This window comes from Hordeum vulgare, chromosome 2H, assembly GCF_904849725.1.
Source record: "Hordeum vulgare subsp. vulgare chromosome 2H, MorexV3_pseudomolecules_assembly, whole genome shotgun sequence".
NCBI lineage: Eukaryota > Viridiplantae > Streptophyta > Magnoliopsida > Poales > Poaceae > Hordeum > Hordeum vulgare.
Genome location: NC_058519.1, coordinates 613,198,629 through 613,249,866, shown reverse-complemented (window position 1 = coordinate 613,249,866; position 51,238 = coordinate 613,198,629). Strand labels below are relative to the sequence as shown.

Sequence of the window (51,238 nt, the reverse complement as noted above, 5' to 3'; positions counted from 1 at the left end):
GTGTCCTCAACACCGACAAGTTCGCTCGGGCATTACAGATTAGGTGGCTTTGGTATGAGTGGAATGAGCCAAGTAAACCATGGTTGGGGATGGGCAACCCTTGCTCCGATGAAGACGTCGACTTCTTCTATGCATCAACCACAATCACCATCGGGAATGGAGCTAAAACACCTTTTTGGGATACCCCGTGGTTGTTTGGTTGCAAGCCCAAGGATGTTGCCCCACTAATTTTCCTAGCATCCAAAAGGAAGGATTAGAAGCTTCGAGAAGCCTTGCACGGAAACGCATGGATTACCCGCATCAAGCATGACACAGTTGTCTCCGGCGCCCACGTTCGCAGTTCTTCTCGCTCTGGTCGCTTGTGTGCGACTTTCATCTTGACGATCAGCTTGAGGATTACATTGTTTGGAAACACGCGGTCGACGGATTATACTCGGCATACAAAACACAATTCCTTGGTATGACGCTCTTGCCAATCAACTACATGATCTGGAAGGCCTGCGCTTCCCCAAAGGTCAAATTCTTCGCGTGGCTGACCTTGCAAGATCGGCCTTGGGCTGCTGACCGGTTGGAGCGACGCGGTTGGAAAATTTGTGGGCAAGTGCCGCTTCTCCATTAGGCTATGGCGTGGTGATCGATAGGCTCGTTCTTGCACACATGGACACCTCAGATTGGCACCAGGAAGACTCCCTTCTACAATGGTGGGATAAAAGAACGGACAAGCAGAACCCTCAGAGACGCGAGATGGCCTCCCTCACCATGCTAGTCTTTTGGACGCTCTGGAATGGGAGGAACGCAAGGATGTTCCGCCACAAGTGTGCGCCGCCTTCCATCCTTGTGCAAAATGTCATGCTTGAGGCAAACCTTTCAATTACTGCAGAGGCTAAGAAACTAAAGCGTATTATTGTAAGTGAGTAATTATCATGCTTTGTATTTTGTCAAGCTTTGTTCCTCTCGTAATTAATAGATGATGCAAATCTTTTGCATCCGTTTTAAAGAGAAAAAAACTAGTATGCACAGCGGGTTAAAAGAAGATCACGTGAGCCTTCATTGGTACACCACACAGGTGCGTATGAACTAAGACTGGTCAACCGTCCTGCTCATGATAGAAGTCTCGAATCAGAGAATCGACCTAGAATTCAAACATGCCGCCACGCGGTGGGATTCATTTGGCAGGAAGGAACCAACATGCCATCTGGCTAGTGATTGTGGTCACGATGATCAGTTGTTGTCAGTCTCATCCATTGAAGTTGATGTGGCAGGGACGACGATGCTCTTTTCTATCAACGTTCCGCTTTGCAAAGCGAAACTGCTGCCGAAAAAGGTGAAGGCTATGAAGATAGTTTAGATCAACTGTCGTACTGTAGTGTGGTGGAAAAAGAATTGTAATTTGTGATCAACCATATGGCACTGCCGTAGCCAGGGGTGGTCAGGGTGGTCCATGAAATTCCATCATAGCCAATATATAGTCTAGAAAAAGATATATATTTTTTACAATGCATAAAATTACATGAAATTTTTATTATTAAACCATCCTGGCTCATCGAGCTAGCTACGTCATTGCCAGATGGTAGCATATAGTACATCTTACCGTCAAGATCTTTGATGGTAGAACTTACTTATAGCGTCATCTCTTTGGTGCAAAAAAGACCATATCATCATGGTCTGTGGCAGTAAGGAATTTAAATGCAATTATAATAGTGACACCCATGCAGTAAACAATGATGAAGACCCTACATCATAAGCTATAACGATAGACCCTACATCATACACTATAACGATAAGATAACACATCCTATCGTCAAAGACCATGATCGTACAAGGCCTATGGGCCCAAGTGGAGGTGGTGCAACACCTTTGAACTTGTTGTTTGACTCTGATTCTCGTGCAACGTCATATTGTTTGGTTCATATCTCCACGCTCCGGATGAATTTGAAGGTGATTCCAATTGGGCATGAAAGCACATAAAATCTACTTTGCAGCCCAAAAAAATCACGCAATTCGGAGTCCTGATGAAAAAGTTGAAGGCGTTTTGGTACAGGTATGTCTATGCAGTCCGAATCTGAGTCGAGAATGTGAAAGACTTGGACTCTATCTTCTCTTAGGCTAAAAGTTACGTGAGAGAACTTCTTGAACATCAACTAATTATTTCCTTTGACATGAGAGGACCTCTTGAATAGCATCCAACCATTTTCTCTTTCCTTGTCATCACACGTGATTCATACAAGTGTTCGGCCATTCTGCATTTAGGCATAAAATAAAAACAGGTGAAGTATTTTTGTTACGAATAACATAAATAAATTATTGCATGAGTTTTATCAGAAATCACCTCAAATAAATGCGCATATGCAATGATTGTGATAATATCAAAGGTAGTCATGTCCTCATCATCCTCCCCTTTTTGAAGGTTAAGTAGTCGTCAAATGACTGAACTTATGGTAACCAAAAAACCCAATTCTTCATACAACGGCCTTCTTCAAGGTTAAGTAGTCGTCAAATGACTGAACTTATGGTAACCAAAAAACCCAATTCTTCATACAACGGCCTTCTTCAAGGTTAAGTAGTCGTCAAATGACCGAACTTCAAGGTAGAGACGATCAAAGACATTTTTTCGCATTTAAAACTGCTGGTGAAAATTGTTTGTGAATAGGCATCGAGGGCAAAGTAGTCGCCCGCCAATCGTAAAATGGTTGTGTGCCCTATTGCGATTGAGTATTCGATGACTCTTGAATGATCCCTTGAAATTAAAAACATGCTCTTCCACAGGCTCCCGCGTTAGCAAGGACTGCATGCATCATTGTTGCCTCATCCATGTGGTCCTCCTTGTCAGGGACCAACGACGTAGGAGAAGCGACATGAAGCTTGGATGTAGCAGTGGAGGTGACGGACTCACAGAGCTCCAAGGGTGTTGCGGGGCGCTGGGGTGGTGGAGCGGCGGCTTCAAGAGAGTAAGCCGATGCAAACAAAGATGAAAGGGTGGAGGCACGGGATCCGGGTGGGGTTTTGTATGGGCCGGAGGTGTCGGAGGTCTATGTGACCGTAGTGCGGACTCCATAAAGCTCTCCCCATCTCAGTTTATTTCCGGTTTGCGAGAAAAAAAATGTTCGGACCGGTCGGCGAAGCGATACAAGGTAACATTGGTTGTCAAAACAGTTCGTACTATGCAGCTGCGGGCGATACGAGCGGCTACGATGGTTTGAGTGCCCGTTTTAAAGATGTCTAGCGTGCTAGCTAAAAAGACGTCACTTGAGCCTTGGTTTGACGGCACACTGGTACCGTATAAACTACGACTGGTCAACTGCACCCCGCATGGTTATTGGAGTCTCGAATCTTTTATGCGCGTGTGTGTGTGTATGGGTGGGTAATTGAAGTCTCGAATCAGACCCAGAGAATCGCTCCATGATCCAATCCTGCAGCAGCGCGGCGCAATTCATTTGGCAGGAAGAAACCAACATGGTATTTGGCTAGTGATGTGTTGGTGTGAGTCAGTCATTGAAGCCGATTCGATCGATGCGGAATGGACCAGACACAGACGGGTGCCAGGCCGCTGTGTGTCCTCTTACAGTTCCAGGAAATTAGGCCAAGTTCGTTCTAGCCGTCACATCGGGTCCTGGACCCGAGACGCGACCCCGCACCCAACTCCGGTGCCGGTGTCCTTCCTCGTAGACACGCACCACCATCTACTACTGCGTTCGATGGCGTTGGCACTTGGCACCGTTTGCTGAGTTTGACCAAACGCACTCTACTTAATTGCTGGCCTTGGCATGAAAAATCGAGCTAGGTAACGGCTAAACAAACACACGAGCAGCCTGCCTTGCCTGTCCCTTTCTTCTTCTTCTTCTTCTTCTTCTTAAAAAAAAGAGAGGTTACAAAAATGTTAGGCGATGCGATCTGCTTGCAGGTGCATGCAGAGCACATCACGGTCCGGCCAAGAAAGATTCCCGGAAACCAGACGGTAGGGGTGGACTATTTCAATTTAAGTAGGAGCAGGAAAAGGTTAGGTCCAATCTCAACCTCAACCTCTGTTGACCATCCTCCCTGGCTCTCTCCGTCCGGATCCGCCAATCATCGCCTGCTCACTTGCTTGGTCTGATTAATCACAGCCCCTATATACGTCGTATGATTTAACATATCTCTACTGTTTGCCGGTAGTACCGACGTCCGATCCGCCGGAGCCGGTGCGTTGCAGGCGTACAGTAGGAGGAGCACTGCATCTTTCTGTTACTAGGACTGTTTTCGGCGTATTCTAAGCAGGATTTACAAGTATTTGTGCAGTAGCAGCACCGTCCTTTTCTGCTCCCTCCGTTCCTAAATATAAGTCTTTGTAGAGATTCCACTAGTAGACTACATGCGGATGTATATAGACATACTTTAGAGTGTAGATTTACTCATTTTGCTCCGTATGTAGACTTCTAGTGAAATTGCTTAAAAGACTTATATTTAGAAACGGAGGGAGTAGTGTGGAAACACAGCTGATAGTCTGCCTTGGCCGACGTACGTACGTCGCAGCACGCATCACACCGGCCGTGGCTGCCTGGCTCTGGTTGGGCTGATGAGGACACAAGAGCCTGCGTGGAAGGAAGGGAAGAAAACGGCTTCCGTTCCAAACGCATGAGCAACAAGAGTGAGTGAGAGAGAGCTTTGACCCCCACGAAATTCATGGCTTTTCACGCGGCTAAGCTATCCATCCGTCCATCCAGCGTACGATGAGAAGTAGCTACAGCTTTTTCGTTCAAAAAAAAGTAGCTACAGCTTTACGTACAGTGCAGGCCGTTTAGCGGGACTGCTGGCTGCTGCCACTTTGCGATTTTTACAAACAATCCTACGTGCGTGCTGCCGAAACAAGCGACCAATCCTACGTGCTGCCGAGACGACCGATGTGTAGTGTAGCATCGGTGTAGCAACCGAACCATGTGACACATCTTCGCTTCTGTCGGCAACCCGAGAGTGTGCGCGTGGCTTGTGTGTATACTACATCGAGGTTCGTGGCTCTTTTCAGCGCGCACGTTCGCTTCCTACAAGATCTGGTTTCCCTCCGTCTCCGTTCCTAAATACTCCCTTCCTTACTAAATAATTTCTTCGTTCCTAAATATAAGATCTTTTAAAGATTACACTACAAGCTACATACGGATGTACATAGACATAATTTATAATGTAAATTCACTCATTTTGCTCCGTATGTAGTCTTCTAGTGTAAACTCTAAAAGGTCTTATATTTAGGAACGGAGGGAGTATATGTTTTTTAGTTATTTTATTAAGGAACTACATATAAAGTAAAATGAATGAGTATATATTTTAAAATACGTCTATATATATATATATATATATCCATATATAGTTCTTTAATGAAACCTCTAAAAAAATTTATATTTAAGAACGAAGAAAGTACAAGTTTTTATAAATTTATAAATAGAATCTACATACGCATACATATAGATTGTATTTTAGAGTGTAGATTTATTCATTTTATTTTCTATGTAATCTATGTTAAAATCTCTAAAAGCTTATATTTAGGAACGAAGGGGGTAGCTGCCCAAAAAGCAGTATGCAACTGTCATGCTACGATTTTTTTTTACAAATTCAATTTTTTTTCTATTTTGAAAAGAACAGAATATAGCATCGGTGTGGCGGTCATAAATTCTTGATGACTAGTTTTTTCTAACAAATTCATGACAAGTTAGGGTTAGTCAAAAAAATGGACTAGTATACGGTGTGCAATAGAGTATACATGTTAATCATGCAAAAAAAAAAATTGAACCAAAAACTTTAGGGGGATGGCTCGTGCGGAACACTAGCCCTGCCCCTCTCCTCCCACGGCCCACCTCCTCCTTCCTCGCCATAGCTGGAGGATGTCGGTGGGCTAAGCTCGATTGACTAACGACGATGGCGGGGTGTCTCTACGCGCTCGGCATGACGCGACATCCTGTTGCCCGGTGGATCTTGGCGCACCTCGACGACTACATCAGCAACATCGTCCTGCGGGATGGCGGCTATTGGGGCGTACCGTTGCTTGGGCCTCATGCTTCGGTTGGTCTTGGGGCTTCGAGGTGGTAGCCATTACTACTCGTTGGTGGATGCGCGTGTTGGAGATATGCCCTAGAGACAATAATAAATTGGTTACTATTATATTTCCTTGTTCATGATAATCATTTATTATCCATGCTAAAATTGTATTGATTGGAAACTCAAATACATGTGTGGATACATACACAACACACAGTCACTAGTGAGTCTCTAGTTGACTAGCTCGTTGATGAAAGATGATCAAGGTTTCCTGGCCATAGACAAGTGTTGTCACTTGATAACGGGATCACATCGTTAGGAGAATGATGTGATGGACAAGACCCAAACTATGAACGTAACATATGATCGTGACAGTTTATTGCTACTGTTTTCTGCATGTCAATGTATCTGTTCCTATGACCATGACATCATGCAAATCCCGGACGTGTGTATCAAACGTCACAACGTAACTGGGTGACTATAAAGGTGCTCTACAGGTATCTTCGAAGGTGTTTGTTGGGTTGGCATGGATCAAGACTGGGATTTGTCACTCCGTGTGACAAAGAGGTATCTCGGGGCCCGCACGATAATACAGCATCACAATAAGCCTTGCAAGCAATGTGACTAAGGAGTTAGTCACGTGATCTTGTATTACGGAACGAGTAGAGACTTGCCGGTAACGGGATTGAACTAGGTATAAAGATACCGATGATCGAATCTCGGACAAGTAACATATCGATGGACAAAAGGAATAGTATACGGGATTAACAGAATCCTTGACATAGAGGTTCAACCGATAAAGTTCTTCGTAGAATATGTAGGAGACAATATGGGCATCCAGGTCCCGCTATTGGTTATTGACCGAAGAATGTCTCAGGTCATGTATACATAGTTCTCGAACCCGCAGGGTCTGCACACTTAAGGTTCAGCAACGTTTCGGTATTATTGAGTTATGTATGTTGGTGACTGAAAGTTGTTTGTAGTCCCGGATGAGATCCCAGACATCACGAGGAGCTTCGGAATGGTCCGCAGGTAAATATTGATATATAGAAAGTCCCATTTTGGTCCCCGAAAAAGTTTCGGTTATTTTCGGTAGTGTACCGGGAATGCGGGAAGGGCCATCGGGAGGGGTCACCCACGCCAGGAGGACACATGGGCCTTAGGGGTGTCATACCAACCCTTAGTGGGCTGGCCGAACCAGCCCCGACGGGCCCATGCGGCCAAGAGGTGGGGAAAGGAAAAAAAATCCCCAAGGAGGGGAAGGATTCCAAGTAGGAGAGGAATCCTACTTGGAGTAGGATTGGAGGTGGACTCTTCCACCTCCTCCTAGTTCGGCCGAACCCCTAGGTTTTTTTGGCTGCCTCCTCCCCTTCCTCCCTCCTATATATACTAGAGGATTTGAGGGTATTCCTAACCCTAATAAGCCACGTGTTGCCCTCTCTCTCTAGGTCATTTTATCCTCTAGATTAATCTAGTAGAGCTTGGCGAAGCCCTGCTGAATTAGTTCACCACCACCACGTCGTCTTGTTGGAGAACTCATCTACCTCTCCGCCCCTCTTGCTGGATCAAGAAGGCGGTGATCGTCATCGAGCTGTACGTGTGCTAAAAACGCGAAGGTGCCATCCGTTTGGCACTAGATCGGGATGGATCATGATGGGATCGCAGGACGTGCTGTGATTTGGATCGCGAAGATGTTCCACTACATCAACCGCGTTATATACGCTTCCGCTTAGCAATCTACAAGGGTATGTGGATCCAATCTCTCCTCTCGTAGATGGTCATCACCATGGATAGATCTTGTGTGCGCGTAGGAATTTTTTTGTTTCTCATGCGACGTTCCCCAACAGCGCGCTATGTGGTGTGCGTCATGCCGGCTACACCTTTACCTCGACGACTTGGCGTGGGAAGCTGCCTAATGTAACCATGCTCGAGCATATCTGGCTTGTTGGTTTTTTGGCCGATGGTGAGGATTGTGGTGGCTTCTTCATGCTTCTCGATGTGGTGGTCTCGTCAGAGCTGTGCTGGCTAATGGAGATGCAACACATGGGGTGTACTTTTAGGGCGATGCTTTGAGAGAAAGCTTATTGGCTATTGCCGACCGCCGACGTCAGCGTGTGTGGACATTGTTTCATATACTCGGAGGCAGCATCGTGGATTCCATTCCCTGCACATTCTTGGAACCAGTTCTTCAGGTGAAAGCCTAAGGACCAGCTCTTGCGGGTCGATGGCATCATCATCGCCGATTTCCTATTTGGTTTGTTGCCTTGAGGAACATTGTATCCCGTTTGCACGTTTTGTGGCAATGATGACGACTTCAGGTGGAGTTGGACTACAACTGAGTTTCGGTAGTTGGTCCCATCCGTCGTCTTCGAGGGGTCGTCATGCCTTATGTTTATCTTTGTGAAGTCAGAGCCACGAAGGAGTAGCATTGGTAGTGATGATGACACAAGATGGGTGGTGGGTTACGACCTAAGCTCGGCAGAGGCCCAACAATATTTCTCCTATAATGCTCGTTAACGAAGTTAGAGTTGTCTAGTCACCGACACGTGCGGTTGATTGTTTTGCTTCCATCGGCACATGCCTCAATGAGTGTTTGAGGAGAGGTCTATGTCGGTGCTAATCGATGGTGGAGTCGGGTCGCTAGCTCACGGAGGGGTGATGACGTTGGCATCATATGCAATCCCCGATGACATGTTTCCTTTCGTTGGTATGTGCAGTCTTGTGTGGGTTGCCACGTCGGCAAGGCTTCCTTGGTTTTACGGGCATGTTGTGATGATTTTAGCCCGGGTTTGCGTTAATTAGCCAGACAATCTCTTTCCTTTTATAATGAATTGAGATCCTCTCGGGGGCCATTTTTTTTATCCCACATGATTCAAACTTGAGTCACCATCGCGTTTTCTACATTTGGGTAGGAGCGTATCCACCCAAATATGTGTGGTGTGTTCCTGAGAGTGTGCTAGTGTTGTTGCGAATGCGGTATTTAAACACGGACTTGAATGAAGCATGATCATTCGTGAGATAGCTAGCCCTAAGATTGCTTTCTCTCCCAACCTTGTCTCCATATTCCCCATCCTCTCCCCTCCTCCTCTTCATCTCGTCCCGCCTTCCATCGCCATCGTTCTACCCTTTCTAGCAGCACCTTGCTTCAGAATCACCGCTTTCGTATCGTCTCGTCCTACACCCATGTCACCATCAAACATTAACACCAAGCTACCTGCGTTTTTACCTCCGTAAAATGGTTGCCAAATCGCCTTGCCGGTATCACCCACCGACCATCACCTTCCACCTTGTAGCCTATGGGGCGGCTCGACACTCTTCGATGACCGTCCCACGGCAAGCCTGTGCCACTAAGAGCATCTACAATCGTACCCCCTCATACCTGTCTCACACGCCCGGGCAAGCCCCCGGTCATTGACCGGTTGCAAAGTTTTGATCCAGCCGGGCGCCTCAAACATGCCTCAAATGCCAGGGCTGACTCGCACCACTCATATCTAGCCAAAATATGGGAAGGATATAGGGGCGCCCGGGCACGCTTGCCACGTCGAACCCGACACCATGACCCTACCGCAAATTGTACCAAATCCACTTGGCAGAACTGCCGAATCCATTTGCTTTTTGCTTTCTTTTTCCTCCTCCGTATTGTCCGTCTCGCTGCTCCACCGTCGCCCGCGCTCCCCTGACGTTCCTAGCCTCTCCTCGTCGGCTCTGGTAAAGCAGTCTTCTGTCTTGTCCTCATTGTCTCGGAAGACATCGCGATACGTCCGACAAATCTCTGGCTCCACCTTGCGCTGGATGCGTTCGACACAATGCCTGACCGGGTTTTTTTATCATTTTTTAGGGAAAACAATGGATTCCGGTGGTTCGTTCGGCGAGGAGTAAGGGCCGACGGAGCTTGATCAAATGATTCAAGACGAGTTCTTCAATTCCTCGTATCTGAGCGAAGAAGTGTACCCAATTTTTTCGAATGATCCATGGTTTCGTCACTGTTTCGTATGCGAAAACCATTGTTTTTGCGCATTGTGGACAGAGTGGAGGCACACGACGACTACTTCTCACAAGGGATTGCTATTTTAAATAAATTTTATGTAAACACTATTTATGTTCGATAACAACATTTGTTATTTACATACGACAATAGTTTGTGTCATCGACATGTATTGTTTTGCATGGATTTTAGAGTTCGGGTATAAGATATGTGGATGCGAGGTGCGGAATATCAGGGGCCATCAGGATGCGTCCGAGGCCGTGCCCGCGGATGTATAGGGGGCCGGATTTGCGAGTACGGATGTAGATGTTGTAACCCTCCCCTCTCTCCTCCCCGCACTTCCTCCCGCCCCGCCTTCTTCCTCGACGCTATGATGACACGGTTGCATCTCACCGACATAATGTTTGCATCGGACGGTCACGACCGCTTCACTCATTTAGACCGGGGGTGAACGTTCGTTCTCTAGACGTTCCATTTACCCAATTGCCTCCGACTAAAATACTCCCACAGCCTACCGAAAAGAGCCGTGTTTTAAATACGCGAGAATCCAGCCAGCGAGCCATCATACGCCGGAAGATTCCTATAAATCGGCGCAAAGCTTATTCTGACTTGGTAATAGAAACTCCCCCGACGACTTGCTCCTCCTCCCCCCCTCACTTCCCTCCCCCTTCCCGCATCTTGGACCGTTGCTCACCGATCTCGCGCGGCGCCCAAATCGCCGGCGAGGTCCATCCTCCGTCCCCCGCCGAGCCGATCTGCTCGCGAGGTGGGTTTCTCGGCTCGGCCCCTCTCTCCTCTTGTCAAGGATTCGGTTGGGTTCTTGGTGCCACCATGCTTTCCTCGCCTTCCCCTGTTTCTTTGCCTCGCTTTCCCTGTGATTTATCTCGTCAGCTGTTCTAGAGTTTTTTCCTTCTTAAATCCAATCCAATTTGACGATGTTTCTGTTCCTTGTTCTTGCGACTCATCATTTGTGTGTGACCCTGTTGCCGGTGCAGATTCGTAGGCCGGAGGAGGAGGGGAGGAGGAAGTTGAGTTCTTGTTGGTTTCTTCAGCGGGAGCCGACCGCACATGCCAACAACCCCCCGGAGCAGAAGCCAAGCTAGGACCACCAGGTCTTGGATCTTGTCAGGTACAAACAAAATCGATTTCTTCCTCAGTTCATGGTTTTGTGCTACTTTTATTTTTTTTCCTTTACTCCTTTTTCGCTGATCCGGTTACCATCAGGGAATGAAACTTGAATGGCATAGTCATGTTGACCAAATGTTTGACCTTGATAGTTATTGCAGGCTGCGGCACGGAAGTATGTGTTCATGGTCCATTCAAATGTTGTACACACATCTCATTAATATCATACTAAGAGTTTCTGATTATGTGATTGTACTTCTGTGAAGTACAGGTTGTTCAAATTTACTGAAACCTATGATATGAGTGCTAGAACATGTAGTTGGGGCCGGGACACTATGACTTTGCTGGCACAACTTTGAATTCACCGCACCATTTTTGCAGGCATGGACTTCGGCGACACGAGACGCAAGCCCAATTTCGCCGGAAAGATCGCGGTGGCTGCCGCCCTCACTGTCATGTGCATACTTGTGTTGAAACAGTCTCCTGGTTTTGGCGGTACTAGCGTGGTATGTGCTAACCTCTCACCAACTGGCCTGTGTCACTGTCACTTGATGATGAGTTGGCATTGTCCTGATTCGTTCTTTCCTGATTGATTTTAATGTCATCACTCAAGTTCCACATGGAGCACTAGTATACTGGTTCCATGACAAAAAGGGCCAGTAAGGCAGCTAGAAGGAACATGTCATTCGGCCATCTAATTTGATGGCACAGTTCAATACTATGTCTCTGTCACTTGCTGATGAGTTGGCATTGTCACGACTCCTTCTTTCCGGCTTAATTTTAATGTTATCATTCAAGTTCCACATGGAACACTAATATGCTGGTTCCATGACAAAAAGGGCCAGTAAGGCAATTAGAAGGAAAATGCCATTGTGCCATCTAATTTGATAGGAAACAGTCTATTGTTTTAGCTGAGGTTATCTTACATTTCAGATTGCCATCCAATCTAGTAGTTTACAGTTATTTACTTTTGCAACTCCACTCTTTCAAACTGGAGCCTATTTGTTGATGCATTGACATGTGCTCCAGTTCTCTCGCCATGAAACTGGGGTCACTCATGTGCTAGTGACTGGAGGTGCTGGATACATTGGCTCACATGCTACTCTTCGTCTTCTCACGGACAACTACCGAGTTACCATTGTGGTAAATTTCTTGTTCCTAGTTTATGTTTTGGTTCCTATATGTTGTAAGAACTTTGGTATTGAGAGAGACTTATGCCATCTGATCTTCACAGGATAACCTTTCTAGAGGGAACATGGGAGCTGTCAGAGCTCTTCAGAGGCTGTTCCCAGAGCCTGGGAGGCTTCAGTTTATATACACTGATTTAGGAGACGCAAAAGCTGTATCCTTTGTCCTTACAAAAATGACTTTGATCACCATAGATATCTTCCGTACATGTATGCATTTGCGAAATATGTTTTGCACTTAACCGATAATCAGGTGAACAAAATGTTTTCGGAGAACGCGTTTGATGCTGTTATGCACTTTGCCGCGGTTGCTTATGTTGGTGAGAGCACACAGGAGCCACTAAGGTACAACTTTTATTTTAGTCATGTTGTATGTCAGTGTTCTTGTATTGCTCAAAGCGTCAAACCATTTTGAAATCTAAACACTAAATGATTCTACATAAATATAGGTAATTGATACTGTGTATCTCCTGTGTAATATATAAGCTGCAAATTACCTGTGTTTTCCATACAAACTGTCAAATATGGCAATCTGTAATGTTATTTATAGCATTAAATGAAAATAAATTAGAATAAGGCTCATCCATTTTTGCCATTCTTGATAGCTCGTCGTTAAATATTGAATGCTGATATTGACAGTCTGATATAACAGGTACTACCACAACATAACATCAAATACGTTGACAGTGCTTGAGGCAATGGCAGCACATAATGTAAAAACTCTGATTTACTCGAGTACTTGTGCAACATATGGTGAACCTGACACAATGCCTATTGTCGAAACAACTCCTCAGGTTATTCCTTGGTGCCTGAACTTCTCTTTTTCGACAGTTTACATTAGGTTAATGATCTGACTATAAATAACTCGTGTTGCCACACAGATACCTATCAATCCATATGGCAAGGCAAAAAAGATGTCCGAGGACATCATTCTTGATTTCTCAAAGAAATCAAACATGGCTGTGATGATCTTAAGGTTTGTCTCGCCTCTCTCCTACCCGAGGCTAAAAATATAAATTCATAGGAAACCCACTTACCGTTTCTTTTGAATTAGATACTTCAATGTGATTGGGTCGGACCCTGAGGGACGCCTTGGGGAAGCTCCAAGGCCTGAACTGCGTGAGCATGGAAGGATTTCTGGTGCGTGTTTTGACGCAGCATCAGGAATCATTCCAGGGCTAAAGGTACTCGTATTGACATGCTCATTCTAGCATCCATCACTTTGACATTACATAATAATGACGGTATATGACTTTTGATCTGCCCCCTTTAGGTTCGAGGAACGGACTACCCTACTGCTGATGGAACATGCGTAAGGGACTACATAGATGTCACTGATCTTGTTGATGCTCATGTCAAAGCTCTTGGTAAAGCTGAGCCTAACAAAGTTGGGATCTACAACGTCGGCACGGGGAAAGGTTGTTAAAAGATTTATAATCATGCCGTGCGGACAGCCGCACAACAATACCCTAAATCTATTCAAGAACACACACTTGCTTGTTTCTGAACTCGTGTTCTGTTGATGTTCTCATCAGGTAGGTCAGTGAAGGAGTTTGTAGAAGCGTGCAAGAAGGCGACCGGAGTGACCATCAAGGTCGACTACCTCGACCGGAGACCCGGGGACTACGCCGAAGTGTACAGCAACCCGTCCAAGATCCGCGACGAGCTGAACTGGACAGCCCAACACACGGACCTCCGCGAGAGCCTCGCGACGGCCTGGAAATGGCAGAAGGCGCACCCGGGCGGATACGGCTCGGCCTGATCCGGTGCTCAGCAGGTTCAGGCTCAACAGAAGTTCGCGACCTGCGGGTCGATGTGCAGTGATATAGCCTTGAGAACACTGGTCCTTCGCCGTAGACACGTAGCAGGCAGCCACAGAAGGGTAGTGATGCTATTTCGCAGCACCTGGAAGAGGAAGAAGATACAGAGAGAATGGCCTGCCTGGCTTAGAAGAAACCATATATAGTTTTTTTTTCTTCTTTTCGTCGTTGACATTTAATTTATTTTGCTGTTGGTTGGCCGAGGCATAATATATGACACAAAATACGGAGCTGTGCTGTAGACAAGTAGACCGATCTCATCTCATGTACTACGAGGTACGATGTGAAGTTATGAACCATCACGGTGGATGGATGGAATGAATGATATGAATAAGTGGTTATTTGAACAAGCTTTTTGTGGTAAAAAATATCTAACCAAGCAGTAGAATCGCTGCTCACTTCACCTGACCAGGCCAGTCAGGAAACAAGTGCTGCTGGTTTTGCATATTTTTTTCCCGCAGGAAAGGCTGGATTTGGAGGCCCAGTGTCAACATTTGTTATCTACTCCTACATTGTTGCTTGTTCAGATAATTTTGGGAGCTTATCTCAAAATTCAAAAATACTAATAATTCCGAGCTGGTAAGCCTCTTTATTCGTACAGTCAACAACCTTTCAAAAAAAAAAACGAGCTGCCTGGAACAAAGAAAGGTTCTTGACCGAATTTCGCAGATTCTCAGCGATCACGCTTTCTTCTCCAGGGGAGGAGTCATCCACACCTGAAACCTTTGCCCTTCCGAATGGTGGCCGCTGGCCAGTGCCCAGAGGCCAGAGGTGTGCTACCTGAAAAATATTGCAAGACAGCTGAAGCTGAGGCAAATGCAGAAACGCCTAATCTGTATCTTGCAGATAAAAAAGCCTGCAGGAAATAAACTTTGCAAACATTGGGAGTGCGGATGCACATGGTGTTTCGCGTCTGCCTGCCCCGAATCTGATCAAATGTGAGAATGAATGAGTTGGGCACTTCGCCTCGGCTTGTTTTTGGGGTGACAATTTGGACACTTGATTGATGCAGACTTTTAATCTGCACCGTGTGCTATTTTTAAAATATGCAAAATGGTCAAAAAAAAGAAGAAGCAAAAAAGTAGTCCGACCTGCCGGATTCGAACCAGCGACCTAAGGATTGATCTGCGAATACTACAGTCCTCCGCTCTACCAACTGAGCTAAGGTCGGTTTTTGTTTGGAAGCAAGACTACACCTATATAACAGTAATATTTCCGTACCGAAGCCTGTTGAGTGGGTGGGGCATACATACATATGTGACTGCGCACACTCTCGGAAATGAAGATCTTGCCATGCTCCGATTTTTTCCATCTACCGCAACACTCGTCGCAAGGTTGCGCGGCACGTCGGCCGCGGAGAAGAGACAAACGGAGCCGTCCGCCCCATCCCGTTCCACCGACGTGCACATGCCACATGAGCGCATTCGATCTCTTGCCGCCCGTGACACCGCCACAGCGAGGAGGACCTATGCATGCCCACCCTCCCGACACGTACCTGCAGTGGCCACCCTCGCTCCACGTACTCCTACCGGCAACCCCGTACAAGAGTATAAAAGGCAGCACATCGATCAGATCAGCCTCAGCTCATGCATCGTCGCAGATCGACACAGCACAGCTACCACACACCAGGGTCCAAGAGATATATATCTCCACTCTCGCACTATATTGGTTCTTGGTTAGCAAAACGTATATACTCATAGCAATGGCGAAGCGTCTGGCCGTCGCGCTCCTGCTGCTGCTGGTGGCGCTCCTCGCGTCCTGCGACGGGAGGGAGCTCAAAGGGAAGGGCGCCGTCGACGAGGCCAAGGATCTGCTGCCCGTGCTGCCGCCTCTGGTGCCCAACCTGCCGCCGCTGCCGCCCGTGGTCCCCGGAATCCCTCCGGCTGCGCGCGGCTCCACCGCCGGCGACAACGAGTCTCCATGATCATCGTTTGTGCCGATCGATCGAGTTCACGTGCCTCCATCTGCTTGTGGTTTTAGACTTTTAGCAAAGCTAGCACCGGCAGGACGCATGCAGAACAACGGCGTCTCGCTCATGTCCGTGTGCCTTGATCTGTACGTACTAGTAGTACCAAGTAGCAACCATATGCATGTATGTGCCCGTCGTGTTTAATTCCTTTCGGTTCGTGTTCAAGTTTTGTTCCTACTTCGTCGTCAATGTAATACTTTGTCAGTGTGACCGCCTTTAGAAATGGTAATAAACGTATCAATTATCCATCATCATCGATGCCATACTTTGCCACTCTGCTCGCCAGTCCCAGCTCCCAACCCCATTGCTTCTTCTGTTAAATGAAAACAATAATAATCCAGGGTCGTGGTACCCGTTTGTGCTTCAACGTTATGCTGCTATATACTTATCATGAAGCACCGGCCGGCAAGGTAGACACACCAAGATAGTATTATCTCGCAGCATCAAGCGAGTAGGTACAGTGCACGCGTCCGAAACAACGGAGACAAGTCAGATTCGATGAAGATGTCACCCGAGTGTATGAGGTACAAGCGCGAGAGAGAGAAGCTGGACACGGGCGATTCAAAGGAATTTCATAGGATTTTGGAAGGATTGAAATCTTCTATATTGGTCCTTTGATTTATTGGATTGGATCCCATAAGATTCTTTTTTATGGATTCTTTTGTATGGATTCTTTTGTATTATATTTCATAGAAAATATAACATCCATTTCAACCTTTTTTATTTATAATTGCTTTGCTTTTTCTACGACATCAAACATCTCGGACTAATTCTATAGGATTCAAATAGACATACCACTCTAATCCTATACTTCTTCTATTCCTGTGTTCTTAAAATTCCACGAATCAAAGAGGCCATGGGATATTCCGCCGCCTAACGTTGCAGCTTTCCTGCTCTTTTCTTCCTCCTCTTTTTTTCTTTAGGGAAATCGGAGCTAGTGCTAGGCGTCCAAGAATATTGCTGGCCTGCTGGGGAGTACACAGACCACGCCCGGACGTGAGCGAACTGAATTGCTGAAAATTTTCTAACAGAAAATGACCAACGGAAAGGGCTGCCATGGCAGTGGTTTTTTGGGCCTAAAAGAGCAGATGTGTGCACCGAGAGACAGGGTTTAAGCTCACAACAGATGCAGCTTAGAAGTTTCTATGTGACCCCTAAAAAAAAAAGTTACTATGCAATTCAGAGTGTGCTTTTATAGTCTGAACTCTGAACTCAAATCATCGTTTCCTCTACATGTCCTGGGCCCTGGCTATCCTCCAGGCCAGGGCACTGACTTTTATCACGATTACACAAATGAGCATCGGAAGGAAGGATTACCATAATGAATAGAATTACCTGCCACCCTTCGCAAGAGCATCAAAGGCAGGTCGTGATCTCCCACATACAGGGTAAAATTCTGGCGCTCCGCCGATAAAAGACTAAAACTTCATTTCAGAGTACAGACTCGTTTGCTAAAGCACCAGCCGATTCTGTATGCTCTTTTTTTTTTTAGAAAAGGAGGCAACACCCCGGCCTATGCATCAAGTGATGATGCACACAGCTCTGATTCTGTATGCTTATCAGCATCCAGGGTCAATCGAACTAGTTGAGGGCACATTAGGTGATTACATTAGTTCAGGGACTGTTGAACTAGTTAAGGGTATGATTACATTAGTTGATCGTTCACGATGTGAGAATACAACAGACATATATAAGTTTCTGAATAATAGAATGACATAATTTCTTGTCCTTTTGAAGCTTTCTGAAATGCATATTTTGCTTTCTCATTGTCTTATAAGCAATTTCTTCAAAACGGAGATGAAATTCCATTAAATAAACCGCAGAAAATAGACAATGAGAGTACATGAAGATGGCGATGACATACAAAATCACCGGCCAGCTTGTTCCTACAAGGCGGTAGTACTCTTCCAGTCAGCATTCGACCCTGTAAAGCAGGGTTTTGTTCTGCAAACAGATGTTCATATTTTATTTGGCACGTGATTTACTATGAAGTGGATACAACATGAAAATCTTCAGATGACACTGATATGATAAAGTAACAACATAAAAAACAAACATACACTGGATAGCTGGAAATTAAAAAAAATGTTGACATTCCTTGTTATAAGTAGCAGAATTATTATTCAACTGAGAAGAAGAAAAATCTACTGAAAATAACTTGAATTACAATTACAATTTGGTAATTTGTTTGGTGTTGAGGAGACGCCTGAAAAGTATTAACAAATTAAAGGTTGCGCAAGATGTGTAAACTATGTTAGATGAACTCATTCATTCAGTAGCAGCTGGGCATTTGGGGCAAGTTGTGTGAACATAGATTGTACAAACGGTACATCACATCTGTATGTTCAAAACAATAAAAAAGAAATAAAAAAAGAAATATCCGACCTGCCGGATTCGAACCAGCGACCTAAGGATTTATCTGCGAATACTACAGTCCTCCGCTCTACCAACTGAGCTAAGGTCGGTTTTTGTTTAAAAAGACTATAAAAGTTTAACAAACCGAAGTTTACGGCGTACAGTATACATAATTTCTTTCCTATTTATCCGCGAGTGCATATGGGAGCATACATATAATCTCAGAAGTGAAGATTTTTCCATTTCACAAATATTTCCATCTAGCGCAACTCTTATACTCCCTCCGTTTCGCTGCATTAGACAACTTAGGCACGTAGATATTGAATAGGAGAAAATTTGAATTGCAAAGGAAGCCAATCATACTATTTCATTTTTAACTAAAAACATGCTATTAATTAAAAGACCTATTTAAATCCAAAAGGCGTGCTGCATAAATTGCATGCATTAGTCTTTTAATTAATAGACGGGGTTTAATTAATATGCATGCAAATAGTAATATTGTAATATGTTTTAATGTTTTGTGATTATTTAATTTTCGTAAGATGCCTAATGCATCGAGACGGAGGAAGTATTTGTTTGGCCCACTGATGCGTGGATCATGCTACAGATAAATGTCCGCATGCCCGGGCCTAATAAGCTTGTGTAGCCACTCACCTTGTCCGTCGTCATCTCTTAATTTCCCATCACTAGTAGAAAAAGGGGCTTTAGTCCCGGTTGTCCAATCGGGACAAAGTTACCGGGATTAATGCCCATTACTTTTAGTCCCGGTTGGCTTACGAATCGGGACTAAATGAGCTCCATGTGGCTGCTGTGGGACGCCCATGAGCATCTTTAGTCCTGATTGGTGACCAAAAGGAAGTCATGTGTCAGCAGCTCGTAGGCCCTGGGGTTTTTGATTTTTTTGAAGGAGGGGGGGAGGGGGTTGAAGACTACAAAGAGGGTTTCGACTGGATATAGTGTGTGAATCACTCGGAAGCAATCACTCGGAGAATTCCCTCCTTTACTCGACAATCAACTTCCACTCGGAAGAACCAGAAGTCAGTCGACGCAGAAGACCAGAAGCCACTTCAGGGAGGCCAACAAACGAGCGTTCGACTGGTCGTCATAAGTAACATTAATTACGTACGTTATCAGTAATGTAGGCCTTTAAACTCCATCGATCGAACCCTTGGTTGCCTGGTATTGATGAGGGGCAGCACACTCTATATAAGCCACCCTTTCCCTCTGGCACAAGGGTTCGCACCCCCTTAACATACATTCCACCCCACAAGAGCTTTCGAGCACTGAGACATAGGGATGTTACCTCCACGAGAGGGGCATGAACTCATTCATCTTGTGTACAAGCTTGCCGTAGCTAGGATTCTGCCCTCTCCTTTCGTACCCCACACATCTACTGTCACGTTCATTCCCACGACACCACCCGCATGTCCGGCCTCAGCCAAGCGCACGTAAACGGATGTGGTAGATGGAGTCATGGCGCACACCTAAACTCGTACTGCCGACCGGTCCCGTGCAACTCGTCGCCGGGCTGCTCGCTCCACCGACGTGCACATGCCATGCATGCGTCTTATCTTCCCGGCCGCCCGTGACACCGGGACCGTGATGAAGAGCCCGCGCGCGTCCCACGAGCGCCGCCGCATACCACACCGCCTTCACCTCGCGCAGCCATCTGTGCTCCTCTCGTGACACGCTGGATGAGAAAAGAATCAGAATTACTGAGCTACCCCGCTCTTTTTTACTTCTTTCTAAGGGGACATATCTGCGGCAGACTTTCGGCTGGTCCGCTGCCCAGCGTCCGATCTAGCGCGTGTAAAGAATTTTGATTAGTGTATTGGTTGGGCCTTCGTCGTCGCAACAATTTCGATCTGTACTAGGAAATGTCGACAATGTTGCAACAAAAATTATCTCAGTTGTAGCAAAATCGACCTCACACGCTCCAGGAAAAACAACCTCGCTAGTCATAGCGTGGCCGTTTGGTTGTAGCGTTTTGTGTCATCGACTGTAGCAAAAAGTCTACAACGGGTTGCAGCAAAAATATCATTGCCTTTGGATGTAGCTGCTTGTGCATGCCATTTCTCCGGTTAAAGCTTTTTAAAAACAACATTACAACAATCTTGTAAACAGTTGCAACATTTTTAGATACTGTTTGCAGGTCCTCTGCTCTTTTTCTGGTTCCAGCAAAAAAAATTCGCCAATAGTAAGAAAAACTAATTATGGTTGCAGCAAATCGCCGCCGCGAGGTCGCAGCTATGTCTTGATGGATGTAGCAAAAAGTTTGGCAGTACTAGCAAAAAATAAATATGATTGTAGCAAAAATCGCCGTCATCGCGAGGTTCCAGCTTCTGCTTGATGGATGTAGCAAAATAATTGACCCATACTAGTAGCAAAAAATAAGTACGGTTACAGCAAAAATCGACGTTATAGACCCAACGAATGGCTACATGGAACCACGAACAACGTTTGCAGAGGCGTCCAGCGAAACAGTTTGAGCGACACGCCGTTTATAAACATTTCCCTCTTTCTAATCCCCTTCTCAAACCCTCGACTTAAACAAGAGTAGTGCATGTTGATCGTTGACGCCCAGAGTTTTGGGCTGTTAAATGGAAAAAAATTCCAGAGTTGTGGAATCCGTTTGTACCTCCACATATTATGCTGGTAGTGTATACATATCATCAAGCACCGGCAAGGTAACCAAACGACGCTAATAATTTCTCGCAACATCAAGCGCGCGAGCAGGTGCACGTGCACACGGAAACAACGGAGACAAGGCAAATTCCACGATACTGATGTAGCTTACGAGTTTCTATGTATTTCAGAGTGTGCTTTTACAGTCTGAACTCTAAACTCAACTAATTACCTCAACTGCATCTCCTGGGCCCTGTTGATCCTCCAGGGCACTGCTTTTTTTCTGAAGATCACACGGATGAGCCGCGGTAGGAAGGATCATCAGAATGAATTGAATTACCATCGATAGAAGTGTGAACTTCATTCCAGAGTCCAGGCTCCTTTGCTAAAGCACCCGCAGATTCTGTACGCTTAGGAGCATCCCAGGGTCTATTGAACGTTATGGGTACATTAATTAGGTGATTATTCACGATGTTAAAATACAACAGATGTAGATAAAAATTCTGAATGATGCAATTGATTCTGTGTGCGGTGTTTTTTAAAGTGCAGATGACCGGCCAGCATATCCAGGAGTCTCCGGAAAAAGATCTACTGAAGACGCGCAAACCAATTCGACTAGTTTGCCTTCTCGACTGCGATGAGATCAGTCGGCACGGATTCACGGCCAGTCCGCCCCATTCGAATGCACCGACGTCGACACGCTGCCCATACATGCATGCATGCATGCCCCTCTCCCAGCCCTTGACCGTCGACTCGAGGAACCATCGTCGATTCTATCCTCCTCTCCTCTCCTGCGCGGACGACGCATGGCCACCCCGCCACCCCGTGCAGGCTGCAGCTCGTGCCTATAAGAAGCAGCGTACACGATGCAAGCCTAAGCTCACTCAAACACAGCCACACAACACTTCCTCAGAAGCATATCAGAACCTCCCAGCTAGCAATGGCGAAGTGTCTTGCCGTCGCGCTCCTGCTACTGGTGGTGCTCGCGTCCTGCGATGGGAGGGAGCTGAGCCAGAAGGACAGCGCACTTGGAGCGGCGCGTGGTGCCGGCGCCGGAGGTGGCGTCGCCGAGTCCAAGGCTTCTTCGGGTTCGGGGTTGCCGGACTTGCCGGTGGTGGGAACCGGTACCGGTACCAGTACCATTAACGGCCCGCTGGTGGTGATTCCTGGGGCCCCTACTCATGCATGATCATCTTGTGTGCATGTGCTGACTTGCATACATACATACAAGCTGAAGCTGAACTTGTGGGTTTTACTAGATTTCTATAGCCGGCATCGCCCGGAAGAAAAACACCTGCGTTTCGCTCATGTCCACGTTCCTCAATGAGCGTTTGTATCCGTTTTTTTTTTGAAGTTTATATATACTGGTTCCTTGGTTTGCTACATGTAACATCAACGTAATACATACTCCTACTTTGTCAATGTGATCGCCTTCTTGAATAGGAGTATATCGAAGTACCACTTCTGCACTCACAAAGTCACAAACTGTACGTAACAACATTATGGAAGCCGAAGGTAGATTTCTATTACAGCAGGTCGTACGTGGCCTCGGTTTACGTGGGAGTGGTACGTAGATTTTCCTGACATTAAGGCCCCGGAACCATAATAGATTATGATAATCTGGATTATGAAGATAGATTATATAATCTGGTTTATAAAAATAATTTAGGTGACCATGTTTGGAGGCCAGATTATATAAACTGTAATCCAGGTTTTACATTGTATAATGACCTGTCTGCCCTTTGTTTTTTTAAAAAAAAGAGAAGGGTGGCGGTGGTAGGAATGTAATTATCTCCAACTTTACAAGGGTAATGGATCATTAGCAATCCATAATCTGATTTTAGCTGGTATAGAGTAGATTATGAGTTTTTAATAATCTATCCATCTAGTTCTTATAATCTACACCATAAGCTGTCCTGTTTGGAGACATAATAGATTATAAAAACTGGATTATATAATCTAGGTGATTCCAAACAGGGCCTAAGACATCACCTCAGGTTATCGGATAGACACCTCCCCTGCCACGTGAGTAACAACCCAACTACTGCTTGTGTGCAAAGTCAATTTGGAGGACGGGTGACTATATTTTGAATAGCGCCAAAATGTTAATTTGAACTTCCAAAATTTTCAAAATCAACCAACATGTTTGTACGGGTGTATATTTCACATGTACAAATTTTCAGGTTGAAATAAGTAACCATGTGAGTTACAGAAAAAAATGACAAAACCATGATTTAGGACAGATCAATAGTGCATTTATTATTCACTATTTGGAAAATCGTTTTGTTATTTTTGTATAGCTTATAGGTTTACTTATTTCATCACTAAACTTCACATGTATGTAATATACATCTGTACGATCACCTAGATTTTTTTTGATAATTTAATTGTGAATTTTAAAGTATTTAAAACAAGTTCCTCCAATACATCTGGGTTCCAAAAATCAACTCTTCGGTAGTGTGGGACTATATCGCAAAGGGATTACGGTGAAGCTATACAAGATGTATCCAGTGGGTTAAATATCAGGCAACTGAAATTGGGGGCAAACGATCTATATGGACAGTCTAGTTCGGAACTACTAAATATTAATTGCGATGATCTAGGTTAGAGCTTTTGGAGATCTTGGAGTTGTTGAATATATCCCCTCTGTCTTTGGGTGGGCACCTATATACATTGGTATAAGTTGGGTGTGCTACTGCAATAGACACATAGAAAATTACATCGGATTGATCACAATTATGTTAGGAAGTTCCTGTGATCTTTGCATTGAAGAACAAGGAAGAGAGGATGCCACATGAATAACTACTGCTATGAACCCATAGTCCAAGGTGGAGTACTCATCTAACACGATCCATGGCTGGTCCATGGGCTAGGCCTGCGTCCTAGCCTAGGGGATCACCTCCGCTGGTTGTTCACCCCTCTGCAATCCTCTAGTGATCCTCCTTCATGGCACAATTTTATTTTTGGGGCTTTGGAAAGTATTATTCTGCAAATTCTAAAAATAAGTACTAAGCATTGGATTAATAAGCTAGCCCGGTAAAATTATATAAAAAGGTTCCAAAACTATGTAATATTCATAAGGTGCCATGCATGCTACTATAATTGTGCAATGGAAAAAAATTTAGAAGAAAGGTTCAAAACTATATATACTTTTTCTATTGGATCGTACTTGTCTTGTAAGTGCTTTCTCTCATATTGATTGGCCAGATTGTCAAGATGAAAGAAATTTTTTATTGGAGGTTTTTTGCTTTGTTTTCTAGGTGTAGTCTTGTTTCAGGGAGTGCAAGAAAAAACAAACATTATCATGTTCCTGCACTAAATCATAGTACAAGTCTCTCGCTCATGCAACAACTAAAATGATCTAGGTGCAACAACTATAAACCTGGTGTCAATCAACCAAATGTAGCATCATTGTGGTGTGCGACAATCTTACAACAACATATTTGTTAACAAATCATGTGTTTCATCTTAAGACTAAGCACATTTAAGTGGACTATCATTTGTTCGAGAAAGAGTATCACACAAAGCACGAAGTACCTGTTTTCATACCCACATCTCCTCAAGTTGCAGGTGGACTTACGAAGCCAAGTTATAGATGAATTTACAAATAAGGTAACACAAAGATGTTTAGTGTAACCCCAATTTAAAAAAGTTGTGATTGAGAAGGGATGGTGCGGCATCTACGTTGCACGTGTATAGTTTATTATGGTTGTTGTAATATAGTTTGGTTTAGACAAAAGTTGATTCCCCCATTTTATATGGATATCTTGAGAATCAAGTGTAGGTCCAACCAACCGCATGCGCAAACCGAATCTTTTGTTCTATATAACATGGATGTGTCCCAAGTTCCTAACATACACCAAAGCCTTGGGCCCATTTTCTTAGATGGCATTGCACCTGTGAGAGCACCTACAATGTGCAAAATAGTGTTGTCACGTGTGAATTGTCTTTGGCATCAGAGATGGTGCTTAAATGTCATGAGGTTGTGGTTGAATCTTAAAAGGTTAGAAATCATAGCAACTATTTATCGGATGAAAATTGTCCTAACAATAAAATACTCCATCTCGACGCACCCGAGTGTACGTCTCCTATATATCTATATTTTTTGAAGTATTCATGCTATATTTACATCCTTTATTAATTTTGTGACACAATATTTATTTGGATTAACATATTTATCCAGGCCCAAAGGCCAGTTTCTGTTTTCCATCATTTTTGGAAATATAGGTCAAAAATCCAGGAAGCCGGAATGAGCTGACTTTTTTGTGAAATTTTTATTCGAAATATAAGAATTTTGGGCGAAGGAATCAACGTGAAATAGTGTCCAAGGGCCCCACATGGAAATGGGCTAATATGGATAGCTCTTAAGTCAGTTTGTGCTCTTCTTTCACCGCAACAAAGCTAATTTCTGGAGAAAAATCCCCTCATTTTAGCCCGATCGGAGTTATGAAACTCCGGCTATAAAATAAACGGTTTTAGGCCAGAAAACAACGAAATCAGAGAAGAAAACATAGAGAGAGATCCCATCTCGGAGGGTCTCGCCTATCAGGACGCCATGTGGAGGCCAAGGACAGGATGGGAGAACCTTGCCCCATCTATTAGGAGGCCATGTAGGAGCAAGCCTGATGGAAGGCTCTCTCCCCTCTCTCCCAATGGCGCCAGAGTGCCGAGGAAACATCTTTGCAGCGATCGTCATCAACCTCAACACGGTTCTTTGTCTAGGCGGGGGTGTGGTGTGACCGATATTCTCCTTGCCATGCATCCGGTAGTTGGCCCTCGGCTTTGCAGCTACGTTGGCGAAGTGCTGCAGTGGCGGCGGTGTGAAGCTTTTGGGACGGCGTTGCCCAATTCTAGGTGGTGTGGTGAGGTGCGACACGCGGATGAAAATCTTGCATGGCTTCCGTCGGGCCGACAACGATGGCACCCCGAGATGTCATTCCCCTCCTTGGAGGCGCCATCGAGGCGTGTTCGTCATGTCCCTCGCTTTCTTGGAGTTGTGGCTGTCTCCGGGTGAAAGCCTTGTTCGGTTGGATGGCACAATGGTCGTGTCCTCGACGTCGTTCCTCTGTTGGGAGCATTGCATTTGGAGACTTGGCTGGCTCCTCGCCACTCTCCTCCAGCGTTTGCCGATGTCCTCCTTGATCCTTTGCGGTGCTATGTACACCCGTCGATGGTGAGTCCAAGACGACGTCTTCCTCGGACCGGATCGAGTCTCGTCGCCCACTTGCCACTTCCTCTTAGGCGGTAAGAGGGGATGGTGCGTCGATAAGTGAAGTTCTGTGGTAGTTGTTGTTCTTTGGAGGTGTACGACGCCGGTCGATACATGGTGTTGTGTTTCTATTAGGATAGGCCCTTTGCATTGTAGCTTGCTTTGCGGTGGTGTTTGTTTTTATTACTCAGATGTGTTGTTTGTGCTATGCTCGTTTTTCGCATCGAGTGTAGTTTTTTGTTACTCAAATTCCGCCTTCTATAAAGATATGGTATGCCTAGGCGTATGTTCCTAAAGGAAGTCACTGTGGAGTAACAAGTAGATGACGGGTTGCGAGAGTGATAGAAGCTAAACCTAGTTTATGTGTTGCTTCATGAGGGGCTCATTTGGATCCACATGTTTCATGCTATGTTTAGATTTATCTCAATTCTTCTTTCATTGTTGCGGATGCTTGCGAGAGGGGTTGATCATAAGTAGGTTGTTAGTTCAAGTAAGAACATAATCTTATCACCGGTCCACCCCACATATCATATTATCAAAGTAGCGAACGTGAATAAACTCAATACGATGAACATGACTAGACATATACTCCTGTGTGTCCTTAGGAGCACTTGATTTATATAAGGGTACTTTCAGGCATGTCCTTTGCTATAAAAAGGATTGGTCTACCTTGCTGCACCTTTTTTACTATGGCTACTTGTAACCAGTTATGAATTGTCTTGATATAAAACTATCTATCACTTCTACTTAGAGCACATGCAGAGAATACCTTGCTGAAAACTGCTTATCATTTCCTTCTACTTGTCGTTAGGTTCGACACACTTACATGTTGAAAGGACTACGATTGATCCCCTATATTTTTGGTTCATCAAGACTCTTTTCTCGCACTGTGCCGGGGAGTGAAGCGCCTTTACTAAGTGGAAATCGGTAAGGAAACATTTTCGGTACGTGCTGAAATTTACTGTTGCTTATCACTATGAACAATCATTCTTCAAGTGGCTTGTTCGGGGCATCTCCGCCTCGAACGGAAGTTGAGAAATATTTTCCTCAACCTACTGAACCTACTGAAAATATTTATTATGAGATTCCTTTGGGTATGGTAGAGAAACTGTTGGCTAACCCTTATAACGGTTCAAGTCATCCTCATTACCATTTGATATATGTTGATGAGATTTGTGGATTGTTTCAGCTTTCAGGTTTACCCGGAGACAAGGTTAAGAAGAGAGTTTTCCCATTATCTTTTGAGGGAAAAGTATTAATGTGGTCGAGATTATTGGATGATATTGGTTCATGTGATTGGAATCGCTTGAAGCTGGAATTTCATTAGAAGTTTTATCCTACGCATTTAATACATCATGATGGGAATTTTATTTATAATTGCTGGCCTCGTGAAGGATAAAGCACCGCTCAAGCTTGGGGGGCTTAAATGTATGATGCGTAATTTCGCCAACCATGAGCTCTCCAAGGAATTAATTATACAAAAAAATTTATGCTCGGCTTTCTCACGATGATCAAACATTACTCGATTCTTGCGTTGTCGTTTCTTATATGAAGGAGACTATTGAATTCGAATGGGATCTTTTCAAAAATATTAAATGCAACTCTGAACATTTGGAACTCAATGAACTTAAAGAGTAAGGTATGAAGCTTAAGTTTGATTGTGTTAAATCTTTCATGGAAACTTCTCCTTTTCGTGAGTTTAGCAATAAATATGGCCATGACTCTGAGGTAGTAGCTACTTTCTGTGAATCATTCTCTACCTATGTTGATGTTCCCAAGGAAAAGTGGTATAAATATCATCCTTCCATTGAAAAGCTACCCGAGGAAAATTTTAAAATAAAGAAGGAAGAAATATATGATAACCATGTTGATCCAATTGTTCCTACTGCTTACATTGATAAACCTCCTTTCCCTATTAGGATTAGAGAACATGCTAAGGCTACAAGAGTGGTTAACAAGAGTTATGTTAGAACACCTACACCTTCTGATTAAATAAAAATTTGAGCCTAATGTTCCTATAGTCAAAGATCTCCTAGTTGACAATATTGATGGGTAGGTTATTTATCTCTCTGATGAAGCTACTAGAATTGCTAAACCTGTTAGAAACAAAAGAGGCGAACTAGATAAAAGTGGTAGGCACACATGTCATCTCAGTTAAAATTTGAAATCATTGCTATCATGGCCCGTGTGATATTGGTGCTACTATTAGTGTTATACCCTTTACATTATATTAATAAATTATGCACGATATATCACCATTTTAAATTGAAGATATTGATGTCACAATTAAGCTTGCAAACCGTGATACTATTGCTAGAGATGTTGAAGTCTTGTGCAGAAAAGTCAAGTACCCCATTGATTTCCTAGTACTTGGTTCAGAACAAGATAACTTCTGTCCCATCATATTTGGTAGACCTTTCTTGAATACGGTTAATGCTGAAATTAATTGTGCTACAAAGAAGGTCAAAGTGAGTTTTGCTGATGCTTTTCATGAGTTTAACTTCTCTAAGTTTAGAAAGCAGCCACATGAAAAATAATTGCCTAGTAAGAATGAAATACACTAGTAGAAAATGACCCATTTGTCCCGGTTCCAGAGGCCCATTAGCCCCAGTTCTTGAACCGTGACTAAATGGTCGGGAATAAAGCCCATAATCTTTAGTCCCGGTTCCCTTACAAACCGTGACCGAAGGGTCTCCACGTGGCCTCTGCGGGTTGCCCGGGCAGGAGGTTCTTTAGTCCCGGTTGGTCACACCAACCGGGACAACATGGCATCCACACGTCAGCATCTGGCCGGAGCTGGGATTTTTGTTTTTTTAATGGGGGGGGGGGGGGGTTGGAGTGTTAATTTAGTGGTTTCATATTGTGTTAGCTAGCTAATAGAGAGATGTGTCCTCTCTTTCTCCATGCTTGGTCGAACAACAAGTTTTCGTATATCTATCCGATGCTATTACATATATACAATATAACATCTTTTACAATTAATCCAAAACATCATCCAATTAAGATCCAATGACAAATCCACATGGCATTCTCCGTCTTTAGGTATGACGTGGTCAACAAAGAATCCCGCCAATTCTTCTTGAATTGCTCGTATGCGATCATATGGTAGGAGTTGATCCCGCATCTCGCAGATCTAATTTAAAGAAGGGGTCAATACATGCATATATATGAATAAAATTCAACACAATTGTGAATATTATTTACGTACTCGAAATTGTTTCTCACAGAAGACCCTCTCAGAGGTCGTGTGGCGAATGAACTCGCATACGTAGTATGCACATAAAACAATGCCTTGTTTCTCGTACATACACTTTACGAGAACAGAGTTCAATCAAACTGATAAGCAAGCAGGGTAATGATATATTGATGAAAATTTGAATCAATTAGAGATGCGCGGAACTAGCTAGTACTACTTACTTTGGGGTGCGTAAATCGCAACTCTTTGTTTAGACCGGGAACCATATTGGTGAAATTCGTCAAAACCCTGCTAGGCAAAGAAAATGTTTACTTGATATCAGAAAATTAATGAAAGTTGCATGCCGATATGGTCTAGGTATATTGACTGAACTTACTTCTTGAGCATTGTAGTAATGTCCTCATAATCCTCTTCGGCTTTATGTCTCGAGTCTAAGACATTTACTAGTGCACTACCAATGTCAGTGGATAGCAGAATAAAGTGGTCTCTGCGCACGCATATATAACTCATCAATTATATTACTTAATTAACCTCAAGTAAGCGAAACCGAGTTACAGAGAAGACAACAACACTCACTTGAAGTTGTAAGGAAAGATTATTTCTACTTTTTTATGTATAAGGAATGAGTTTAGCAAGTTCTCCCCGGTCTCTTTGATTGAGTTTAGTACCATCAATTCATTTACGACATCTGGGCTAATGAACCCAACGTTGACGATACCTGCTTTTTTTTAATTCGATGATCTTCAATTTGCATAATATATATAGTGAGGATAATTATATATACATGCCATGAACGAGCCGAGCTAGAGACTTAACTATAAAAGTAATACTTACACGCAGTAGGAAGCCACAAGTTGTTTGTCGAGGTCCAGTTGATTGTATAACTGAAATAACTCCTCAAATTGAATACTAATCATGGGAAGTCCAATGAATTCATGCTCTGGTTTCACTGCCACATAGATAGCGTTTTTCCCACACTCCCTGCAGGTTTTCATGTACCACTCATGCAATCTGTGCATCATCGTTGTTAGAGCAGGATGACCAGGTTTGACGAGAGGCTTCCCATGCACATATTTATATTGTTCTTTTGTTACATCATCCCCAAGTAATCATCATGATTGGTACCGGGCACCATCTCCGGATGATTAGCGACGACGATATCGAGCTCGGGAATTGTTTTCCCACTTCTTCGTTCTGCTAACCTTGCATCACTAGAAGTAGTTCCCGACCGCACCGCTTGTGCATATGTCTTTTTAAGAATGCGGTCATAGTTGGAATCCGGCGGAGGCGATGGTGGACACTGCAGTTGATTGATAGTGCGCTCCACTCTCGCCGGATCTATCTTCTCCTTGTGAGGTGGAGTTTTCTTTGCAAAATGGGCCCTCAATTCGGACTGACATATCTCCTCGTTTTCCTCCTTGGTCCTCTCATATGGTAACTTTTCCACAGGCTTGAGAGATGGATCGAATTTACCGCCTCTGCTTGTACTGCTAGCCGCCGGAGAGAAGGAGGCGTTTCTCTTCCGCTTGAGAGAAGGAGGTGGACTGCTCTGACGCGCCGAACGAGCCAGAGCGGCGGCATTTGTCTTCCGACGTTGCCGACGAGGCGAAGGAGGAGGCGGACTGCTCTGACGCGCCGGAGTAGACGAAGGAGGAGGCGAAGTGTCCTCACGCGTTGGAGGAGCTGGATAAGGAGGCGGAGTGCCCTGATCACTCGCTGGAGGAGGAGGAGGAGGAGGAGGAGGAGGAGGGTGAGGAGGCGGACTGCCCTGACTCGTCGGAGAAGAGGAGGAGGCGGAGGCGTCCAGTTTAGAAGCTTGATGAACTCCTTCTGCCATAGACATGTACTCCCCACAGCACGAACCAGCTGAATCTCCCCTTCACCTGTAGGATGGTCAAGCTCGAGCTACTCAAAATCCTCCATTACTTGATCCACCATCGCAACAGCATAGTGCTACGGCAACAAAAGTCCTTCATTGGCACTAGGAATTCTTCCTGCTACTTCTCTGGTTTGCGTTGGTTTTTCTCTTAAAGAGGAAAGGGTGATGCAGCACAGGAGCAGTAAGTATTTCCCTCAGTTTGAGAACCAAGGTATCAATCCAGAAGGAGGGTCTCGTCAAGTCTAGAGTATCTGCACAAACACAAACGAGCTTGCACCCAATGCTTCAAAGGGGTTGTCAATCCCTTCAAGATTGTTTGCAAAGTGAGATCTGAAGGCGGAAAGTGCAACTAAGTGAAAAGTGTAAGGCTGAAAATATGGTGTGGAGTAGACCCTGGGGGCCATAGTGTTCACTAGAGGCTTCTCTCAAAATAGTAAGTATTACGGTGGGTGAATAAATTACTGTCGAGCAATTGATAGAACCGCGCAAAGTCATGACGATATCTAAGGCAATGATCATACATATAGGCATCACGTCCGAGACAAGTAGACCGATACTTTCTGCATCTACTACTATTACTCCACACATCGATCGCTATCCAGCATGCATCTAGTGTATTGAGTTCATGACGAACAGAGTAACGCTTTAAGCAAGATGACATGATGTAGAGGGATAATCTCAAACCAATGATGAAAACCCCATCTTTTTACCCTTGATGGCAACAACACGATACGTGCCTCGCTACCCCTTCTGTCACTGGGTGATGTCACCGCACGGTATGAACCCAAAACCAAGCACTTCTCCCATTGCAAGAATCATAGATCTAGTTGGCCAAACAAAACCCACAACTCGAAGAGAATTACAAGGACATGAAATCATGAATAAGAGAGATCAGAAGAAACTCAAATAATATTCATAGATAATCTGATCATAAATCCATAATTCATCGGATCTTGACAAACACACCGCAAAAGAAGATTACATCGGATAGATCTCCATGAAGATCATGGATAACTTTGTATTGAAGATCCAAGAGAGAGAAGAAGCCATCTAGTTACTAGCTATGGACCCGTAGGTCTATGGTGAACTACTCACGCATCATCGGAGAGGTCATGGTGTTGATGAAGAAGCCCTCCGTGTCCGAATCCCCCCTCCGACAGGGCACCAGGACGTGCTCCAGATGGGATCTTGCGGAGACAGAAGCTTGCGGTGGCGGAAAAGTAATTGCGATCTTCTCTTGATTTTTTGGGAATATTTGGGAATATATAGGCGCAAGATCTAGGTCAGGAGACCTCCAGGGGGGCCCACAAGCCTGGACGGCGCGCCCCCTGGCTGCGGGGTGGGGGCTTGTGGGGCCCCTGGGGCTCTTCTGGCTTGGCTCCCAAGTCCTCCGATCTTCTTCCGTTCCAGAAAAAATCCTTTTGGGTATTTTCTTCCGTTTGGACTCCGTTTCGAAATCTCCTCTGAAAGGGGTCAAAAACATGGAAAAAAACAGGAACTGGCACTTGGCACTGAGTTAATAAGGTAGTCCCAGAAAATAAATAAAAGGCATGCAAAACATCTAAAGTTTGACAAGATAATAGCATGAAACCATCAAAAATTATAGATACGTTGGAGACGTATCAAGCATCCCCAAGCTTAACTCCTGCTCGTCCTCGAGTAGGGAAGTGATAAAGAATGAATTTTTGATGTGTAATGCTACCTAGCATAGTTGTCCTTTGCAACTTCTTTCACATGACATGAATGTTCAGATCCGTACGATTCAAAGCAATAGTTTGCTATTGACATGAAAACAGTAATACTTCGAGCAAACTAGCAAAGTAATCATGAACTTTCAAAATAACAAGGCCAAAGAAAGTTATCCCTACAAAATCATATAGTCTGGCTATGCTCCATCATCCTCACACAACTAATGTAAATCATGCACAACCCCGGAATTGGCCAAGTAATTGTTTTCACACTCTTACTTTCTGAAAACTTTTTATAACTATGACGCAATACATGAGCGCGAGCCATGGATATAGCACTATAGGTGGAATAGAGTGTGGTGGTGGTTGTGAGACAAAAAGGGAGGAGATGGTCACATTGACTCGGCATATCAACAGGCTATGGAGATGCCCATTAATAGATATCAATGTGAATGAGTAGGGATTGCCATACAAGAGATGCACTAGAGCTATAGGTATATGAAAGCTCAAAAGGGAAACTAGTGGGTGTGCATCCAACTTGCTTGCTCACGAAGACCTAGGGCAATTTTGAGGAAGCCCATCATTGGAATATACAAGCCAAGTTATATTGTGAAGATTCCCACTAGAATATGGTAGTGACAAAGCAAGAAGCTCTCAATCATGAAGAACATGGTGCTATCATGAAGCACAAGTGTGAAAAATATAGTAGCATTGTCCCTTCTCTCTTTTTTTTGGGCTCTTAGGCCTCTTTTTTTATTTTCTTTTCTCTTTTTTGTTTGTTTTTGGGCTCTTTGGCCTCTTTTTTATTTCCTCACATGGGACAATGCTCTAGTAGTGATGATCATCACACTTCTAGTTACTCAAAGCTCAAAGATCACAATGATGATGACTCCATAGGAAATGCCTCCGGCAGTGTACCGGGATGTGCAACGATCTAGTATGATCATGCAATGGCAATACGAGAGTGATGGCACAAGTCATGAGACGAAACGTTGGGAGTTGCATGTCAATATATCTCGGAATGGCTATGAAAATGCCATAGTAGGTAGGTATGGTGGCTGTTTTGAGGAAGGAATTTGGTGGGTTTATGCACCAGCGAGAATTGCGCGGTACTAGAGAGGCTAGCAATGGTGGAAGGCGAAAGTGCATCTATACCATGGGCTCACATTAGTCATGAAGAACTCATATACTTATTGCAAAAGTTTTTATTAGTAATCGAAACAAAGTGCTAAACGCATACTCCGAGGGGAAGGGTTGGTAGGTGTAAACCATCGCGCGATCCTGACCTCAGCACAAAGGATGACAATCAATAGACCAATTATGCTCCGACTTCCTAACATAGCGGTTCACCATACGTGCATGCTACGGGAATCACTAACTCCAACACAAGTATCTCTAGATTCACAACACCCTACTAACATAACTCTCAATATTACCGAATCCACGTCTCAAAAACTAATTGAGAGGAATCAAAACTTCTCTTTCTATTCAATGCACATGAAGATGGAGGTTTTTGCATCCTCTTTGGGTACCTGGCACATTTGGGACTACTTTCATAGCATAAGCCAACTACCAAATCACGCACCGCCGTGCTCTAAAGATATAAGTGAAGCACAAGAGCAAAAGGTATATAGCTCAGAGGATATAAGTGAAGCACTAGAGCAACAATATCTAGCTCAAAAGATATAAGTGAAGCACTAGAGAAAAAGTATCTAGCTCAAAAGATATAAGTGAAGCACTAGAGCAAAAGTATCTAGCTCAAAAGATATAAGTGAAGCACTATGAGCATTCTAGCAAAATCACGATGAGTGCATGTCTCTCTCTCTCAAAAAGGTGTGCAGCAAGGATGATTGTGACACAACAAAAAGAAAAGACTCCTAAGATACAAGACGCTCCAAGAAAAACACATATCATGTGGTGAATAAAAATATAGCTCCAAGTAATGTTACCGATGGATTGAAGACGAAAGAGGGGATGCCTTCCCGGGGCATCCCCAAGCTTAGGCTTTTTGGTGTCCTTGAATTTGGCTTGGGGTGCCTTGGGCATCCCCAAGCTTGAGCTCTTTCCACTCCTTGTCTCTTTGTCCATGAGAACGTCACCCAAAACTTGAAAACTTCACAACACAAAATTTAAACAGAAACTTGTGATAACATTAGTACAAGAAAACAAACTACCACTTCTTTTGGTACTGTAGCAAACTTGAATTCTATCTATATTGATGATGGGGTACTGTATTATCACTTTCCCATGGCTAGTACCCCTCGATACTAACCATAGTTACATCAAAACAAGCAACCAACCCAACAAAAACAGAATCTGTCAAAAACAGACCAGTCTGTAGCAATCTGTATACTTCTGGTACCTCAAAAAATCTGAAAAATTACGAAGGTCTGGGGAAAAAGCATATCAATCAGCAGCAAAAAGAATCAACTCAAAATATATTTTTGAATAAAAATGAAAAATGATCTCGTGAGCGAAAAGTTTATGTCTTTTACAGCAGGATCAAACAACCATTACCAAGACTAGTCATAAAGGTTTTGCTTGGCTCAAACACAAAAAGAAACACAAAAAACACAATCACAACAGAATTATGAAAGTGTGGACGCAACAAAACAGAAAGAAAAAGATAAATTCATTGGGTTGCCTCCCAACAAGCGCTATTGTTTAACGCCCTTAGCTAGGCATAGAAGCGATAGAATCATGTATCGTCGTCTTTGGTGCTCAAACCATAAGTGGCCCTCATCATGGATTCATAAGGCAATCTTATTTTCTTTCTAGGAAAGTGTTCCATACCCTTCCTTAAAGGAAATTGAAATCTAATATTCCCTTCCTTCATATCGATGATAGCACCAATAGTCCTTAGGAAAGGTCTACCAAGAATAATAGGACATGTAGTATTGCAATCAATGTCAAGCACAATGAAATCCACGGGTATATAGTTCCTATTTGCAATAATAAGAACATCATTGATCCTTCCCATGGGTTTCTTGATAGTAGAATCAGCAAGATGCAAATTAAGAGAACACTCTTCAATCTCATTAAAACCCAGAACATCACATAAAGACTTTGGAATCGCAGAAACACTAGCACCCAAATCACACAAAGCATTGCACTCATAATTTTTGATTTTGATTTTGATGGTAGGTTCCCACTCATCCTGAAGATTTCTAGGGATAGAGACTTCCAATTCAAGTTTCTCTTCAAGAGTTTTTATCATAGCTTCGACGATATGATCGGTAAAGGATTTGTTTTGGCTATAAGTGTGTGGAGAGTTTAACATGGATTGCATGAAAGAAATGAATTCAATCAAGGAGCAACTATCATAATTGATTTCCTTGAAATCCACGGTAGTAATTTCATTACTACTCAAAGTTTTAACGTCTTCTACTCCACTTTTAATGCTTTTAACATCAATATAGATGACTCCGAATCATTGGGGTACTTTTCAACCAAAGTGGATTCATATCCAGCCCCATAATCATTAGGTTTGACACAAGAAAACAAAGATTCAATGGGAGTCACACCAAGCACTTTAAGATCTTCGTGATTCTCATCACGAGAACACGCCTTTTTGAGCCATTCATGTCTAGCACGAATTTGGGTGGTTCTTTCTTGGCTCTCAATCATGGAAACACGCATAGATTTCAAAGTTTCATGCATGTTTATTTTGGGAGGAGCACATCTAACTTTCAAAGCATCAACATCACAAGAAATCCTATCAACGCTCTTAGCCAAATCGTCAATTTTGAGTAGTTTTTCCTCTATGGACGCATTGAAAATCTTTTGAGAGTTGACGAATTCTTTGATATTACTCTCTAGATCAGAGGGTAATATATTGTAATTTCCATGAGTATTGTTGTCGGAGTTGCCAAAATTATTAAAGGAGTTACTAGGAAAAGGCCTAGGAACATAGTTTCCTCTAAAAGCATTGTTGTTGCCAAAGTTATTCCTACCAACAAAATTAACGTCCAAGCTAGCGTTGCTACTCTCAATCAAAGAAGACAAAGGCATATCATTAGGATCCAAAGGAGCACTTCTACTAGCAACCAAATTCATTAACTCATCCATCTTAGCACTCAACGAGTTAATTTCATCTATAGCGTGTACCTTCTTACTAGTAGGTGACCTTTCAGTGTGCCACTGAGAGTAGTTTGTCATGATGTTCTCTTAGAGCTTTGTGGCTTCTCCTAACGTGATTTCCATGAACGTTCCACCTGAGGCGGAGTCCAAGATATTTCTAGAAGCGAAATTCAAGCCAACAATTTTTTTTGAATAATCATCCAAAGACTCAAGCCATGAGCGGGACAATTTCTAATCATTAATTTCATTCTCTCCCAAGCTTGTGCAACATGTTCATGATCAAGTTGCTTGAAATTCATGATATCATTACGGAGAGAGATGATCTTAGCCGGCGGAAAATACTTGGATATATAAGCATCTTTGCACTTATCCCAAGAATCGATACTATTTTTGGGCAAAGAAGAAAACCAAGTTTTTGCGCGATCTTGCAACGAGAAAGAAAAAAGTTTCAATTTAATCACATCATTATCCACATGTTTTTTATTTTGCATATCGCAAAGCTCAATGAAGGTATTGAGATGGGATGCGGCATCTTCACTAGGAAGGCCAGAGAATTGCTCTTTCATAACAAGATTCAGCAAAGCGGCATTGATTTCGTATGACTCCGCACTAGTGGCGGGAGCAATCGGAGTACTAATAAAATCATTATTATTAGTATTCGTGAAGTCACAAAGTTTGGTGTTTTCGTTCATGGTGAGCTCAGCAAGCAAGCAATCACCCAAGCAAACAAAAAGCAGGCGAGAAAAAGGGCGAACAAAAAGGGCGAACGAAAAGGCGAACGAAAAAGGCAAATTGGTGAAGTGGGGGAGAGGAAAACGAGAGGGAACTGGCAAACAAAGTAAATGCAAGAGATGAGTTTGCGACACCTACTTGGATGAGTTCTTGACTTGATCTTCCTCCCCAGCAACGGCGCCAGAAATTCTTCTGCTACGGCAACAAAAGTCCTTCCTTGGCGCTAGTAATTCTTCTTACTACTTCTCTGGTTTGCATTTGTTTTTCCCTTGAAGAGGAAAGGGTGATGCATCACAGGAGCAGTAAGTATTTCCCTCAGTTTGAGAACCAAGGTATCAATCCAGAAGGAGGGTCTCGTCAAGTCCATAGTACCTGCATAAACACAAACGAGCTTGCACCCAATGCTTCAAAGGGGTTGTCAATCCCTTCAAGATTGTTTGCAAAGTGAAATCTGAAGGCGGAAAGTGCAATGAACAGAAAAGTGTAAGGCTAAAAATATGGTGTGGAGTAGACCCTGGGGGCCATAGTGTTCACTAGAGGCTTCTCTCAAAATAACAAGTATTACGATGGGTGAACAAATTATTGTCGAGCAATTTATAGAACTGCGCAAAGTAATGACGATATCTAAGGCAATGATCATACATATAGGCATCACATCCGAGACAAGTAGACCGACACTTTCTGCATCTACTACTATTACTCCACACATCGACCGCTATCCAGTATGCATCTAGTGTATTGAGTTCATGACGAACAGAGTAATGCTTTAAGCAAGATGACATGATGTAGAGGGATAATCTCAAACCAATGATGAAACCTCATCTTTTTACCCTTGATGGCAACAACACGATGTTGGGGAACGTTGCATGGGAAACAAAAATTTTCCTACGCGCACGAAGTCCTATCATGGTGATGTCCATCTACGAGAGGGGATTTCCGATCTACGTACCCTTGTAGATCGCACAGCAGAAGCGTTAGTGAACGCGGTTGATGTAGTGGAACATCCTCACGTCCCTCGATCCGCCCCGCGAACCGTCCCACGAACCGTCCCGCGATCCGTCCCACGATCCGCTCCGATCTAGTGCCGAACGGACGGCACCTCCGCGTTCAGCACACGTACAGCTCGATGATGATCTCGGCCTTCTTGATCCAGCAAGAGAGACGGAGAGGTAGATGAGTTCTCCGGCAGCATGACGGCGCTCCGGAGGTTGGTGGTGATCTAATCTCAGCAGGGCTCCGCCCGAGCTCCGCAGAAATGCGATTTAGAGGTAAAACCGTGGAGGTATGTGGTCGGGCTGCAATGGCAAAAGTTGTCTCAAATCAGCCCTAATAGCTCCATATATATAGGAGGAGGGGAGGGTAGGCTTGCCTTGAGGCTCAAGGAGCCCCAAGGGCTGCGCCACCAAGGGAGGAGGAGTCCTCCCCCAATCCTAGTCCAACTAGGATTGGAAGGTGGAGTCCTTCTCTCCTTTCCCACCTCCTTTTTTTATTTTCTCTTTGATTTTCTATCTATGGTGCATAGGGCCTTCTTGGGCTGTCCCACCAGCCCACCAAGGGCTGGTGCGCCACCCCCAAGGCCTATGGGCTTCCCCGGGGTGGGCTGCCCCCCCGGTGAACACCCGGAACCCATTCGTCATTCCCGGTACATTCCCGGTAACTCCGAAAACCTTCCGGTAATCAAATGAGGTCATCCTATATATCAATCTTCGTTTCCGGACCATTCCGGAAACCCTCGTGACATCCGTGATCTCATCCGGGACTCCGAACAACATTCGGTAACCAACCATATAACTCAAATACGCATAAAACAACGTCGAACCTTAAGTGTGCAGACCCTGCGGGTTCGAGAACTATGTAGACATGACCCGAGTGACTCCTCGGTCAATATCCAATAGCGGGACCTGGATGCCCATATTGGATCCTACATATTCTACGAAGATCTTATCGTTTGAACCTCAGTGCCAAGGATCCATATAATCCCGTATGTCATTCCCTTTGTCCTTCGGTATGTAACTTGCCCGGGATTCGATCGTCAGTATCCGTATACCTATTTCAATCTCGTTTACCGGCAAGTCTCTTTACTCATTCCGTAATACAAGATCCCGCAACTTACACTAAGTCACATTGCTTGCAAGGCTTGTGTGTGATGTTGTATTATCGAGTGGGCCCCGAGATACCTCTCCTTCACACGGAGTGACAAATCCCAGTCTCGATCCATACTAACTCAACGAACACCTTCGGAGATTCCTATAGAGCATCTTTATAGTCACCCAGTTACGTTGCGACGTTTGATACACACAAAGCATTCCTCCGGTGTCAGTGAGTTATATGATCTCATGGTCATAGGAACAAATACTTGATACGCAGAAAACAGTAGCAACAAAATGACACGATCAACATGCTACGTCTATTAGTTTGGGTCTAGTCCATCACATGATTCTCCTAATGATGTGATCCCGTTATCAAGTGACAACACTTGCCTATGGTCAGGAAACCTTGACCATCTTTGATCAACGAGCTAGTCAACTAGAGGCTTACTAGGGACAGTGTTTTGTCTATGTATCCACACATGCACTGTGTTTCCAATCAATACAATTATAGCATGGATAATAAACGATTATCATGAACAAAGAAATATAATAATAACTAATTTATTATTGCCTCTAGGGCATATTTCCAACACACGATACGTGCCTCGCTACCCCTTCTGTCACTGGGTGAGGTCACCACACGGTATGAACCCAAAACCAAGCACTTCTCCCATTGCAAGAATCATAGATCTAGTTGGCCAAAAAAAACCCACAACTCGAAGAGAATTACAAGGATATGAAATCATGCATAAGAGAGATGAGAAGAAACTAAAATAAGATTCATAGATAATCTGATCATAAATCCACAATTCATCGGATCTTGACAAACACACCGCAAAAGAAGATTACATCGGATAGATCTCCATGAAGATCATGGAGAACTTTGTATTGAAGATCCAAGAGAGAGAAGAAGACATCTAGTTACTAGCTATGGACCCATAGGTCTATGGTGAACTACTCACGCATCATCGGAGAGGTCATGGTGTTGATGAAGAAGCCCTCCGTGTCCGAATCAACCCTCCGGAAGGGCACCAGGACGTGCCCCAGATGGGATCTTGCGGAGATAGAAGCTTGCGGCGGTGGAAAAGTAATTGCGATCGTCTCTTGATTATTTTGGGAATATATAGGCGTAAGATCTAGGTAAGGAGACCTCCAGGGGGCCCACAAGCCTGGACGGCGCGGCCCCCCTGGCCGCGGGGTGGGGGATTGTGGGGCCCCTGGGGCTCTTCTAGCTTGGCTCCCAAGTCCTCCGATCTTTTTCCGTTCCAGAAAAATATTTTTGGGTATTTTCTTCCGTTTGGACTCCGTTTCAAAATCTCCTCTGAAAGGGGTCAAAAACATGGAAAAAACAGGAACTGGCACTTGGCACTAAGTTAATAAGTTAGTCCCAGAAAATAAATAAAAGGCATGCAAAACATCTAAAGTTTGACAAGATAATAGCATGAAACCATCAAAAATTATAGATACGTTGGAGACGTATCACATAGCCATGTGGAATCGGAAGACAGTGAAAAGTTCTGTTGGGTTGAGGGGGTTCAACAGAGCCGACAACCGCCTTGAAAGTGAGGTTCCGACATTTCATCATAAGCTCGCAACGTTGAGCCTCCGTGATAGTATCCACGGGGTAGCTAGGAGCCATGAAGTCATGCTGAACAGACTCCATGGAAGCCACGCTGCTTCTTGCTACTTCTCAAACAACAGCTCCAGAAATTGACACGTTGACGGAGACTGGGCTTGCGTTGGTTTTTCCCTTGAAGAGGAAAGGGTGATGTAGCACAGGAGCAATAAGTATTTCCCTTAGTTTGAGAACCAAGGTATCGATCCAGAAGGAGGGTCTCGTCAAGTCCAGAGTACCTGCGCAAACACAAACAAGCTTGCACCCAACGCTTCGAAGGGGTTGTCAATCCCTTCAAGATTGTTTGCAAAGTGAGATCTGAAGGCGGAAAGTGCAACGAAGTAAAAAGTGTAAGGCTGAAAATATGGTGTGGAGTAGACCCTGGGGCCCATAGTGTTCACTAGAGGCTTCTCTCAAAATAGCAAATATCACGGTGGGTGAACAAATTACTGTCGAGCAATTGATAGAACCGCACAAAGTCATGACGATATCTAAGGCAATGATCATACATATAGGCATCACGTCCGAGACAAGTAGACCGATACTTTCTGCATCTACTACTATTACTCCACACATCGACCGCTATCCAGCATGCATCTAGTGTATTGAGTTCATGACGAACAGAGTAACGCTTTAAGCAAGATGACATGATGTAGAGGGATAATCTCAAACCAATGATGAAAACCCCATCTTTTTACCCTTGATGGCAACAACACGATACGTGCCTCGCTACCCCTTCTGTCACTGGGTGAGGTCACCGCACGGTATGAACCCAAAACCAAGCACTTCTCCCATTGCAAGAATCATAGATCTAGTTGGCCAAACAAAACCCACAACTCGAAGAGAATTACAAGGATATGAAATCATGCATAAGAGAGATCAGAAGAAACTCAAATCAGATTCATAGATAATCTGATCATAAATCCACAATTCATCGGATTTCAACAAACACATCGCAAAAGAAGATTACATCGGATATATCTCCATGAAGATCATGGAGAACTTTGTATTGAAGATCCAAGAGAGAGAAGAAGCCATCTAGTTACTAGCTATGGACCCGTAGGTCTATGGTGAACTACTCACGCATCATCGGAGAGGTCATGGTGTTGATGAAGAAGCCCTCCGTATCTGAATCTCCCCTCCGGTAGGGCACCAGAACATGCCCGAGATGGGATCTTGCAGAAACAGAAGCTTGCGTCGGCGGAAAAGTACTTTCGATGATCTCCTGATTTTTTTGGGATTTTTAGGGAATTTATAGGTGCAACCCCTAGGGCAAAGGGCTCCCAGGGGGCCCACAAGCCTGTGGGCCGCGGCTTCCTCCTGGCCACGGGGTGGGGGATTGTGGGGCCCCTGAGGCTCCCCTGCCTTGGCTCTCAAGCTTCCCGATCTTCTTCCGTTCCGGGAAAAATATTTTCGGGGATTTTCTTCCGTTTGGACTCCGTTTCAAAATCTACTCTGAAAGGGGTCAAAAACATGGAAAAAACAAGAACTGGCACTTGGCACTGAGTTAATAAGTTAGTCCCAAAAAATATATAAAAGGCATGCATAACATCCAAAGTTTGACAAGATAATAGCATGAAACCATCAAAAATTATAGATACGTTGGAGACGTATCACTTCTCCGCTGAGATGGTGGGGTACCTTCTAGGGTAGCTTCGTGCCGTTGAGATGGTTGGCCGGCAGCTCGCTAGCTCTCAAGTTCCTCTAGCTTTTGCAGTCTTGCCTTGATCTGCTGCATGTCGCTCGGCTCCGCTTTCCTCTTTCTCTCCCGGCTTCTGTAACCGCTTGCGTTAGGAAACCCAAACTTCCACGGAATGGAGCCTGGTGTACCTCGTGTTCGTCCAGGGTGCTCAGCATTCCCTAGGGCCTCAGTCAGCTCGTCATTCTCTTTTTCTGTAATGAACGTCCCTTCCTGCGCTGCGGCGATACACTTCTGAAGCTTGATCATGGGTATTGCAAGTTTCTCGTCCGTCCAATGACACTTCGCTGTTTCACGGTCCAAAGTTACCCCAACCCCGAAGAACCAAGTCCTTGAATGCTCTGGCCAGTTCAATGTCTGTGGTTGGACCCCTTTAGCAATCAGGTCATTGTGAGCTTTGTCCCAGAAGGCTTTGAGGTAGCCACATGACCCCGTGTGATGGTGATACTGCTTCTTTGCAGCATTGTTCTTGTTTGTCTCTGTCATTTTCTTACTCTTCTCCGATGACTTGAAGGCCACAAATGCGGGCCTGTGATCTCTTATCTTCTCAAATCGGTCGACGAATTCTGGAGTCTTCCCTTTGTCGACAAACATTGATTTCAAATTATTCTTCCACTTCCCGAATAGATGTGCCATCTTATTAAGAGCACACGCCTTGAGAAGTGGCTGTATAACTGGCTTATTCGGATCTTCCTCTGGCGGTAGGGTGAAATTTGCCTTCAGCACGGTCCAAAGATCATATTTTTGCCGATTGGTGACATAATCACCTTCAGGGACGTCGTCAGCATTAGGCTTTTTCCATTGCTTGACGCTGATTAGGATGTTGTCCCTAACAATAGCTCCGCACTGAGCAGAAAATGCGTCCTTGGTCAGCTTGGATTCAATCGGTAGGCCATCTGCCGCGATTGCTGTGATTGTGAACTTCTCATCCATGCGCAACCTTCTCTTCGGGCCTCGTCTCTTTACTAAAGTTTGGCTCGATCCGGAGGGCTATAAAAGAAGAAAGAATGAAGTGTTAATATATGTACATACCTTCGGGCTTAATTAATATATATACCTCGCCGGACTTTGTAACATCTCCCTCCTCCGTTCGGTCACTGGAGCCGTCATCATGGTCTCCTTCTTCCTCCGGCCTTCGATCAGCGGAGCCATTATGATCATGTCCTTCCTCCTCCATCGTTTGATCATCCGAGCCGTCATCCTCTCCTTCTAGACCATCGGTGTCGTTGAGATACGAAAAATAATCACCGACCATTATCTCCCCCAACAACTGTTCTCTTTGATCCATATAGTTTCTGCAAATAATTACCGAGCATTATCTCCGCCAACAACTTTTTTATATTTCATTTTCAAATGTTGAATAGTTCATAGATGTACGTTATGATATATAATGCAATAGATCTCAATAGGCAAAAATGTTTTCTTTCAGTTAGAACCAATAATCAACTTAATACATCTCGAATTTAATCTCGAATACATCTCTAGTATAATCTATATATGAACAAAATTTGCATGAACAACAATAAGCAGGGGCGGCGGCGGCGACAAGGAGAGCACACAGAGGAGGAGCTCACCGGGGCCGATGGGCTTGGGGCGGCGGCGGCGACAAGGAGAGCACACAGAGGAGGAGCTCACCGGGGCCGATGGGCTTGGGGCGGCGAGGACAACGGGCTCGAGGCGATGGCAACGGGCTCGGGGGCGGCGACGACGACGTGCTCGGGGCGTCGACGGCGGCGAGGAGGACTGGATCAGGGGCGGCGGCGACGACGACGTGCTCGGGGCAACGGCGACGGGCTTGGGGACGGCGGCGACGAGGAGGAGGACTAGATCGGGGGCGGCGATGATGAAGACTGGCTCGGGGGGCGGCAGCGAGCAACGGGAGAGTTTTGGGGGAAATTTCGACAACTCCCGCCTATATGCGAAAACCTTTTGTCCCGGTTGGTGGCCCGAACCGGCATCAATACCACCCTTTTGTCCGGTTGACTCAGCAAACTGTGACTAAAGGTCAATTTTTAGTAGCCCAAATGGCGGGGAAGAAGATACCTGTACTCCCGGTTTGCGGAACCAACCGGGACGAAAGGGGGCCATTTATCCCGGTTTGTGCGACCAACTGACACTAAAGTATGTCTCTAGTCCTGGTTTGTGCCACAAACCGACACGAAAGGCCTGCGCCTAGCACAGCCGCGGTGCGGTTAGACGTTTAGTCCCACCTCGCTAGCCGAGGGAGATGTGTAGTGGTTTATAAGTGCTTGTGCACACACAGTGTCGAGCTCCTCTCATATGCAGGCTTCTGGGCCTAAACTGTCACTAGTTGTTGGGCCTTCTGCGGGCCTGAATCCTGGCCCAACTATCTAGTTGGGTTTCTAGTCGTATTCATGACGTGGTGGCCCATTAGTTGACATTTCTTTTTAAAGAATATAGTTTTTTTGTTCCTACTTACTGTTTTTCAGTGATTCTTTATATTTTTTGGAATTATTTTAACTCCAGACATTTTGTATGTTCAAAATGCACGATTCAAAGCCACATCAACTATTTTTCAACTATTTCTGACTTGATTTAGTATTTTTCATGCATTTATTGATTTTTTGACCTAAATGACCCAGAAATTGAAAAGCACTACAAATGAACTATGAATAGATTGAAAGTTGGCATGATATCATCATTTCACCCACATATCATGTGCTAAAAAGTTGAGAAGGTTGCGGCAAAAACTGCACGCACTTCGTGTATAAATCGGACAATCTCTTTCGAAGTATCAGGGTTTCATACAAAAACTCATCTATTACAAAAGGGAATTCATTCTTTGGAATTCTTTGGCCTCCACCTTTTGTGTGTTCAAAATGCACCATTCAAAGCCACATCATCAATTTTCAACTATTTCTGACTTCATTTGGTATTTTTCATGCTATTATTGATTTTTTTGACCTAAATGACCCAGAAATTAAAAAGCACTACAAATGAACTCTGAATAGGTTGGAAGTTGGCATAGTATCATCATTTCACCCACATAGCATGTGATAAAAAGTTGATAGGGTTGCGGCAAAAACTGGACGCACTTCATGTACAAATCGGACAATCTCTTTCGAAGTATCATGGTTTCATATGAAAAACTCATCTGTTACAAAAGGGATTTCAGTTTTTGGAATTATTTGAACTCCAGAACTTTTGTGTGTTTCAAATGCACCATTCAAAGCCACATCATTAATTTTCAACTATTTCTGACTTCATTTGGTATTTTTCATGCATTGATTGATTTTTTGACCTAAATGACCTAGAAATTGAAAAGCATTACAAATGAACTCTGAATAGGATGAAAGTTGGCATGGTATCATCATTTCACCCACATAGCATTTTGTGTTTGCGCCAAGTAAGTTCTTTGGGATGGTCTATGGTGTTTGCAATTCAATTTTGCTGAAAAAATAGAAACTTTCGACCTCAGTCCAGGAATTTTTATAATTCACCGAAACATGCTTTTGATCTCAGTTTTCTTCACAAGATTTATATACAATTTACCCAGATTGTCTTATTTTTTCATAATTTTTGTAGTTACATAAGTATTCGAATTATACAGATTACTTCCGACTATTGTGTTTTTGACAGATTCTGTTTTCTTTGTGTTGCTTGCTTATATCGATGTATCTATGTGTTGTATCAGGGGGTACGAACCATGGGGAAGTTTGAATATAGTAAATATTACAGCAATATGAATAAACAATTAGTTCACAACAATACCTAAAGTGGTGATGAATAAAAAAAGGGCTAAATAACCATTCAAATTTGGAAACTATATAATGGCACAAACAGATACTAGATATATATAAATTGGTCCAAGTAGTTCATAATAATACATGCAAGCAATACATAATAATAGCTAGCATACATACATATATATATATATATATATATATATATATATATATATATATATATATATATATATATATATATATATACACACACACAAGTGTTCGCCATTCTGAACACTACTTGTGTGAATTTGAATCTGAATCAGAATGTCCCAAAGCTGGTTCTAGGAGGTGATGTTGGCCATAGTTCACGATACTAATCTTGCGGTACAACTCGTATGCAACGTATGCATCTTTTGCTTCATATTCAATGTTGATAGGGTCAAGTGGGGTCTTCCCCTACTTCTTGTGCTGAGACTTCGGGAAAGCCCTCTTCATTTCATGGTACTCCTCGTCGATCAAGGCGACTGCCATATCAGCCATCGAAGTCCTCGAATGTTGAAGCTGGCATAGGCCTTGGAGATCAATGTGGCACTCAGCTGGTATCTCAATACCAAAGCCACGACTCATAATCGGCTTGTCGTTCGTTATGTCAACGCTAGCGAAACGTATGCCGCTGCGAAGGAAGTCCATGAGTTCTGGACAATGCTTGTCACTACTGCAACATCAACAAATTAAAATGGAACAAATGTTACATACTGCTGCAACAAGGAAAAATGTTTCAATACAACTAAAGAGAAATTTATCATAATGATTCAAATGGAACATATTTCTATTCTATGAAATTTTCATATCCTATGAATTGATCTTTATAGGATTCCAATATTGTAACATATTGCTATGCGATGGAATTTTCATATCCTATGAATTGATGAAGAAACCCTCAAGTAACTATCCAATGGAACATATAAAGAAACTGCATATTGCTATCCAATGGAACCTAGAGAGATCAATATACGCAATTTTCATAACCTTTGGATCAAAGAAAGCCTCAAAACTTACCAATGAAAAATTGTTTCACTACAACTAAATAGAAATTAATCTTTATAGGATTCCAATATTGTAACATATTGCTTTACTATGCAATTTTCATATCCTATGAATTCATAAAGAAACCCTCAATTAACTATATATCCAATGGAACATATATAGAAATTGCATATTTCTATCCAATGGAACCTAGGGAGATAAATATATGCAATTTTCATAACCTTGGATCAAAGAAAGCCTATGTTGTAATATATCCAATGGAACCTAGGGAGATCAATATATGCTATCCAATGGAACCTAGGGAGATCAATATATCCAATGTTGTAACACATATTGCTATCCTATGCAATTTTCATGTCCTATGAATTGATTAAGAAACCCTCAATTAACTATCCAATGGAACGTATATAGAAAATCCATATTGCTATCAAATGGAACCTAGAGAAGATCAATACATGCAATTTTCATAACCTTGGATCAAACAAAGACTCAACACTTACCTCGCCCATTGGAAGATCAAGACATGTTGTTTGAAACACAGCTGGATGACGACAACACCTTGATGGTTGGTCGTGTACTCTAGATCGAGCCCCAAGAACGCCTCATGCTCCGACGCGGCGTAAACCCACTCCCGGAACCATGAAAGAAAATTTGGCACTGCCCAGCTCCCGTTTGTGTACTCGACCCTGAGTTTGGTCGTGTCATGTGCGCGCACCTCTCTGGTATCATATGTCATGGTGAAAGAAGAATGGAAGAAGAGAGGGGAAGAAGAGAGGAAGAAGAAGAACATAGGAGAGGAGAAGAACAGAGAATGGCGATAGACTCTTCTTCGGTTGCAGTTTTCATCGCTGGAAACAACGCGGGAGGGCGAACCGTTTGGTCCTTTAGTCCCGGGTTGGACGACAAACCGGCACTAAAGGGGTGATTCGAAGGGCCGCCACCCTGGTTTGATCCACCAACCGGGACTAAAGGAGGATACGAACGGTTGTACGAACGCCCGCCACCACACCTTAGTCCCGGTTTGATCCACCAACCGAGACTAAAGGGGATACGAACGGTTGCCAACCTATTAGTCCCGGTTCTTGACTGGAACCGAGACAAAAGGGGTGAGACGAACAGGGACCAATGGCCCACGATGCCGGCCGGCGCCCTGGCCTCACGAACCGGGACCAATGTCACCATAGGTCCCGGTTCGTATGTGAACCAGGACTCATAGGATTTCAGGACCTGGACCAAAACCCTCTTTTCTACTAGTGATAATTGATCTTTCTTTTATTGATGTACCTCCTACCGATCCTTTAGAACAATATTTTCTAGACCATGCGAATGACATGCATGTGAATGGAAGGAATAAAATAGATAATATACTCCTTGATCAACAACCTATTCTTAAGCACAACCTCCTAGTTGAAATTTTAGCTGGTCCTCCTCCACCCAAGGGAGACCCCGTGTTTAATCTCAAGGCTTTACCCGATACTTGGCAATACGCATATCTTGATGACAAGAAGATATGTCATGTTATTATTACTACTAACCTATCAGAGCATGAAGAAAGGAGATTATTCAAAATCTTAAAGAAGCACATGGCGGCTATTGGCTATACTCTTGATGATCTTACAAGCATAAGCCCTACTCTCTGTCAGCACAAGATTAATATGGAACCGGATGCCAAACTAGTCATTCATCATCAACCTTGCCTCAATCCTAAAATGAAGGAGTTGGTAAGAACTGAAATACTAAAACTTCTAGAAGCATGCATAAGTTATCATATTGCTAATAGTAGATGGGTAAGTCCTGTTCATTGTGTTCCTAAGAAAGGTGGTATAACTGTTGTTCCCAACGATAAAAAATAACTCATTCCACAAAGGATAGTAACTGGTTATAGGATGGTGATTGCTTTTAGGAAATTGAATAAAGCTATTAGGAAAGATCAGTATCCTTTTCCTTTTATTGATCAAATGTTAGAAAGATTATCTAAGCACACACACTTTTGTTCCATTGATGGGTACTCTGGATTTTCTCAAATACCTCTGTCAAAAGAGGACCAAGAGAAAACCACCTTTACTTGTCCTTTTGGAACTTATGCTTATAGACGTATGCCTTTTGGTCTATGCAATGCACCTGCTACCTTTCATAGATGTACGACTACTATATTTTTTGACAGTTGTGAATAGATTGTTGAAGTTTTCATGGATGATTTCTTTGTTCACATGACTTGTTTTGATGATTGCTTAAGCAACCTTGATCGAGTGTTGCAGATATGTGAATAAACTAATCTTGTCTTGAATTGGGAGAAGTTCCACTTTATGGTGAACGAAGGTATAATGCTTGGGCATAAAATTTACGAACGAGGTATTGAGGTGGATAAAACCAAAGTTGATGCAATAGAGAAAAAGCCTTGTCCAAAATATATCAAAGGCATAAGAAGTTTCCTTGGTCAAGTTGCTTTCTATAGACGTTTCATTAAAGATTTCTCAAAGATTTATAGGCCATTAACTACTTCTTCAAAAAGATGCTGCTTTTATTTTTGATGAGGATTGTGAAGAAGCCTTTGAAATACATAAGAAAGCCTTAATTTCTGCACAGATCGTTCAACCACCTGATTGGAATTTACCCTTTGAATTTATGTGTGGTGCTAGTGATTATACTATTGGTGCTGTCCTAGGGAAACAATAGATAAGAAACGTAATGCTATTCATTATGCTAGTAAGACCCTAGATACTACTCAAAGAAATTATGCTACTACTGAAAATGAATTTTTAGCAGTTGTGTTAGCGTGTGATAAATTTAGACCTTACATTGTTGATTCCAAAGTAACTATTCATACTGATCATGCTGCTATTAAATACCTCATGGAAAAGAAAGATGTTAAGCCTAGACTCATGAGGTGGGTGTTTTTACTTAAAGAGTTTTTTTGCATATCGTTGAGAGAAAGGGGGTTGATAATCCTCTAGTAGATAACTTATCTAGAATGGAAAATGTTCTTGATGACCCACTAACGATTGATGACAATTTCCCTCATGAGCAACTAGCTGCTGTTAGCACTTCTCGCAGCTCTCCTTGGTATGCTGATTATGCTAACTTTATTGTGGCAAAATATATTCCACCTAGCTTCACCTATCAAAAAAATAAAAAATTCATTATGACTTAAGGCATTACTTTTTGGATGACCCACATCTTTATAAAGAAGGAGTTGAAGGTATTATTAGACGTTGTATACCTGAGCATGAACATGAACAAATCTT

The 51,238-nt window shown here is 43.7% G+C and overlaps 2 protein-coding genes and 2 non-coding genes across 6 annotated transcripts; 2 read left to right on the top strand and 2 right to left on the bottom strand.

Annotated features, from left to right (window-relative positions):
* The first annotated feature begins 10,580 nt into the window (after positions 1-10,580).
* LOC123427818 (probable UDP-arabinose 4-epimerase 2) lies at positions 10,581-14,467 on the top strand. Of its 3 annotated transcripts, none has more exons than XM_045111948.1 (11): positions 10,581-10,600; positions 10,984-11,117; positions 11,495-11,619; positions 12,143-12,256; positions 12,348-12,455; positions 12,554-12,645; positions 12,953-13,094; positions 13,182-13,276; positions 13,355-13,484; positions 13,574-13,718; positions 13,836-14,467. In XM_045111948.1, the coding sequence occupies exons 2-11, from the start codon at positions 11,057-11,059 to the stop codon at positions 14,060-14,062; spliced, it is 1,239 nt and encodes a 412-aa protein (XP_044967883.1). In that variant the 5' UTR covers positions 10,581-10,600; positions 10,984-11,056; the 3' UTR covers positions 14,063-14,467. The 3 variants fall into 3 exon arrangements, with proteins under 3 accessions (XP_044967883.1, XP_044967882.1, XP_044967881.1); XM_045111947.1 differs by having other exon boundaries at positions 10,600-10,754; XM_045111946.1 differs by lacking the exon at positions 10,581-10,600 and adding an exon at positions 10,607-10,799.
* Positions 14,468-15,205: 738 nt separating this feature from the next.
* On the bottom strand, positions 15,206-15,291 carry TRNAY-GUA. Its single transcript is given in 2 exon segments — positions 15,206-15,241; positions 15,255-15,291. It is a non-coding gene; the product is annotated as a tRNA-Tyr (tRNA).
* A 3,177-nt stretch (positions 15,292-18,468) lies between these two features.
* Positions 18,469-18,554, bottom strand: TRNAY-GUA. Its single transcript is given in 2 exon segments — positions 18,469-18,504; positions 18,518-18,554. It is a non-coding gene; the product is annotated as a tRNA-Tyr (tRNA).
* A 3,397-nt stretch (positions 18,555-21,951) lies between these two features.
* On the top strand, positions 21,952-22,491 carry LOC123430804. The gene has a single exon (XM_045114642.1). The coding sequence runs from the start codon at positions 22,010-22,012 to the stop codon at positions 22,256-22,258; it is 249 nt and encodes an 82-aa protein (XP_044970577.1). The 5' UTR covers positions 21,952-22,009; the 3' UTR covers positions 22,259-22,491.
* The last annotated feature ends 28,747 nt before the right edge of the window (positions 22,492-51,238 follow it).

Excerpts from the sequence above, each read along its gene's own strand:
- LOC123427818 (XM_045111948.1), top strand. The coding sequence starts at position 11,057 with ATGCCAACAACCCCCCGGAGCAGAAGCCAAGCTAGGACCACCAGGTCT. Across the intron at positions 11,118-11,494 it reads CAGGTCTTGGATCTTGTCAG|GCATGGACTTCGGCGACACG; the intron begins GTACAAACAAAA and ends CCATTTTTGCAG. Across the intron at positions 12,257-12,347 it reads ACTACCGAGTTACCATTGTG|GATAACCTTTCTAGAGGGAA; the intron begins GTAAATTTCTTG and ends TGATCTTCACAG.
- LOC123430804 (XM_045114642.1), top strand. The coding sequence starts at position 22,010 with ATGGCGAAGTGTCTTGCCGTCGCGCTCCTGCTACTGGTGGTGCTCGCG.